Here is a 72,089-nt window from a genome sequence, read left to right on the forward strand (position 1 = left end):
AACTGAGTACGCTTTGATCGTTCCCTGGAAGACCAGTAGTAGTTTCAGATGCACATCTGGAGGCATTCTGTGATCTGTGGACTATCAGAGTGTTTATGCAACAAAGAAATTGCATCGGGATTGAATACAACAGTCACCATGCGCACATTCCTCCATGGGAGTAATGTCTCAAACGGTCTACGCTTTGATCGTTCCCTGGAAGACCAGTAGTAGTTTCCGATGCACATCTGGAGGCATTCTGTAATCTGTGGACTATCAGAGTGTTGTTGAAACACAGAAATTGCATCGTGATTGAATGCAACAGTCACCATCCGCACTTTCCTCCATGGGAGTAATGTCTCAAACGGTCTACGCTTTGATCGTTCCCTGGAAGACCAGTAGTAGTTTCCGATGCACATCTGGATGCATTCTGTAATCTGTGGACCTTCAAAGTGTTGATGAAACACAGAAATTGCATCGTTATTGAGTACAACAGTCACCATGCGCATTTTCCACCATGGGAGTAATGTCTCAAACAGTCTACGCTTTGATCGTTCCCTGGAAGACCAGTAGTAGTTTCGATTCACATATGGAGGCATTCTGTAATCTGTGGACCTTCAAAGTGTTGATGAAACACAGAAATTGCATCGGGATTGAATACAACAGTCACCATGCGCACTTTCCTCCGTGAAAGTAATGTCTCAACAGTCTACGCTTTGATCGTTACCTGGAAGACCAGTAGTAGCTTCCGATGCACATCTGGAGGTATTCTGTTATCTGTTTACTATCAGAGTGTTGTTGAAACACAGAAATTGCCTCGGGATTGAATACAACAGTCACTATGCGGACTGTCCTCCATGGGAGTAATGTCTCAAACAGTCTACGCTTTGATCGTTCCTGGAAGACCAGTAGTAGTTTCCGATGCACATCTGGAGGCAATCTGTAATCTGTGGACTATCAGAGTGTTGATGAAACACAGAAATTGCATCGGGATTGAATACAACAGTCACCATGCGCACTTTCCTACATAGGAGTGATGTCTCAAACAGTCTACGCTTTGTTCGTTCCCTGGAAGACCATTAGTAGCTTCCGATGCACATCTGGAAGCATACTGTAATCTGTGGACTATCAGAGTATTGATGAAACACCGAAATTGCATCGGAATTGAATTCAACAGTCAAAATGCGCACTTTCCTCCATGGGAGTAATGTCTGAAACAGTTTACGCTTTGATCTCTCCCTGGAAGACCAGTTGTAGAATCCGATGCACATCTGGTTGCATTCTGTAATCTGTGGACTATCAGAGTGTTGATGAACTCAGAAATTGCTCCGGGATTGAATACAACAGTCACCATGCGGACTTTCCTCCATGGGAGTAACGCCTCAAACTGTCTACGCTTTGATCGTTCCCTGTAAGACCAGTAGTAGTTTCCGATGCACATCTGGAGGCATTCTGTAATCAGTGGACTATCAGAGTGTTGTTGAAACACTTTATTTGCAACGGGATTGAATACAACAGTGACCATGCGCACTTTCCTCCATGGGAGTAATGTCTCAAACAGTCTACGCTTTGATCGTTCCCTGCAAGACCAGTAGAAGATTCCGATCCACATCTGGAGGCATTCTCTTATCTGTGGACCTTCAAAGTGTTGATGAAACACAGAAATTGCATCGGGATTTAATACGACAGTCACCATGCGCACTTTCCTCCATTGGTGTAATGTCTCAAACAGTCTATGCCTTGATCGTTCCCTGGAAGACCAGTAGTTGTTTCCAATGCACATCTGGTGGAATTCTGTAAGCTATGGACTATCAGAGTAGTGTTGAAACACAGAAATTGCTCGGGATTGAATACAACAGTAACCATGCGCACTTTCCTCCACGGGAGTAATATCTCAAACAGTCTACTCTTTGATCGTTAACTGGAAAACCAGTAGTAGTTTCCGATGCACATCTCGAGGCATTCTGTAATCGGTGGACCATCAAAGTGATGATGAAACACAGAAATTGCATCGGGATTGAATACAACAGTAACCATGCGCACTTTCCTCCATAAGAGTAACGTCTCAAACTGTCATCGATTTGATCGTTCCCTGAAGACCGGTAGTAGTTTCCAATGCACATCTGGAGGCATTCTGTAATTTGTGGTCTATCCGGGTGTTGATGAAGCACAGAAATTGCATCGGGATTGAATACAACAGTCACCATGCGCACTTTCCTTCACTGGAGTAATGTCTCAAACAGTCTACGCTTTGATCGTTCCCTGTAAGACCAGTAGTAGTTTCCGATGCACATCTGGTGGCATTCTGTAATTTGTGGACTATCAGAGTGTTGATGAAACACAGAAATTGCATCGGGATTGAATACAACAGTCACCATGCGCATTTTCCCCCACGGGAGTAATGTCTCAAACAGTCTATGCTTTGATCGTTTCCACGAAGACCCGTAGTAGTTTCCGATGCATATCGGGAGGCATTCTGTAATCTGTGGTCCTTCAAAGTGTTGATCAAACACAGAAATAGCATCGTGATTGAATACAACAGTCACCAAGCGCACTTTCCTCCATTGGAGTAATTTCTCAAACATTCCACGCTTCGATCGTTCCCTGTTAGACCAAAAGTAGTTAACGATGCACATCTGGAGGCATTCTGTAATCTGTGGACCATCAGAGTGTTGATGAAACACAGAAATTGCTTCGGGAGTGAATACAACAGTCACCAAGCGCACTTTCCTCCATTGGAGTAATGTCTCACACAGTCTACGCTTTGATCGTGCCCTGGAAGACCAGTAGTGGTTTCCGATGCACATCTGGAGGCATTCTGCAATCTGTGGACTATCAGAGTATTAATGAAACACAGAAATCCCATCGGGATTGATTACAACAGACACCATGCGCACTTTACTCCATGGGAGTAATGTCTCAAACTGAGTACGCTTTGATCGTTCCCTGGAAGACCAGTAGTAGTTTCAGATGCACATCTGGAGGCATTCTGTGATCTGTGGACTATCAGAGTGTTTATGCAACAAAGAAATTGCATCGGGATTGAATACAACAGTCACCATGCGCACATTCCTCCATGGGAGTAATGTCTCAAACGGTCTACGCTTTGATCGTTCCCTGGAAGACCAGTAGTAGTTTCCGATGCACATCTGGAGGCATTCTGTAATCTGTGGACTATCAGAGTGTTGTTGAAACACAGAAATTGCATCGTGATTGAATGCAACAGTCACCATCCGCACTTTCCTCCATGGGAGTAATGTCTCAAACGGTCTACGCTTTGATCGTTCCCTGGAAGACCAGTAGTAGTTTCCGATGCACATCTGGATGCATTCTGTAATCTGTGGACCTTCAAAGTGTTGATGACACACAGAAATTGCATCGTTATTGAATACAACAGTCACCATGCGCATTTTCCACCATGGGAGTAATGTCTCAAACAGTCTACGCTTTGATCGTTCCCTGGAAGACCAGTAGTAGTTTCGATTCACATATGGAGGCATTCTGTAATCTGTGGACCTTCAAAGTGTTGATGAAACACAGAAATTGCATCGGGATTGAATACAACAGTCACTATGCGGACTGTCCTCCATGGGAGTAATGTCTCAAACAGTCTACGCTTTGATCGTTCCTGGAAGACCAGTAGTAGTTTCCGATGCACATCTGGAGGCAATCTGTAATCTGTGGACTATCAGAGTGTTGATGAAACACAGAAATTGCATCGGGATTGAATACAACAGTCACCATGCGCACTTTCCTACATAGGAGTGATGTCTCAAACAGTCTACGCTTTGTTCGTTCCCTGGAAGACCATTAGTAGCTTCCGATGCACATCTGGAAGCATACTGTAATCTGTGGACTATCAGAGTATTGATGAAACACCGAAATTGCATCGGAATTGAATTCAACAGTCAAAATGCGCACTTTCCTCCATGGGAGTAATGTCTGAAACAGTTTACGCTTTGATCTCTCCCTGGAAGACCAGTTGTAGAATCCGATGCACATCTGGTTGCATTCTGTAATCTGTGGACTATCAGAGTGTTGATGAACTCAGAAATTGCTCCGGGATTGAATACAACAGTCACCATGCGGACTTTCCTCCATGGGAGTAACGCCTCAAACTGTCTACGCTTTGATCGTTCCCTGTAAGACCAGTAGTAGTTTCCGATGCACATCTGGAGGCATTCTGTAATCAGTGGACTATCAGAGTGTTGTTGAAACACTTTATTTGCAACGGGATTGAATACAACAGTCACCATGCGCACTTTCCTCCATGGGAGTAATGTCTCAAACAGTCTACGCTTTGATCTTTCCCTGCAAGACCAGTAGAAGATTCCGATCCACATCTGGAGGCATTCTCTAATCTGTGGACCTTCAAAGTGTTGATGAAACACAGAAATTGCATCGGGATTTAATACGACAGTCACCATGCGCACTTTCCTCCATTGGTGTAATGTCTCAAACAGTCTATGCCTTGATCGTCCCCTGGAAGACCAGTAGTTGTTTCCAATGCACATCTGGTGGAATTCTGTAAGCTATGGACTATCAGAGTAGTGTTGAAACACAGAAATTGCTCGGGATTGAATACAACAGTAACCATGCGCACATTCCTCCATGGGAGTAATATCTCAAACAGTCTACTCTTTGATCGTTAACTGGAAAACCAGTAGTAGTTTCCGATGCACATCTCGAGGCATTCTGTAATCGGTGGACCATCAAAGTGATGATGAAACACAGAAATTGCATCGGGATTGAATACAACAGTAACCATGCGCACTTTCCTACATAAGAGTAACGTCTCAAACTGTCATCGATTTGATCGTTCCCTGAAGACCGGTAGTAGTTTCCAATGCACATCTGGAGGCATTCTGTAATTTGTGGTCTATCCGGGTGTTGATGAAGCACAGAAATTGCATCGGGATTGAATACAACAGTCACCATGCGCACTTTCCTTCACTGGAGTAATGTCTCAAACAGTCTACGCTTTGATCGTTCCCTGTAAGACCAGTAGTAGTTTCCGATGCACATCTGGTGGCATTCTGTAATTTGTGGACTATCAGAGTGTTGATGAAACACAGAAATTGCATCGGGATTGAATACAACAGTCACCATTCGCATTTTCCTCCATGGGAGTAATGTCTCAAACAGTCTACGCTTTGATCGTTCCCTGGAAGACCAGTAGCAGTTTCCGATGCACATCTGGAGGCATTCTGTAATCTGTGGACTAACTGAGTGTTGATGAAACACAGATATTGCATCGGGATTGAATACAACAGTCACCATGCGCACTTTCCTCCACGGGAGTAATGTCTCAAACAGTCTGCGATTTGATCGTTCCCTGGAAGACCAGTAGTTATTTCCGATGCACATCTGGTATCATTCTGTTATCTGTGCACTATCAGAGTGTTGATGAAACACAGAAATTGCATCGGGATTGAATACAACAGCCACCATGCGCACTTTCTTCCACGGTAGTAATGTCTCAAACAGTCTGCGATTTGATCGTTCCCTGGAAGACCAGTAGTTATTTCCGATGCACATCTGGTATCATTCTGTTATCTGTGCACTATCAGAGTGTTGATGAAACACAGAAATTGCATCGGGATTGAATACAACAGTCACCATGCGCACTTTCTTCCACGGGAGTAATGTCTCAAACAGTCTATGATTTGATCGTTTCCTCGAAGACCAGTAGTAGTTTCCGAAGCACATCTGGAGGCATTCTGTAATCTGTGGACTAACTGAGTGTTGATGAAACACAGATATTGCATCGGGATTGAATACAACAGTCACCATGCGCACTTTCCTCCACGGGAGTAATGTCTCAAACAGTCTGCGATTTGATCGTTCCCTGGAAGACCAGTAGTTATTTCCGATGCACATCTGGTATCATTCTGTTATCTGTGCACTATCAGAGTGTTGATGAAACACAGAAATTGCATCGGGATTGAATACAACAGCCACCATGCGCACTTTCTTCCACGGTAGTAATGTCTCAAACAGTCTGCGATTTGATCGTTCCCTGGAAGACCAGTAGTAGTTTCCGATGCACATCTGGAGGCATTCTGTAATCAGTGGACTATCAGAGTGTTGTTGAAACACTTTATTTGCAACGGGATTGAATACAACAGTCACCATGCGCACTTTCCTCCATGGGAGTAATGTCTCAAACAGTCTACGCTTTGATCGTTCCCTGCAAGACCAGTAGAAGATTCCGATCCACATCTGGAGGCATTCTCTTATCTGTGGACCTTCAAAGTGTTGATGAAACACAGAAATTGCATCGGGATTTAATACGACAGTCACCATGCGCACTTTCCTCCATTGGTGTAATGTCTCAAACAGTCTATGCCTTGATCGTTCCCTGGAAGACCAGTAGTTGTTTCCAATGCACATCTGGTGGAATTCTGTAAGCTATGGACTATCAGAGTAGTGTTGAAACACAGAAATTGCTCGGGATTGAATACAACAGTAACCATGCGCACTTTCCTCCACGGGAGTAATATCTCAAACAGTCTACTCTTTGATCGTTAACTGGAAAACCAGTAGTAGTTTCCGATGCACATCTCGAGGCATTCTGTAATCGGTGGACCATCAAAGTGATGATGAAACACAGAAATTGCATCGGGATTGAATACAACAGTAACCATGCGCACTTTCCTCCATAAGAGTAACGTCTCAAACTGTCATCGATTTGATCGTTCCCTGAAGACCGGTAGTAGTTTCCAATGCACATCTGGAGGCATTCTGTAATTTGTGGTCTATCCGGGTGTTGATGAAGCACAGAAATTGCATCGGGATTGAATACAACAGTCACCATGCGCACTTTCCTTCACTGGAGTAATGTCTCAAACAGTCTACGCTTTGATCGTTCCCTGTAAGACCAGTAGTAGTTTCCGATGCACATCTGGTGGCATTCTGTAATTTGTGGACTATCAGAGTGTTGATGAAACACAGAAATTGCATCGGGATTGAATACAACAGTCACCATGCGCATTTTCCCCCACGGGAGTAATGTCTCAAACAGTCTATGCTTTGATCGTTTCCACGAAGACCCGTAGTAGTTTCCGATGCATATCGGGAGGCATTCTGTAATCTGTGGTCCTTCAAAGTGTTGATCAAACACAGAAATAGCATCGTGATTGAATACAACAGTCACCAAGCGCACTTTCCTCCATTGGAGTAATTTCTCAAACATTCCACGCTTCGATCGTTCCCTGTTAGACCAAAAGTAGTTAACGATGCACATCTGGAGGCATTCTGTAATCTGTGGACCATCAGAGTGTTGATGAAACACAGAAATTGCTTCGGGAGTGAATACAACAGTCACCAAGCGCACTTTCCTCCATTGGAGTAATGTCTCACACAGTCTACGCTTTGATCGTGCCCTGGAAGACCAGTAGTGGTTTCCGATGCACATCTGGAGGCATTCTGCAATCTGTGGACTATCAGAGTATTAATGAAACACAGAAATCCCATCGGGATTGATTACAACAGACACCATGCGCACTTTACTCCATGGGAGTAATGTCTCAAACTGAGTACGCTTTGATCGTTCCCTGGAAGACCAGTAGTAGTTTCAGATGCACATCTGGAGGCATTCTGTGATCTGTGGACTATCAGAGTGTTTATGCAACAAAGAAATTGCATCGGGATTGAATACAACAGTCACCATGCGCACATTCCTCCATGGGAGTAATGTCTCAAACGGTCTACGCTTTGATCGTTCCCTGGAAGACCAGTAGTAGTTTCCGATGCACATCTGGAGGCATTCTGTAATCTGTGGACTATCAGAGTGTTGTTGAAACACAGAAATTGCATCGTGATTGAATGCAACAGTCACCATCCGCACTTTCCTCCATGGGAGTAATGTCTCAAACGGTCTACGCTTTGATCGTTCCCTGGAAGACCAGTAGTAGTTTCCGATGCACATCTGGATGCATTCTGTAATCTGTGGACCTTCAAAGTGTTGATGACACACAGAAATTGCATCGTTATTGAATACAACAGTCACCATGCGCATTTTCCACCATGGGAGTAATGTCTCAAACAGTGTACGCTTTGATCGTTCCCTGGAAGACCAGTAGTAGTTTCGATTCACATATGGAGGCATTCTGTAATCTGTGGACCTTCAAAGTGTTGATGAAACACAGAAATTGCATCGGGATTGAATACAACAGTCACTATGCGGACTGTCCTCCATGGGAGTAATGTCTCAAACAGTCTACGCTTTGATCGTTCCTGGAAGACCAGTAGTAGTTTCCGATGCACATCTGGAGGCAATCTGTAATCTGTGGACTATCAGAGTGTTGATGAAACACAGAAATTGCATCGGGATTGAATACAACAGTCACCATGCGCACTTTCCTACATAGGAGTGATGTCTCAAACAGTCTACGCTTTGTTCGTTCCCTGGAAGACCATTAGTAGCTTCCGATGCACATCTGGAAGCATACTGTAATCTGTGGACTATCAGAGTATTGATGAAACACCGAAATTGCATCGGAATTGAATTCAACAGTCAAAATGCGCACTTTCCTCCATGGGAGTAATGTCTGAAACAGTTTACGCTTTGATCTCTCCCTGGAAGACCAGTTGTAGAATCCGATGCACATCTGGTTGCATTCTGTAATCTGTGGACTATCAGAGTGTTGATGAACTCAGAAATTGCTCCGGGATTGAATACAACAGTCACCATGCGGACTTTCCTCCATGGGAGTAACGCCTCAAACTGTCTACGCTTTGATCGTTCCCTGTAAGACCAGTAGTAGTTTCCGATGCACATCTGGAGGCATTCTGTAATCAGTGGACTATCAGAGTGTTGTTGAAACACTTTATTTGCAACGGGATTGAATACAACAGTCACCATGCGCACTTTCCTCCATGGGAGTAATGTCTCAAACAGTCTACGCTTTGATCTTTCCCTGCAAGACCAGTAGAAGATTCCGATCCACATCTGGAGGCATTCTCTAATCTGTGGACCTTCAAAGTGTTGATGAAACACAGAAATTGCATCGGGATTTAATACGACAGTCACCATGCGCACTTTCCTCCATTGGTGTAATGTCTCAAACAGTCTATGCCTTGATCGTTCCCTGGAAGACCAGTAGTTGTTTCCAATGCACATCTGGTGGAATTCTGTAAGCTATGGACTATCAGAGTAGTGTTGAAACACAGAAATTGCTCGGGATTGAATACAACAGTAACCATGCGCACTTTCCTCCATGGGAGTAATATCTCAAACAGTCTACTCTTTGATCGTTAACTGGAAAACCAGTAGTAGTTTCCGATGCACATCTCGAGGCATTCTGTAATCGGTGGACCATCAAAGTGATGATGAAACACAGAAATTGCATCGGGATTGAATACAACAGTAACCATGCGCACTTTCCTACATAAGAGTAACGTCTCAAACTGTCATCGATTTGATCGTTCCCTGAAGACCGGTAGTAGTTTCCAATGCACATCTGGAGGCATTCTGTAATTTGTGGTCTATCCGGGTGTTGATGAAGCACAGAAATTGCATCGGGATTGAATACAACAGTCACCATGCGCACTTTCCTTCACTGGAGTAATGTCTCAAACAGTCTACGCTTTGATCGTTCCCTGTAAGACCAGTAGTAGTTTCCGATGCACATCTGGTGGCATTCTGTAATTTGTGGACTATCAGAGTGTTGATGAAACACAGAAATTGCATCGGGATTGAATACAACAGTCACCATTCGCATTTTCCTCCATGGGAGTAATGTCTCAAACAGTCTACGCTTTGATCGTTCCCTGGAAGACCAGTAGCAGTTTCCGATGCACATCTGGAGGCATTCTGTAATCTGTGGACTAACTGAGTGTTGATGAAACACAGATATTGCATCGGGATTGAATACAACAGTCACCATGCGCACTTTCCTCCACGGGAGTAATGTCTCAAACAGTCTGCGATTTGATCGTTCCCTGGAAGACCAGTAGTTATTTCCGATGCACATCTGGTATCATTCTGTTATCTGTGCACTATCAGAGTGTTGATGAAACACAGAAATTGCATCGGGATTGAATACAACAGCCACCATGCGCACTTTCTTCCACGGTAGTAATGTCTCAAACAGTCTGCGATTTGATCGTTCCCTGGAAGACCAGTAGTTATTTCCGATGCACATCTGGTATCATTCTGTTATCTGTGCACTATCAGAGTGTTGATGAAACACAGAAATTGCATCGGGATTGAATACAACAGTCACCATGCGCACTTTCTTCCACGGGAGTAATGTCTCAAACAGTCTATGATTTGATCGTTTCCTCGAAGACCAGTAGTAGTTTCCGAAGCACATCTGGAGGCATTCTGTAATCTGTGGACCTTCAAAGAGTTGATGAAACACAGAAATTGCATCGGGATTTAATACGACAGTCACCATGCGCACTTTCCTCCATTGGAGTAATGTCTCAAACAGTCTATGCCTTGATCGTTCCCTGGAAGACCAGTAGTTGTTTCCGATGCACATCTGGTGGCATTCTGTAAGCTATGGACTATCAGAGTAGTGTTGAAACACAGAAATTGCATCGGGATTGAATACAACAGTAACCATGCGCACTTTCCTCCACGGGAGTTATATCTCAAACAGTCTATCCTTTGACGTTCCCTGGAAAACCAGTAGTAGTTTCCGATGCACATCTCGAGGCATTCTGTAATCTGTGGACCATCAAAGTGATGATGAAACACAGAAATTGCATCGGGATTGAATACAACAGTCACCATGCGCACTTTCCTCCACGGGAGTAATGTCTCAAACAGTCTGCGATTTGATCGTTCCCTGGAAGACCAGTAGTTATTTCCGATGCACATCTGGTATCATTCTGTTATCTGTGCACTATCAGAGTGTTGATGAAACACAGAAATTGCATCGTGATTGAATACAACAGTCACCATGCGCACTTTCCTCCATGGGAGTAATGTCTCAAACAGTCTACGATTTGATCGTTCCCTGGAAGACCAGTAGTAGTTTCCGATGCACATCTGGAGGCTTTCCGTCATCTGTGGACTATCAGAGTGTTGATGAAACACAGAAATTGCATCGGGATTGAAAACAACAGTAACCATGCGCACTTTCCTCCACGGGAGTAATGTCTCAAACAGTCTACGCTTTGATCGTTCCCTGGAAGACCAGTAGTTGTTTCCGATGCACATCTGGAGGCATTCTGTAATCTGTGGACTAACTGAGTGTTGATGAAACACAGAAATTGCATCGGGATTGAATACAACAGTCACCATGCGCACTTTCCTCCACGGGAGTAATGTCTCAAACAGTCTGCGATTTGATCGTTCCCTGGAAGACCAGTAGTTATTTCCGATGCACATCTGGTATCATTCTGTTATCTGTGCACTATCAGAGTGTTGATGAAACACAGAAATTGCATCGTGATTGAATACAACAGTCACCATGCGCACTTTCCTTCACTGGAGTAATGTCTCAAACACTCTACGCTTTGATCGTTCCCTGTAAGACCAATAGTAGTTTCCGATGCACATCTGGTGGCATTCTGTAATTTGTGGACTATCAGAGTGTTGATGAAGCACAGAAATTGCATCGGGATTGAATTTAACAGTCACCATTCGCATTTTCCTCCATGGGAGTAATGTCTCAAACAGTCTACGCTTTGATCGTTCCCTGGAAGACCAGTAGAAGTTTCCGATGCACATCTGGAGGCATTCTGTAATCTGTGGACAAACTGAGTGTTGATGAAACACAGAAATTGCATCGGGATTGAATACAACAGTCACCATGTGCACTTTCCTCCACGGGAGTAATGTCTCAAACAGTCTGCGATTTGATCGTTCCCTGGAAGACCAGTAGTTATTTCCGATGCACATCTGGTATCATTCTGTTATCTGTGCACTATCAGAGTGTTGATGAAACACAGAAATTGCATCGGGATTGAATACAACAGTCACCATGCGCACTTTCCTACATAGGAGTTATGTCTCAAACAGTCTACGCTTTGATCGTTCCCTGTAAGACCAATAGTAGTTTCCGATGCACATCTGGTGGCATTCTGTAATTTGTGGACTATCAGAGTGTTGATGAAGCACAGAAATTGCATCGGGATTGAATTTAACAGTCACCATTCGCATTTTCCTCCATGGGAGTAATGTCTCAAACAGTCTACGCTTTGATCGTTCCCTGGAAGACCAGTAGAAGTTTCCGATGCACATCTGGAGGCATTCTGTAATCTGTGGACAAACTGAGTGTTGATGAAACACAGAAATTGCATCGGGATTGAATACAACAGTCACCATGTGCACTTTCCTCCACGGGAGTAATGTCTCAAACAGTCTGCGATTTGATCGTTCCCTGGAAGACCAGTAGTTATTTCCGATGCACATCTGGTATCATTCTGTTATCTGTGCACTATCAAAGTGTTGATGAAACACAGAAATTGCATCGGGATTGAATACAACAGTCACCATGCGCACTTTCCTACATAGGAGTTATGTCTCAAACAGTCTACGCTTTGATCGTTCCCTGTAAGACCAGTAGTAGTTTCCGATGCACATCTGGTGGCATTCTGTAATTTGTGGACTATCAGAGTGTTGATGAAGCACAGAAATTGCATCGGGATTGAATTTAACAGTCACCATTCGCATTTTCCTCCATGGGAGTAATGCCTCAAACAGTCTATGCTTTGATCGTTTTCTGGAAGACCAGTAGTAGATTCCGATGCACATCTGGAGGCAAACTGTAATCTGTGGACTATCAGAGTGTTGATGAAACACAGAAATTGCATAGGGATTGAATACAACAGTCACCATGCGCATTTTCCCCCACGGGAGTAATGTCTCAAACAGTCTATGCTTTGATCGTTTCCACGAAGACCCGTAGTAGTTTCCGATGCATATCGGGAGGCATTCTGTAATCTGTGGACCATCAGAGTGTTGATGAAACACAGAAATTGCTTCGGGATTGAATACAACAGTCATCAAGCGCACTTTCCTCCATTGGAGTAATGTCTCACACAGTCTACGCTTTGATCGTGCCCTGGAAGACCAGTAGTGGTTTCCGATGCACATCTGGAGGCATTCTGCAATCTGTGGACTATCAGAGTATTAATGAAACACAGAAATCCCATCGGGATTGATTACAACAGTCACCATGCGCACTTTACTCCATGGGAGTAATGTCTCAAACAGAGTACGCTTTGATCGTTCCCTGGAAGACCAGTAGTAGTTTCAGATGCACATCTTGAGGCATTCTGTGAGCTGTGGACTATCAGAGTGTTTATGCAACAAAGAAATTGCATCGGGATTGAATACAACAGTCACCATGCGCACATTCCTCCATGGGAGTAATGTCTCAAACGGTCTACGCTTTGATCGTTCCCTGGAAGACCAGTAGTAGTTTCCGATGCACATCTGGAGGCATTCTGTAATCTGTGGACTACCAGAGTGTTGTTGAAACACAGAAATTGCATCGTGATTGAATACAACAGTCACCATCCGCACTTTCCTGCATGGGAGTAATGTCTCAAATAGTCTAAGTTTTGATCGTTCCCTGGAAGACCAGTAGTAGTTTCCGATGCACATCTGGATGCATTCTGTAATCTGTGGACCTTCAAAGTGTTGATGAAACACAGAAATTGCATCGTTATTGAATACAACAGTCACCATGCGCACTTTCCTCCATGGGAGTAATGTCTCAAACAGTCTATGCTTTGATGGTTCCCAGGACGACCAGTAATGGTTTCCGACGCACATCTGGAGGCATTCTGTAATCTGTGGACTTTCAGAGTGTTGATGAAACATAGAAATTGCATCGGGATTGAATATAACAGTCACCATGACCACTTTCCTCCATGGGAGTAATTCTCAAACAGTCTACGCCTTGATCGTTCCCTGGAAGACCAGTAGTGGTTTCCGATAAACATCTGGAGGCATTCTGTAATCTGTGGACTATCTGAGTGTTGACGAAACACTGAAATTCCTTCGGGATTGAATACAACAGTCACCATGCGCACTTTCCCCCATGGGAGTAATGCCTCAAACATTCCACGGTTTGATCGTTCCCTGTTAGACCAGTAGTAGTTTCCGATGCACATCTGGAGGCATTCTGTAATCTGTGAACTATCAGAGTGTTGATGAAACACAGATATTGCTTCGGGATTGAATACAACAGTCACCATGCGCACATTCCTCCATGGGAGTAATGTCTCAAACAGTCTACGCTTTGATCGGTCCCTGGAAGACCACTAGTGGTTTGCGATGCACATCTGGAGGCATTCTGTAATCTGTGGACTATCAGAGTATTAATGAAACACAGAAATTGCATCGGGATTGAATACAACAGTCACCATGCGCACTTTCCTCCATGGGAGTAATGTCTCAAACTGGTTACGCTTTGATCGTTCCCTGGAAGTCCAGTAGTAGTTTCCGATGCACATCTGGAGGCATTCTGTAATCTGTGGACTATCAGAATGTTGTTGAAACACAGATATTGCATCGGGATGTAATACAACAGTCACCATCCACACTTTCCTGCATGAGAGTAATGTCTCAAACAGTCTAAGCTTTGATCGTTCCCTGGAAGACCAGTAGTAGTTTCGATTCACATATGGAGGCATTCTGTAATCTGTGGACTTTCACAGTGTTGATGAAAAACAGAAATTGCATCGGGATTGAATACAACTGTCACCATGCGCACTTTCCTCCGTGGAAGTAATGTCTCAACAGTCCACGCTTTGATCGTTCCCATGAAGACCAGTAGTAGTTTCCGATGCACATCTGGAGGCATTCTGTTATCTGTTTACTATCAGAGTGTGGTTGAAACACAGAAATTGCCTCGGGATTGAATACAACAGTCACTATGCGGACTTTCCTCAATGGGAGTAATGTCTCAAACAGTCTACGCTTTGATCGTTCCAGGAAGAACAGTAGTAGTTTCCGATGCACATCTGGAGGCATTCTGTAATCTTTGGACTATCAGAGTGTTGATGAAACAGAGAAATTCCATCGGGATTGAATACAACAGTCACCATGCGCACTTTCCTACATAGGAGTAATGTCTCAAACAGTCTACGCTTTGTTCGTTCCCTGGAAGACCATTAGTAGCTTCCGATGCACATCTGGAAGCATACTGTAATCTGTGGACTATCAGAGTATTGATGAAACACCGAAATTGCATCGGAATTGAATTCAACAGTCATAATGCGCACTTTCCTCCATGGGAGTAATGTCTGAAACAGTTTACGCTTTGATCTCTCCCTGGAAGACCAGTTGTAGAATCCGATGCACACCTGGTTGCATTCTGTAATCTGTGGACTATCAGAGTGTTGATGAACTCAGAAATTGCTCCGGGATTGAATACAACAGTCACCATGCGGACTTTCCTCCATGGGAGTAATGTCTCAAAGAGTCTACGCTTTGATCGTTCCCTGGAAGACCAGTAGTAGATTCCGATGCACATCTGGAGGCATTCTGTAATCTGTGGACTTTCAGAGTGTTGTTGAAACACAGAAATTGCATCGGGATTGAATACAACAGTCACCATGCGCACTTTTCTGAATGGGAGTAATGTCTCAAACAGTCTACGCTTTGATGTTTCTCTGGAAGACCAGTAGAAGATTCCGATCCACATCTGGAGGCATTCTCTAATCTGTGGACCTTCAAAGTGTTGATGAAACACATAAATTGCATCGGGATTTAATACGACAGTCACCATGCGCACATTCCTCCTTGGGAGTAATGTCTCAAAGAGTCTACGCTTTGATCGTTCCCTGGAAGACCAGTAGTAGATTCCGATGCACATCTCGAGGCATTCTCTAATCTGTGGACCATCAAAGTGATGATGAAACACAGAAATTGCATCGGGATTGAATACAACAGTAACCATGCGCACTTTCCTCCATAAGAGTAACGTCTCAAACTGTCATCCATTTGATCGTTCCCTGAAGACCAGTAGTAGATTCAAATGCACATCTGGAGGCATTCTGTAATTTGTGGTCTATCCGGGTGTTGATGAAGCACAGAAATTGCATCGGGATTGAATACAACAGTCACCATGCGCACTTTCCTCCACGGGAGTAATGTCTCAAACAGTCTGCGATTTGATCGTTCCCTGGAAGACCAGTAGTTATTTCCGATGCACATCTGGTATTATTCTGTTATCTGTGCACTATCAGAGTGTTGATGAAACACAGAAATTGCATCGGGATTGAATACAACAGTCACCATGCGCACTTTCCTTCACTGGAGTAATGTCTCAAACAGTCTACGCTTTGATCGTTCCCTGTAAGACCAGTAGTAGTTTCCGATGCACATCTGGGGCATTCTGTAATCTGTGGACTATCAGAGTGTTGATGAAACACAGAGATTGCATCGGGATTGAATACAACAGTCACCATGCGCACTTTCTTCCACGGGAGTAATGTCTCAAACAGTCTATGCTTTGATCGTTTCCTCGAAGACCAGTAGTAGTTTCCGAAGCACATCTTGAGGCATTCTGTAATCTGTGGACCTTCAAAGTGTTGATGAAACACAGAAATTGCATCGTGATTGAATACAACAGTAACCATGCGCATTTTCCTCCATGGTAGTAATGCCTCAATCAGTCTATGCTTTGATCGTTCCCTGGAAGACCAGTAGTAGTTTCCGATGCACATCTGGAGGCAATCTGTAATCTGTGGACTATCAGTGTGTTGATGAAACACAGAAATTGCATCGGGATTGAATACAACAGTCAGCATGCGCATTTTCCCCCACGGGAGTAATGTCTCAAACAGTCTATGCTTTGATCGTTTCCACGAAGAGTAGTAGTAGTTTCCGATGCACATCTGGAGGCATTCTGTAATCTGTTTACCATCAAAGTGTTGATCAAACACAGAAATTGCATCGCGATTGAATACAACAGTCACCAAGCGCACTTTCCTCCATTGGAGTAATGTCTCAAACAGTCTACGCTTTGATCGTTCCCTGGAAGACCACTAGTGGTTTCCGGATCACATCTGGAGGCATTCTGCAATCTGTGGACTATCAGAGTATTAATGAAACACAGAAATTGCATCGGGACTGAATACAACAGTCACCATGCGCACTTTACTCCATGGGAGTAATGTCTCAAACAGTTTACGCTTTGATCGTTCCCTGGAAGACCAGTAGTAGTTTCAGATGCACATCTGGGGGCATTCTGTGATCTGTGGACTATCAGAGTGTTGATGCAAAAAAGAAATTGCATCGGGATTGAATACAACAGTCACCATGCGCACATTCCTCCATGGGAGTAATGTCTCAAACGGTCTACGCTTTGATCGTTCCCTGAAAGACCAGTAGTTGTTTCCGATGCACATCTGGTGGCATTCTGTAAGCTGTGGACTATCAGAGTAATGTTGAAACAAAGAAATTGCATCGGGATTGAATACAACAGTAACCATGCGCACTTTCCTCCATGGGAGTAATATCTCAAACAGTCTACTCTTTGATCGTTCCCTGGAATACCAGTAGTAGTTTCCGATACACATCTCGAGGCATTCTGTAATCTGTGGACCTTCAAAGTGTTGATGAAACACTGAAATTGCATCGGGATTGAATACAACAGTATCCATGCGCACTTTCCTCCATAAGAGTAACGTCTCAAACTGTCATCGAGTTGATCGTTCCCTGAAGACCAGTAGTAGTTTCCGATGCACATCTGGAGGCATTCTGTAATTTGTGTTCTATCCGGGTGTTGATGAAACACAGAAATTGCATCGGGGTTGAATACAACAGTCACCATTCGCATTTTCCTCCATGGGAGTAATGTCTCAAACAGTCTACGCTTTGATCGTTCACTGGAAGACCAGTAGTAGTTTCCGTTGCTCATCTGGAGGCATTCTGTAATCTGTGGACTAACTGAGTGTTGATGAAACGCAGAATTTGCATCGGGATTAAATACAACAGTCACCATCCGCACTTTCCTCCATGGGAGAAATGTCTGAAACAGTCTACGCTTTGATCGTTCCCTGGAAGACCAGTAGTAGTTTCCGATGCACATCTGGAGGCATTCTGTAATCTGTGGACAATCAGAGTGTTGATGAAACACAGAAATTGCATCGGGATTGAATACAACAGTCACCATGCGCACTTTCCTATACGGGAGTAATGCCTCAAACAGTCTGTGCTTTGATCGTTCCCTGGAAGTCCAGTAGTTATTTCGATGCACATCTGTTATCATTCTGTAATCTGTGCACTATCAGAGTGTTGATGACACACAGAAATTGCATCGGGATTGAATACAACAGTCACCATGCGCACTTTCCTCCATGGGAGTAATGTCTCAAACTGTTTACGCTTTGATCGTTCCCTGGAAGACCAGTAGCAGCTTCCGATGCACATCTGGAGGCATTCTGTGATCTGTGGACTATCAGAGTGTTGATGAAACAAAGAAATTGCATCGGTATTGAATACAAGAGTCACAATGCGCACTTTCCTCCATGGGAGTAATGTTTCAAACAGTCTACGCTTTGATCGTTCCCTGGAAGACCAGTAGTAGTTTCCGATGCACATCTGGAGGCATTATGTAATCTGTGGACTATCATAGTGTTGATGAAACACATAAATTGCATCGGGATTGAATACAACAGTCACCATGCGCACTTTCTTCCACGGGAGTAATGTCTCAAACAGTCAATGCTTTGATCGTTTCCTCGAAGACCAGTAGTAGTTTCCGATGCACATCTGGAGGCATTCTGTAATCTGTGGACCTTCAAAGTGTTGATGAAACACAGAAATTGCATCGTGATTGAATACAACAGTAACCATGCGCATTTTCCTCCATGGGAGTAATGCCTCAAACAGTCTATGCTTTGATCGTTCCCTGGAAGACCAGTAGTAGTTTCCGATGCACATCTGGAGGCAATCTGTAATCTGTGGACTATCAGAGTGTAGATGAAACACAGAAATTGCATCGGGATTTAATACAACAGTCACCATGCGCATTTTCCCCCACGGGAGTAATGTCTCAAACAGTCTATGATTTGATCGTTTCCTCGAAGACCGGTAGTAGTTTCCGATGCACATCTGGAGGCATTCTGTAATCTGTGGACCTTCAAAGTGTTGATCAAACACAGAAATCGCATCGTTATTGAATTCAACAGTCACCATGCGCATTTTCCTCCATGGGAGTAATGCCTCAAACAGTCTATGCTTAGATCGGTTCCAGGAAGACCAGTAGTAGTTTCCGATGCACATCTGCAGGCAATCTGTAATCTGTGGACTATCGGAGTGTTGATGAAACACAGAAATTTCATCGGGATTGAATACAACGGTCACCATGCGCACTTTCCCCCATGGGAGTAATGTCTCAAACAGTCTACGCTTTGATCGTTCCCTGGAAGGCCAGTAGTAATTTCCGATGCACATCTGGAGGCATTCTGTAGTCTGTGGACTATCAGAGTGTTGATGAAATACAAATATTACATCGGGATTGAATACAACAATCGCTATGCGCACTTTCCTACTTAGGAGTAATGTCTCAAACAGTCTACGCTTTGATCTGTCCCTGGAAGACCAGTAGTAGTTTCCGATGCACATCTGGGGCATTCTGTAATCTGTGGACTATCAGAGTGTTGTTGAAACACAGAAATTGCATCGGGATTGAATACAACAGTCACCATGCGCACTTTCCTGAATGGGAGTAATGTCTCAAACAGTCTACGCTTTCATCTTTCCCTGGAAGACCAGTAGAAGATTCCGATGCACATCTGGAGGCATTCTCTAATCTGTGGACCTTCAAAGTGTTGATGAAACACAGAAATTGCATCGGGATTTAATACGACAGTCACCATGTGCACTTTCCTCCATTGGAGTAATGTCTCAAACAGTGTACGTCTTGATCGTTCCCTGGATGACCAGTAGTTGTTTCCGATGCACATCTGGTGGCATTCTGTAAGCTGTGGACTTTCAGAGTAGTGTTGAAACAAAGGAATTGCATCGGGATTGAATACAACAGTCACCATCCGCACTTTCCTTCATGGGAGTAATGTCTGAAACATTCCACGCTTTGATCGTTCCCTGGAAGACCAGTAGTAGTTTCCGATGCACATCTGGAGGCATTCTGTAATCTGTGGACTATCAGAGTGTTGATGAACACAGAAATTGTATCGATATTGAATACAAAAGTCACCATGCGGACTTTCCTCCACGGGAGTAATGTCTCAAACAGTCTGTGTTTGATCGTTCCCTGGAAGACCAGTAGTTATTTCCGATGCACATCTGGTATCATTCTGTTATCTGTGCACTATCAGAGTGTTGATGAAACACAGAAATTGCATCGGGATTGAATACAACAGTCACCATGCGCACTTTCCTCCACTGGAGTAATGTCTCAAACACTCTACGCTTTGATCGTTTCCTGTAAGACCAGTAGTAGTTTCCGATGCACATCTGGTGGCATTCTGCAATTTGTGGACTATCAGAGTGTTGATGAAACACAGAAATTGCATCGGGATTGAATACAACAGTCATCATTCGCATTTTCCTCCATGGGAGTAATGTCTCAAACAGTCTACGCTTTGATCGTTCCCTGGAAGACCAGTAATAGTTTCCGATGCACATCTGGAGGCATTCTGTAATCTGTGGACTAGCTGAGTGTTGATGAAACACAGAAATTGCATCGGGATTGAATACAACAGTCACCATGCGCACTTTATCCACGGGAGTAATGTCTCAAACAGTCTATGCTTTGATCGTTTCCTCGAAGACCAGTAGTAGTTTCCGATGCACATCTGGAGGCATTCTGTAATCTGTGGACCTTCAAAGTGTTGATGAAACACAGCAATTGCATCGGGATTGAATACAACAGTCACCATGCGCATTTTCCTCCATTGGAGTAATGCCTCAAACAGTCTATGCTTTGATCGTTCCCAGGAAGACCAGTATTAGTTTCCGATGCACATCTGGAGGCAATCTGTAATCTGTGGACTATCAGAGTGTTGATGAAACACAGCAATTGCATCGGGATTGAATACAACAGTCACCATGCGCATTTTCCCCCACGGGAGTAATGTCTCAAACAGTCTATGTTTTGATCGTTTCCTCGAAGACCAGTAGTAGTTCGCGATGCACATCTGGAGGAATTCTGTAATCTGTGGACCTTCAAAGTGTTGATGAAACACAGATATTGCAACGTGATTTAATACAACAGTAACCATGCGCGTTTTCCACCATGGGAGTATTGCCTCAAACAGTCTATGCTTTGATCATTCCCAGGAAGACCAGTAGTAGCTTCCGATGCACATCTGGAGGCAATCTGTAATCTGTGGACTATCGGAGTGTTGATGAAACACAGAAATTGCATCGGGATTGAATACAACAGTCACCATGCGCACTTTCCCCCATGGGAGTAATGTCTCAAACATTCCACGCTTCGATCATTCCCTGTTAGACCAGTAGTAGTTCCGATGCACATCTGGAGGCATTCTGTAATCTGTGGACTATCAGAATGTTGATGAAACACAGAAATTGCTTCGGGATTGAATACAACGGTCACCTTGCGCACTTTCCTCCATTGGAGTAATGTCTTAAACAGTCTACCCTTTGATCGTTCCCTGGAAGACCGCTAGTGGTTTCCGATGCACATCTGGAGGCATTCTGTAATCTGTGGACTATCAGAGTATTAATGAAACACAGAAATCTCATCGGGATTGAATACAACAGTCACCATGCGCACTTTCCTCCATGGGAGTAATGTCTCAAACAGTTTACGCTTTGATCGATCCCTGGAAGACCAGTAGTAGTTTACGATGCACATCTGGAGGCATTCGGTGATCTGTGGACTATCAGAGTGTTGATGAAACAAAGAAATTGCATCGGTATTGAATACAACAGTCACAATGCGCACTTTCGTCCATGGGAGTAATGTCTCAAACAGTCTATACGCTTTGATCGTTCCCTGGAAGACCAGTAGTAGTTTCCGATGCACATCTGGAGGCATTCTGTAATATGTGGACTATCAGTGTGTTGATGAAACACAGAAATTACATCGGGATTAAATACAACAATCACCATGCGCACTTTCCTTCACTGGAGTAATGTCTCAAACAGTCTACGCTTTGATCGTTCCCTGGAAGACCTGTAGTAGTTTCCGATGAACATCTGGTAAGCATTCTGTAATCTGTGGACTATCAGAGTGTTGATGAAACACAGAAATTGCATCGTGATTGAATACAACAGTCACCATGCGCACTTTCCTCCATGGGAGTAATATCTCAAACAGTTTACGCTTTGATCGTTCCCTGGAATACCAGTAGTAGTTTCCGATGCACATCTGGAGGCATTCTGTAATCTGTGGACTATGAGAGTGTTGATGAACACAGAAATTGCATCGGGATTGAATACAACAGTTACCATGCGCACTTTCCCCAATGGGAGTAATGCCTCAAACAGTCTACGCTTGATCATTCCCTGGAGGACCAGTAGTAGTTTCCGATGCACATCTGGAGGCATTCTGTAATCTGTGCACTATCAGAGTGTTGTTGAAACACTGAAATTGTTTCGGGATTGAATACAACAGTCACCATGCGCACTTTCATCCATGGGAGTAATGTCTCAAAAAGTCTACGCTTTGATCGTTCCCTGGAGACCAGTAGTAGTTTCCAATGCACATCTGGAGGCATTCTATAATCTGTGGACTATCAGAGTATTGATGAAACACTGAAATTGCATCGGGATTGAATTCAACAGCCACCATGCGCACCTTCCTGAATGGGAGTAATGTCTCAAACAGTCTACGCTTTGATCGCTCCCTGGAAGACCTTTAGTAGTTTCCGATGCACATCTGGAGGCATTCTGTAATCTGTGGACTATCAGAGTGTTGTTGAAACACTTTAATTGCATCGGGATTGAATACAACAGTCACCATGCGCACTTTCCTCCATGCTAGTAATGTCTCAAAGAATCTACGCTTTGATCGTTCCCTGGAAGACCAGTAGTAGATTCCGATGCACATCTGGAGGCACTCTGTAGTCAGTGGACCTTCAAAGTGTTGATGAAACGCAGAAATTGCATAGGGATTGAATACAACAGTCACCATGCGGACTTTCCTCCATGGGGGTAATGTCTCAAACTGTCATCGCTTTGATCGTTCCCTCAAGACCAGTAGTAGTTTCCGAAGCACATCTGGAGGCATTCATTAATCTGTGGACTATCCGAGTCCTAATGAAACACAGAAATCGCAGCGGGATTGAATACAACAGTCACCATGACCACTTTCCCCCATGGGAGTAATGTCTCAAACAGTCTACGCTTTGATCGTTTCCTGGACTGCCAATAGTAGTTTCCGATGGACATCTGGAGGCATTCTGTAATCTGTTTACTATCAGAGTGTTGTTGAAACACAGAAATTGCATCGGGATTGAATACAAGAGTCACCATGCGCACTTTCCTCCATGGGAGTAATTTCTCAAACAGTCTACGCTTTGATCGTTCCCTGGAAGACCAGTAGTAGTTTCCGATGCACATCTGGAGGCATTCTGTAATCTGTGGACTATCAGAGTGTTTTTGAAACACTGAAATTGCATCGGGATTGAATACAACAGTCACCATGCGCACTTTCCTCAATGGGCGTAATGTCTCTAACAGTTCACGCTTTGATCGTTCCCTGGAAGACCAGTAGTAGTTTCCGATGCACATCTGGAAGCATTCTGTAATGTGTGGACTATGAGAGTGTTGATGAAACACAAAAATTGAATCGTGATTGAATACAACAGTCACCATGCGCACATTTCCTACATGGGAGTAATGTCTCAAACAGTTTACGCTTTGATCGTTCACTGGAAGACCAGTAGTAGTTTCCGATGTACATCTTGAGGCATTCTGTAATCTGTATACTATGAGAGTGTTGATGAACACAGAAGTTGCATCGGGATTGAATACGACAGTTACCATGCGCACTTTCCCCAATGGGAGTAATGCCTTAAACAGTCTACGCTTTGATCGCTCCCTGGAAGACCAGTAGTAGTTTCCGATGCACATCTGGAGGCATTCTGTAATCTGTGGACTATCAGAGTGTTGATGAAACACAGAAATTGCATCGGGATTGAATACAACAGTCTTCATGCGCACATTCCCCCATGGGAGTAATGTCTCAACAATCTACGCTTTGATCGTTCCCTGGAAGACCAGTAGTAGTTTCCAATGCGACATGTGGAGGAATTCTGTAAACTGTGGACTATCAGAGTGTTGATGAAACACAGAAATTGCATCGGGATTGAATACAACAGTCACCATCCGCACTTTTCGCCATGGGAGTAATGTCTCAAACAGTCTACGCTTTGATCGTTCCCTGGAAGACCAGTAGTAGTTTTCGATGCACATCTGGAGGTATACTGTAACCTGTGGTCTATCCGGTTGTTGATAAAAGACAGAAATTGCATCGGGATTGAATACAACAGTCACCATGCGCACTTTCCTCCATGGGAGTAATGTCTCAAACAGTCTACGCTTTGATCGTTCCCTGGAAGACCAGTAGTAGATTCCGATGCACATCAGGAGGCATTCTGTGATCTGTGGACCTTCAAAGTATTGATGAAACGCAGAAATTGCATCGGGATTCAATACAACAGGCACCATTCGTACATTTCTTCATTGGAGTAATGTCTCAAACTGTCATCGCATTGATCGCTCCCTCAAGACCTGTAGTGGTTTCCGATGCACATCTGGAGGCATTCTGTAATCTGTGGACTATCCGAGTGCTAATGAAACACAGAAATTGCATCGGGATTGAATACAACATCACCATGACCACTTTCCTAAATGGGAGTAATGTCTCAAACAGTCTAAGCTTTGATCGTTCCTTGGAAGACCAGTAGTAGTTTCCGATGCACATCTGGAGGCATTCTGTAATCTGTTCACTATCAGAGTGTTGTTGAAACACAGAAATTGCATCGGGATTGAATACAACAGATATCATGCGGACATTCCTCCATGGGAGTAATGTCTCAAACAGTTTACGCTTTGATCGTTCCCTGGAATACCAGTAGTAGTTTCCGATGCACATCAGGAGGCATTCTGTAAACTGTGGGCTATGAGAGTGTTGATGAACACAGAAGTTGCATTGGGATTGAATACAACAGTTACCATGCGCTCTTTCCCCAACGGGAGTAATGCCTCAAACAGTCTACGCTTTGAGCGCTCCCTGGAAGACCAGTAGTAGTTTCCGATGCACATCTGGAGGCATTCTGTAATCTGAGGACTATCAGAGTGTTGATGAAACACAGAAATTGCATCGGGATTGAATACAACAGTCACCATGCGCACTTTCCTCTGTGGGAGTAATGTCTCAACAGTCTACGCTTTGATCGTTCCCTGGAAGTCCAGTAGTACTTTCCGATGCACATCTGGAGGCATTCTGTTATCTGTTTACTATCAGAGTGTTTTTGAATCACAGAAATTGCCTCGGGATTGAATACAACACTCACCATTCGGACTTTTCTCCATGGGAGTAAAGTTTCAAACAGTCTACGCTTTCATCGTTCCCTGGAAGACCAGTAGTAGTCTCCGATGCACATCTGGAGCCATTCTGCATTCTGTAATCTGTGGACTATCAGAGTGTCGTTGAAACACTTTAATTGCATCGGGATTGAATACAACAGACACCATGCGCACTTTCCTCAATGGGAGTAATGTCTCAAACAGTCTACGCTTTGATCGTTCCCTGGAAGACCAGTTGTAGATTCCGATGCACATCTGGAGGCCTTCTGTAATCTGTGGACCTTCAAAGTATTGATGAAAAGCAGAAATTGCATCGGCATTGAATACAACATCACCATGACCACTTTCCTCCATGGGAGTAATGTCTCAAACAGTCTAAGCTTTGATCGTCCCTTGGAAGACCAGTAGTAGTTTCCGATGCACATCTGGAGGCATTCTGTAATCTGTTCACTATCAGAGTATTGTTGAAACACAGAAATTGCATCGGGATTGAATACAACAGTCATCATGCGGAATTTCCTCCATGGGAGTAACGTCTCAAACAGTCTACACTTTGATCGTTCGCTGGAAGGCCAGTAGTAGATTTCGATGCACATCTGGAGGCATTCTGTAATCTGTGGACTATCAGAGTGTTGTTGAAACACAGAAATTGCATCGGGATTGAATACAACAGTCACCATCCGCACTTTACTCCATGGGAGTAATGTCTTAAACAGTCTACGCTTTGATCGTTCCCTGGAAGACCAGTAGTACTTTCGATTCACATATGGAGGCATTCTGTAATCTGTGGACCTTCAAAGTGTTGATGAAACACAGAAATTGCATCGGGATTGAATACAACAGTTACAATGCGCACTTTACTCCATGGGAGTAATGTCTGAAACAGTTTACGCTTTGATCTCTCCCTGGAAGACCAGTAGTAGAATCCGATGCACATCTGGTTGCATTCTGTAATCTGTGGACTATCAGAGTGTTGATGAACTCAGAAATTGCTCCGGGGCTGAATACAACAGTCACCATGAGCACTTTCCTCCATGGGAGTAACGTCTCAAACAGTCTACACTTTGATCGTTCGCTGGAAGGCCAGTAGTAGATTCCGATGCACATCTGGAGGCATTCTGTAATCTGTGGACTATCAGAGTGTTGTTGAAACACAGAAATTGCATCGGGATTGAATACAACAGTCACCATCCGCACTTTACTCCATGGGAGTAATGTCTTAAACAGTCTACGCTTTGATCGTTCCCTGGAAGACCAGTAGTACTTTCGATCACATATGGAGGCATTCTGTAATCTGTGGACCTTCAAAGTGTTGATGAAACACAGAAATTGCATCGGGATTGAATACAACAGTTACAATGCGCACTTTACTCCATGGGAGTAATGTCTGAAACAGTTTACGCTTTGATCTCTCCCTGGAAGACCAGTAGTAGAATCCGATGCACATCTGGTTGCATTCTGTAATCTGTGGACTATCAGAGTGTTGATGAACTCAGAAATTGCTCCGGGGCTGAATACAACAGTCACCATGCGCACTTTCTTCCACGGGAATAATGTCTCAAACAGTCTATGCTTTGATCGTTTCCTCGAAGACCAGTAGTAGTTTCCGATGCACATCTGGAAGCATTCTGTAATCTGTGGACTATCAGAGTGTTTTTGAAACACTGAAATTTCATTTGGATTGAATACAACACGCACCATGCGTACATTTCTGCTTTGGATTAATGTCTCAAACTGTCATCGCTTTGATCGTTCCCTCAAGACCAGTAGTAGTTTCCGATGCACATCTGGAGGCATCCTTTAATCTGTGGACTATCAGAGTGCTAGAGAAACACAGAAATTGCAGCGGGATTGAATACAACAGTCACCATGACCACTTTCAACCATGGGAGTAATGTCTCAAACAGTCTACGCTTTGATCGTTCCTTGGATGACCAGTGGTAGTTTCGATTCACATCCGGAGGCATTCTGTAAGCTGTGGACTATCAGAGTAGTGTTGAAACACAGAAATTGCATCGGGATTGGATACAACAGTTACCATGCGCACTTTCCTACATGGGAGTAATATCTCAAACAGTCTACGCTTTTATCGTTCCCTGGAAAACCAGTAGTAGTTTCCGATGCACATCGCGAGACATTCTGTAATCTGTGGACCTTCAAAGTGTTGATGAAACACAGAAATTGCATCGGGATTGAATACAACAGTCACCATGCGGACTTTCCTCCATGGGAGTAATGTCTCAAAGAGTCTACGCTTTGATTGTTCCCCGGAAGACCAGTAGTAGTTTCCGATGCACATCTGGAGGAATTCTGTAATCTGTGGACTATCAGAGTGTTGATGAAACACAGAAATTGCATCGGGTTTGAATACAACAGTCACCATGCGCACATTCCGCCATTGGAGTAATGTCTCAAACAGTCTACGCTTTGATCGTTCCCTGGAAGACCAGAAGTAGTTTCCGATGCACATCTTGAGGTATACTGTAATCTGTGGTCTATCCGGGTGTTGATAAAAGATAGAAATTGCATCGGGATTGAATGCAACAGTCACCATGCGCACTTTCCGCCATGCGAGAAATCTCTCAAACAGTCTACGCTTTGATCGTTCCCAGGAAGACCAGTAGTAGTTTCGATTCACATCTGGAGGCATTCGGTAAACTGTGATTCTTCAAAGTGTTGATGACACACAGAAATTACGTCGTAATTGAATACAACAGTCACCATGGGCACTTTCCTCCATGGGAGTAATGTCTCAAACAGTCTACTCCTTTATCGTTCCCTGGAAGGCAAGTAGTAGTTTCCGATGCACATCTGGAGGCATTCTGTAATATGTGGACTATCTGAGTGTAGGTGAAACGCAGAAATTGCATCGGGATTGAATACAACAGTCACCATGCGCACTTTCTTCCATGCGAGTAATGTCTCAAACAGTCTATACTTTGATCGTTTCCTCGAAGACCAGTAGTAGTTTCCGATACACATCTGGTGGCATTCTGTAATCTGTGGACTATCAGAGTGTTGTTGAAACACAGACATTGCATCGGGATTGAATATAACAGTCACCATCCGCACTTTACTCCATGGGAGTAATGTCTCAAACCGTCTACGCTTTGATCGTTCGCTGGAAGACCTGTAGTAGTTTCGATTCACATATGGAGGCATTCTGTAATCTGTGGACATTCAAAGTGTTGATGAAACACAGAAATTGCATCGGGATTGAATACAACAGTCACCATGCGCACTTTCCTCCTTGGGAGTAATGTCTCGAAGAGTCTACGCTTTGATCGTTCCTTGGAAGGCCAGTAGTAGATTCCGATGCACATCTGGAGGCATTCTGTAATCTGTGGACTATCAGAGTGTTGTTGAAACACTTTAATTGCATCGGGATTGAATACAACAGTCACCATGTGCACTTTCTTCCATGGGAGTAATGTCTCAAACAGTTTACGCTTTGATCGTTCCCTGGAAGACCAGTAGTAGGTTCCGATGCACATCAGGAGGCATTCTGTAATCTGTGGACCTTCAAAGTATTGATGAAACGCAGAAATTGCATCGGGATTGAATACAACAGGCACCATGCGTACATTTCTATATTGGAGTAATGTCTCAAACTGTCATCGCCTTGATCGCTCCCTCAAGACCAGTAGTGGTTTCCGATGCACATCTGGAGGCATTCTGTAATCTGTGGACTATCCGAGTGCTAATGAAACACAGAAATTGCATCGGGATTGAATACAACATCACCATGACCACTTTCCTCCATGGGAGTAATGTCTCAAACAGTCTAAGCTTTGATCGTTCCTTGGAAGACCAGTAGCAGTTTCCGATGCACATCTGGAGGCATTCTGTAATCTGTTCACTATCAGAGGGTTGTTGAAACACTGAAATTGCATCGGGATTGAATACAAGAGTCATCATGCGGACTTTCCTTCATGGGAGTAACGTCTCAAACAGTCTACGCTTTGATCGTTCCGTGGGAGACCAGTAGTAGTTTCCGATGCACATCTTGAGGCATTCTGTAACCAGTGGACTATCAGAGTGTTGATGAAACACAGATATTGCATCGGGATTGAATACAACAGTCACCATGCGCACTTTCCTCCTTGGGAGTAATGTCTCAAAGAGTCTACGCTTTGATCGTTCGCTGGAAGGCCAGTAGTGGATTCCGATGCACATCTGGAGGCATTCTGTAATCTGTGGACTATCAGAGTGTTGTTGAAACACAGAAATTGCATCGGGATTGAATACAACAGTCACCATCCGCACTTTACTCCATGGGAGTAATGTCTTAAACAGTCTACTCTTTTATCGTTCCCTGGAAGACCAGTAGTAGTTTCGATTCACATATGGAGGCATTCTGTAATCTGTGGACCTTCAAAGTGTTGATGAAACACAGAAATTGCATCGGGATTGAATACAACAGTCACCATGCGCACTTTCCTCCCTGGGAGTAATGTCTCAAAGAGTCTACGCTTTGATCGTTCGCTGGAAGGCAAGTAGTAGATTCCGATGCACATCTGGAGGCATTCTGTAATCTGTTCACTATCAGAGTGTTGTTGAAACACAGAAATTGCAACGGGATTGAATACAACAGTCACCATGCGCACTTTCCTCCATTGGAGTAATGTCTCAAAGAGTCTACGCTTTGATCCTTCCCTGGAAGACCAGTAGATGATTCCGATACACATCTGGAGGCAGACTGTAATCTGTGGACCTTCAGAGTGTTCATGAAACACAGAAATTGCATCGGGATTAAATACAACAGTCACCATGCGCACTTTCCTCCGTGGGAGTAATGTCTCAAAAGTCTACGCTTTGATCGTTCCCTGGAAGACCAGTAGTAGTTTCCGATGCACATCTGGAGGCATTCTGTTATCTGTTTACTATCAGAGTGTTGTTGAAACACAGAAATTGCATCGGGATTGAATACATCAGTCACCATGCTCACTTTCATCCATGGGAGTAATGTCTCAAAAAGTCTACGCTTTAATCGTTCCCTGGAAGACCAGTAATAGTTTCCGAAGCACGTCTGGAGGCATTCTGTAATTTGTGGACAATCAGAGTGTTGATGAAACACAGAAATTGCATCGGGATTGAATACAACAGTCACCACCGCACTTTCCTACGTAGGAGTAATGTCTCAAACAGTCTACGCTTTGATCGCTCCCTGGAAGACCAGTAGCAGTTTCATATGCACAACTGGAAGCATTCTGTAATATGTGGACTATCAGAGTATTGATGAAACACCGAAATTGCATCGGAATTGAATTCAACAGTCATAATGCGCACTTTCCTCCATGGGAGTAATGTCTTAAACAGTCTACGATTTGATCGTTCCCTGGAAGACCATTAGTAGTTTCGATTCACATATGGAGGCATTCTGTAATCTGTGGACCTTCAAAGTGTTGATGAAACACAGAAATTGCATCGGGATTGAATACAACAGTCACCATGCGCACTTTCCTCCTTGGGAGTAATGTCTCAAAGAGTCTACGCTTTGATCGTTCGCTGGAAGGCCAGTAGTAGATTCCGATGCACATCTGGAGGCATTCTGTAATCTGTGGACTAACTGAGTGTTAAAGGAACACAGCAATTGCATCGGGATTGAATACAAAAATCACCATGCGCACTTTCTTCCACGGGAGTAATGTCTCAAACAGTCTATGCTTTGATCGTTTCCTCGAAGACCAGTAGTAGTTTCCGATGCACATCTGGAAGCATTCTGTAATCTGTGGACTATCAGAGTGATTTTGAGACACTGAAATTTCATCGGGATCGAAAACAACAGGCACCATGCGTACATTTCTGGATTTGATTAATGTCTCAAACTGTCATCGCTTTGATCGTTCCCTCAAGACCAGTAGTAGTTTCCGATGCACATCTGGAGGCATTCTTTAATCTGTTGACTATCCGAGTGCTAATGAAACACAGAAATTGCAGCGGGATTGAATACAACAGTCACCATGACCACTTTCCGCCATGGGAGTAATGTCTCAAACAGTCTACGGTTTGATCGTTCCCTGGAATACCAGTAGTAGTTTCCGATGCACATCTGGAGGCATTCTGTAATGTGTTTACTATCAGAGTGTTGTTGAAACACAAAAATTGCATCGGGATTGAATACAAAAGTCACCATGCGGACTTTCCTCCATGGGAGTAATGTCTCAAAGTGTCATGGCTTTGATCGTGCCCTCAAGACCAGTAGTAGTTTCCGATGCACATCTGGAGGCATTCTTTAATCTGTGGACTATCCGAGTGCTAATGAAACACAGAAATTGCAGCGGGATTGAATACAACAGTAACCATGACCACTTACAGCCATGGGAGCAATGTCTCAAACTGTCTACGCTTTGACCGTTCCTTGGAAGACCAGTAGTAGTTTCGATTCACATCCGGAGGCATTCTGTAAGCTGTGGACTATCAGACTAGTGTTGAAACACAGAAATTGCATCGGGATTGAATACAACAGTTACCATGCGCACTTTCCTACATGGGAGTAATATCTCACACAGTCTACGCTTTTATCGTTCCCTGGAAAACCAGTAGTAGCTTCCGATGCACATCGCGAGACATTCTGTAATCTGTGGACCTTCAAAGTGTTGATGAAACACAGAAATTGCATCGGGATTGAATACAACAGTGACCATGCGCACTTTCCTCCATGGGAGTTACGTCTCAAACTGTCATCGATTTGATCGTTCCCTGAAGACCAATAGTAGTTTCCAGTGCACATCTGGCGGCATTCTGTAATTTCTGGTCCATCCGGGTGTTGATGAAACACATAAATTGCATCGGGTTTGAATACAACAGTCACCATGCGCACATTCCGCCATTGGAGTAATGTCTCAAACAGTCTACTCCTTTATCGTTCCCTGGAAGGCAAGTAGTAGTTTCCGATGCACATCTGGAGGCATTCTGTAATCTGTGGACCTTCAAAGGGTTGATGAAAAACAGAAATTACATCGTGATTGAATACAACAGTCACCATGCGCATTTTCCTCCATGGGAGTAATGCCTCAAACAGTCTACGCTTGGTCGTTCCCAGGAAGACCAGTAGTAGTTTCCGATGCACATCTGGATTCAATCTGTAATCTGTGGACTATCAGAGTGTTGATGAAACACAGAAATTGCATCGTGACTGAATACAACAGTCACCATGGCACTTTCCTCCATGAGAGTAATGTCTCAAACAGTCTACGCCTTTATCGTTTCCTGGAAGACCAGTAGTAGTTTCCGATGCACGTCTGGAGGCATTCTGTAATCTGTGGACTATCAGAGTGTTGATGAAACACAGAAATTGCATCGGGATTGAATACAACAGTCATCATGCGGACTTTCCTCCATGGGAGTAACGTCTCAAACAGTCTACGCTTTGATCGTTGCCTGGAAGACCAGTAGTAGTTTCCGATGCACATCTGGTGGCATTCTGTAATCTGTGGACTATCAGAGTGTTGTTGAAACACAGAAATTGCATCGGGATTGAATATATCAGTCACCATATACACTTTACTCCATGGGAGTAATGTCTCAAACCGTCTACGCTTTGATCGTTCGCTGGAAGACCTGTAGTAGTTTCGATTCACATATGGAGGCATTCTGTAATCTGTGGACATTCAAAGTGTTGATGAAACACAGAAATTGCATCCGGATTGAATACAACAGTCACCATGCGCACTTTCCTCCTTGGGAGTAATGTCTCGAAGAGTCTACGCTTTGATCGTTCGCTGGAAGGCCAGTAGTAGATTCCGATGCACATCTGGAGGCATTCTGTAATCTGTGGACTATCAGAGTGTTGTTGAAACACTTTAATTGCATCGGGATTGAATAAATCAGTCACCATGTGCACTTTCTTCCATGGGAGTAATGTCTCAAACAGTTTACGCTTTGATCGTTCTCTGGAAGACCAGTAGTAGTTTCCGATACACATCAGGAGGCATTCTGTAATCTGTGGACCTTCAAAGTATTGATGAAACGCAGAAATTACATCGGGATTGAATACAACAGGCACCATGCGTACATTTCTAAATTGGAGTAATGTCTCAAACTGTCATCGCATTGATCGCTCCCTCAAGACCAGTAGTGGTTTCCGATGCACATCTGGAGGCATTCTGTAATCTGTGGACTATCCGAGTGCTAATGAAACACAGAAATTGCATCGGGATTGAATACAACATCACCATGACCACTTTCCTACATGGGAGTAATGTCTCAAACAGTCTAAGCTTTGATCGTTCCCTGGAAGACCAGTAGTTGTTCCGATTCACATATGGAGGCATTCTGTAATCTGTGGACCTTCAAAGTGTTGATGAAACACAGATATTGCATCGGGATTGAATACAACAGTCACCATGCGCACTTTCCTCCTTGGGAGTAATGTCTCAAAGAGTTTACGCTTTGATCGTTCGCTGGAAGGCCAGTAGTAGATTCCGATGCACATCTGGAGGCATTCTGTAATCTGTGGACTATCAGAGTGTTGTTGAAACACAGAAATTGCATCGGGATTGAATACAACAGTCACCATGCGCACTTTCCTCCATGGGAGTAATGTCTCAAAGAGTCTACGCTTTGATCTTTCCCTGGAAGCCTAGTAGATGATTCCGATGCACATCTGGAGGCAGACTGCAATCTGTGGACCTTCAGAGTGTTCATGAAACACAGAAATTGCATCGGGATTAAATACAACAGTCACCATGCGCACTTTCCTCCGTGGGAGTTATGTCTCAAAAGTCTACGCTTTGATCGTTCCCTGGAAGACCAGTAGTAGTTTCCGATGCACATCTGGAGGCATTCTGTTATCTGCTTACTATCAGAGTGTTGTTGAAACACAGAAATTGCCTCGGGATTGAATACAACAGTCACCATTCGTACTTTTCTCCATGGGAGTAAAGTTTCAAACAGTCTACGCTTTGATCGTTCCCTGGAAGACCAGTAGTAGTTTCCGATCCATATCTGGAGGCATTATGTAATCTGTAGACTATCAGAGTGTTGTTGAAACACCGAAATTGCATCGGGATTGAATACAACAGTCACCATGCTCACTTTCATCCATGGGAGTAATGTCTCAAAAAGTCTACGCTTTGATCGTTCCCTGGAAGACCAGTAGTAGTTTCCGATGCACGTCTGGAGGCATTCTGTAATTTGTGGACTATCAGAGTGTTGATGAAACACAGAAATTGCATCGGGATTGAATACAACAGTCACCACTGCACTTTCCTACGTAGGAGTAATGTCTCAAACAGTCTACGCTTTGATCGCTCCCTGGAAGACCAGTAGCAGTTTCATATGCACAACTGGAAGCATTCTGTAATATGTGGACTATCAGAGTATTGATGAAACACCGAAATTGCATCGGAATTGAATTCAACAGTCATAATGCGCACTTTCCTCCATGGGAGTAATGTCTGAAACAGTTTACGCTTTGATCTCTCCCTGGAAGACCAGTAGTAGTTTCCGATGCACATCTGGAGACATTCTGTAATCTGTGGACTATCAGAGTGTCGTTGAAACACTTTAATTGCATCGGGATGGAATACAACAGACACCATGATCACTTTCCTCGATGGGAGCAATGTCTCAAACAGTCTACGCTTTGATCGTTCCCTGGAAGACCAGTTGTAGATTCCGATGCACATCTGGAGGCATTCCGTAATCTGTGGATCTTCAAAGTATTGATGAAACGCAGAAATTGCATCTGGATTGAATACAACAGGCACCATGCGTACATTTCTACATTGGAGTAATGTCTCAAACTGTCATCGCATTGATCGCTCCCTCAAGACCAGTAGTGGTTTCCGATGCACATCTGGAGGCATTCTGTAATTTGTGGACTATCCAAATGCTAATGAAACACAGAAATTGCATCGGGATTGAATACAACATCACCATGACCACTTTCCTCCATGGGAGTAATGTCTCAAATGGTCTAAGCTTTGATCGTTCCTTGGAAGACCAGTAGTAGTTTCCGATGCACATCTGGAGGCATTCTGTAATCTGTTCACTATCAGAGTGTTGTTGAAACACAGAAATTGCATCGGGATTGAATACAACAGTCATCATGCGGACTTTCCTCCATGGGAGTAACGTCTCAAACAGTCTACGCTTTGATCGTTCCCTGGAAGACCAGTAGTAGTTTCCGATGCACATCTGGTGGCATTCTGTAATCTGTGGACTATCAGAGTGTTGTTGAAACACAGAAATTGCATTGGGATTGAATAAAACAGTCACTATCCGCACTTTACTCCATGGGAGTAATGTCTTAAACAGTCTACGCTTTGATCGTTCCCTGGAAGACCATTAGTAGTTTCGATTCACATATGGAGGCATTCTGTAATCTGTTAACCTTCAAAGTGTTGATGAAACACAGAAATTGCATCGGGATCGAATACAACAGTCACCATGCGCACTTTCCTCCTTGGGAGTAATGTCTCAAAGAGTCTACGCTTTGATCGTTCACTGGAAGGCCAGTAGTAGATTCCGATGCACATCTGGAGGCATTCTGTAATCTGTGGACTAACTGAGTGTTAAAGGAACACAGCAATTGCATCGGGATTGAATACAACAGTCACCATGCGCACTTTCTTCCACGGGAGTAATGTCTCAAACAGTCTATGCTTTGGTCGTTTCCTCGAAGACCAGTAGTAGTTTCCGATGCACATCTGGAAGCATTCTGTAATCTGTGGACTATCAGAGTGTTTTTGAGACACTGAAATTTCATCGGGATTGAATACAACAGGCACCATGCGTACATTTCTGCATTGGATTAATGTCTCAAACTGTCATCGCTTTGATCGTTCCCTCAAGACCAGTAGTAGTTTCCGATGCACATCTGGAGGCATTCTTTAATCTGTGGACTATCCGAGTGCTAATGAAACACAGAAATTGCAGCGGGATTGAATACAACAGTCACCATGACCACTTTCCGCCATGGGAGTAATGTCTCAAACAGTCTACGGTTTGATCGTTCCCTGGAATACCAGTAGTAGTTTCCGATGCACATCTGGAGGCATTCTGTAATGTGTTTACTATCAGAGTGTTGTTGAAACACAAAAATTGCATCGGGATTGAATACAAAAGTCACCATGCGGACTTTCCTCCATGGGAGTAATGTCTCAAACTGTCATTGCTTTGATCGTGCCCTCAAGACCAGTAGTAGTTTCCGATGCACATCTGGAGGCATTCTTTAATCTGTGGACTATCCGAGTGCTAATGAAACACAGAAATTGCAGCGGGATTGAATACAACAGTAACCATGACCACTTTCAGCCATGGGAGTAATGTCTCAAACAGTCTACGCTTTGATCGTTCCTTGGAAGACCAGTTGTAGTTTCGATTCACATCCGGAAGCATTCTGTAAGCTGTGGACTATCAGAGTAGTGTTGAAACACAGAAATTGCATCGGGATTGAATACAACAGTTACCATGCGCACTTTCCTACATGGGAGTAATATCTCAAACAGTCTACGCTTTTATCGGTCCCTGGAAAACCAGTAGTAGTTTCCGATGCACATCGCGAGACATTCTGTAATCTGTGGACCTTCTAAGTGTTGATGAAACCCAGAAATTGCATCGGGATTGAATACAACAGTGACCATGCGCACTTTCCTCCATGCGAGTTACGTCTCAAACTGTCATCGATTTGATCGTTCCCTGAAGACCAATAGTAGTTTCCAATGCACATCTGGAGGCATTCTGTAATTTCTGGTCCATCCGGGTGTTGATGAAACACAGAAATTGCATCGGCATTGAATACAACAGTCACCATGCGAACTTTCCTCCATGGGAGTAATGTCTCAAACAGTCTACGCCTTGATCGTTCCCTGGAAGAAAAGTAGTAGTTTCCGATGCACATCTGGTGGCATTCTGTAATCTGTGGACTATCAGAGTGTTGATGAAACACAGAAGTAGCATCGGGATTGAATACAACAGTCAACATGAGCACTTTCCTCCTTAGGAGTAATGTCTCAAACAGACTACGCTTTGATCGTTCTCTGGAAGACCAGTAGTAGTTTTGGATGCACATCTGGTGGCATTCTGTAATCTGTGGACTATCAGAGTGTTGATGAAACACAGAAATAGCATCGCGATTTAATACAACAGTCACCAAGCATACTTTCCTCCATGGGAGTAATGACTCAAACAGTCTACGCTTTGATCGTTCCCAGGAAGACCAGTAGTAGTTTCCGATGCACATCTGGAGGCATTCTGTAATCTGTGGACTATCCGAGTGGTAATGAAACACAGAAATTGCATCGGGATTGAATACAACATCACCATGACCACTTTCCTCCATGGGAGTAATGTCTCAAACAGTCTAAGCTTTGATCGTTCCTTGGAAGACCAGTAGTAGTTTCCGATGCACATCTGGAGGCATTCTGTAATCTGTTCACTATCAGAGGGTTGTTGAAACACAGAAATTGCATCGGGATTGAATACAACAGTCATCATGCGGACTTTCCTGCATGGGAGTAACGTCTCAAACAGTCTACGCTTTGATCGTTCCGTGGGAGACCAGTAGTAGTTTCCGATGCACATCTGGAGGCATTCTGTAATCTGTGGACTATCAGAGTGTTGATGAAACACAGATATTGCATCGGGATTGAATACAACAGTCACCATGCGCACTTTCCTCCTTGGGAGTAATGTCTCAAAGAGTCTACGCTTTGATCATTCGCTGGTAGGCCAGTAGTAGATTCTGATGCACATCTGGAGGCATTCTGTAATCTGTGGACTATCAGAGTGTTGTTGAAACACAGAAATTGCATCGGGATTGAATACAATAGTCACCATCCGCACTTTACTCCATGGGAGTAATGTCTTAAACAGTCTACGCTTTGATCGTTCCCTGGAAGACCAGTAGTAGTTTCGATTCACATATGGAGGCATTCTGTAATCTGTGGACCTTCAAAGTGTTGATGAAACACAGAAATTGCATCGGGATTGAATACAACAGTCACCATGCGCACTTTCCTCCTTTTGAGTAATGTCTCAAAGTGTCTACGCTTTGATCGTTCGCTGGAAGGCCAGTAGTAGATTCCGATGCACATCTGGAGGCATTCTGTAATCTGTTCACTATCAGAGTGTTGTTGAAACACAGAAATTGCATCGGGATTGAATACAACAGTCACCATGCGCACTTTCCTCCATGGGAGTAATGTCTCAAAGAGTCTACGCTTTGATCTTTCCCTGGAAGACCAGTAGATGATTCCGATGCACATCTGGAGGCAGACTGTAATCTGTGGACCTTCAGAGTGTTCATGAAACACAGAAATTGCATCGGGATTAAATACAACAGTCACCATGCGCACTTTCCTCCGTGGGAGTAATGTCTCAAAAGTCTACGCTTTGATCGTTCCCTGGAAGACCAGTAGTAGTTTCCGATGCACGTCTGGAGGCATTCTGTAATTTGTGGACTATCAGAGTGTTGATGAAACACAGAAATTGCATCGGGATTGAATACAACAGTCACCATCGCACTTTCCTACGTAGGAGTAATGTCTCAAACAGTCTACGCTTTGATCGCTCCCTGGAAGACCAGTAGCAGTTTCATATGCACAACTGGAAGCATTCTGTAATATGTGGACTATCAGAGTATTGATGAAACACCGAAATTGCATCGGAATTGAATTCAACAGTCATAATGCGCACTTTCCTCCATGGGAGTAATGTCTGAAACAGTTTACGCCTTGATCTCTCCCTGGAAGACCAGTAGTACAATCCGATGCACATCTGGTTGCATTCTGTAATCTGTGGACTATCAGAGTGTTGATGAACTCAGAAATTGCTCCGGGATTGAATACAACAGTCACCATGAGCACTTTCCTCCATGGGAGTAATGTCTCAAACAGTCTACGCTTTGGTCGTTCCCTGGAAGACCAGTAGTAGTTTCCGATCCATATCTGGAGGCATTATGTAATCTGTGGACTATCAGAGTGTCGTTGAAACACTTTAATTGCATCGGGATTGAATACAACAAACACCATGCGTACATTTCTACATTGGAGTAATGTCTCAAACTGTCATCGCATTGATCACTCCCTCAAGACCAGTAGTGGTTTCCGATGCACATTTGGAGGCATTCTGTAATCTGTGGACTATCCGAGTGCTAATGAAACACAGAAATTGCATCGGGATTGAATACAACATCACCATGACCACTTTCCTCCATGGGAGTAATGTCTCAAACGGTCTAAGCTTTGATCGTTCCTTGGAAGACCAGTAGTAGTTTCCGATGCACATCTTTAGGCATTCTGTAATCTGTTCACTATCAGAGTGTTGTTGAAACACAGAAATTGCATCGGGATTGAATACAACAGTCATCATGCGGACTTTCCTCCATGGGAGTAACGTTTCAAACAGTCTACGCTTTGATCGTTCCCTGGAAGACCAGTAGTAGTTTCCGATGCACATCTGGTGGCATTCTGTAATCTGTGGACTATCAGAGTGTTGTTGAAACACAGAAATTGCATTGGGATTGAATATAACAGTCACCATCCGCACTTTACTCCATGGGAGTAATGTCTTAAACAGTCTACGCTTTGATCGTTCCCTGGAAGACCATTACTAGTTTCGATTCACATATGGAGGCATTCTGTAATCTGTGGACCTTCAAAGTGTTGATGAAACACAGAAATTGCATCGGGATTGAATACAACAGTCACCATGCGCAATTTCCTCCTTGGGAGTAATGTCTCAAAGAGTCTACGCTTCGATCGTTCGCTGGAAGGCCAGTAGTAGATTCCGATGCACATCTGGAGGCATTCTGTAATCTGTGGACTAACTGAGTGTTAAAGGAACACAGCAATTGCATCGGGATTGAATACAACAGTCACCATGCGCACTTTCTTCCACGGGAGTAATGTCTCAAACAGTCTATGCTTTGATCGTTCCCTCGAAGACCAGTAGTAGTTTCCGATGCACATCTGGAAGCATTCTGTAATCTGTGGACTATCAGAGTGTTTTTGAAACACTGAAATTTCATCGGGATTGAATACAACAGGCACCATGCGTACATTTCTGCATTGGATTAATCTCTCAAACTGTCATCGCTTTGATCGTTCCCTCAAGACCAGTAGTAGTTTCCGATGCACATCTGGAGGCATTCTTTAATCTGTGGACTATCCGAGTGCTAATGAAACACAGAAATTGCAGCGGGATTGAATACAACAGTCACCATGACCACTTTCCGCCATGGGAGTAATGTCTCAAACAGTCTACGGTTTGATCGTTCCCTGGAATACCAGTAGTAGTTTCCGATGCACATCTGGAGGCATTCTGTAATGTGTTTACTATCAGAGTGTTGTTGAAACACAAAAATTGCATCGGGATTGAATACAAAAGTCACCATGCGGACTTTCCTCCATGGGAGTAATGTCTCAAACTGTCATCGCTTTGATCGTGCCCTCAAGACCAGTAGTAGTTTCCGATGCACATCTGGAGGCATTCTTTAATCTGTGGACTATCCGAGTTCTAATGAAACACAGAAATTGCAGCGGGATTGAATACAACAGTCACCAAGACCACTTTCAGCCACGGGAGTAATGTCTCAAACAGTCTACGCTTTGATCGTTCCTTGGAAGACCAGTAGTAGTTTCGATTCACATCCGGAGGCATTCTGTAAGCTGTGGACTATCAGAGTAGTGTTGAAACACAGAAATTGCATCGGGATTGAATACAACAGTTACCATGCGCACTTTCCTACATGGGAGTAATATCTCAAACAGTCTACGCTTTTATCGTTCCCTGGAAAACCAGTAGTAGTTTCCGATGCACATCGCGAGACATTCTGTAATCTGTGGACCTTCAAAGTGTTGATGATACACAGAAATTGCATCGGGATTGAATACAACAGTGACCATGCGCACTTTCCTCCATGGGAGTTACGTCTCAAACTGTCATCGATTTGATCGTTCCCTGAAGACCAATAGTAGTTTCCAATGCACATCTGGAGGCATTCTGTAATTTCTGGTCCATCCGGGTGTTGATGAAACACAGAAATTGCATCGGCATTGAATACAACAGTCACCATGCGAACTTTCCTCCATGGGAGTAATGTCTCAAACAGTCTACGCCTTGATCGTTCCCTGGAAGAAAAGTAGTAGTTTCCGATGCACATCTGGTGGCATTCTGTAATCTGTGGACTATCAGAGTGTTGATGAAACACAGAAGTAGCATCGGGACTGAATACAACAGTCAACATGAGCACTTTCCTCCTTGGGAGTAATGTCTCAAACAGACTACGCTTTGATCGTTCTCTGGTAGACCAGTAGTAGTTTTGGATGCACATCTGGTGGCATTCTGTAATCTGTGGACTATCAGAGTGTTGATGAAACACAGAAATAGCATCGCGATTTAATACAACAGTCACCAAGCGCACTTTCCTCCATGGGAGTAATGACTCAAACAGTCTACGCTTTGATCGTTCCCAGGAAGACCAGTAGTTGTTTCCGATGCACATCTGGTAGCATTCTGTAAGCTGTGGACTTTCAGAGTAGTGTTGAAACAAAGGAATTGCATCGGGATTGAATACAACAGTCACCATCCGCACTTTCCTCCATGGGAGTAATGTCTGAAACGTTCCACGCTTTGATCGTTCCCTGGAAGACCTGTAGTAGTTTCCGATGCACATCAGGAGGCATTCTGTAATCTGTGGACCTTCAAAGTATTGATGAAACGCAGAAATTGCATCGGGATTGAATACAACAGGCACCATGCGTACATTTCTAAATTGGAGTAATGTCTCAAACTGTCATCGCATTGATCGCTCCCTCAAGACCAGTAGTGGTTTCCGATGCACATCTGGAGGCATTCTGTAATCTGTGGACTATCCGAGTGGTAATGAAACACAGAAATTGCATCGGGATTGAATACAACATCACCATGACCACTTTCCTCCATGGGAGTAATGTCTCAAACAGTCTAAGCTTTGATCGTTCCTTGGAAGACCAGTAGTAGTTTCCGATGCACATCTGGAGGCATTCTGTAATCTGTTCACTATCAGAGGGTTGTTGAAACACAGAAATTGCATCGGGATTGAATACAACAGTCATCATGCGGACTTTCCTCCTTGGGAGTAATGTCTCAAAGTGTCTACGTTTTGATCGTTCGCTGGAAGGCCAGTAGTAGATTCCGATGCACATCTGGAGGCATTCTGTAATCTGTTCACTATCAGAGTGTTGTTGAAACACAGAAATTGCATCGGGATTGAATACAACAGTCACCATGCGCACTTTCCTCCATGGGAGTAATGTCTCAAAGAGTCTACGCTTTGATCTTTCCCTGGAAGACCAGTAGATGATTCCGATGCACATCTGGAGGCAGACTGTAATCTGTGGACCTTCAGAGTGTTCATGAAACACAGAAATTGCATCGGGATTAAATACAACAGTCACCATGCGCACTTTCCTCCGTGGGAGTAATGTCTCAAAAGTCTACGCTTTGATCGTTCCCTGGAAGACCAGTAGTAGTTTCCGATGCAAATCTGGAGGCATTCTGTTATCTGTTTACTATCAGAGTGTTGTTGAAACACAGAAATTGCCTCGGGATTGAATACAACAGTCACCATTCGTACTTTTCTCCATAGGAGTAAAGTTTCAAACAGTCTACGCTTTGATCGTTCCCTGCAAGACCAGTAGTAGTTTCCGATTAATATCTGGAGGCATTATGTAATCTGTAGACTATCAGAGTGTTGTTGAAACACTGAAATTGCATCGGGATTGAATACAACAGTCACCATGCTCACTTTCATCCATGGGAGTAATGTCTCAAAAAGTCTACGCTTTGATCGTTCCCTGGAAGACCAGTAGTAGTTTCCGATGCACGTCTGGAGGCATTCTGTAATTTGTTGACTATCAGAGTGTTGATGAAACACAGAAATTGCATCGGGATTGAATACAACAGTCACCATCGCACTTTCCTACGTAGGAGTAATGTCTCAAACAGTCTACGCTTTGATCGCTCCCTGGAAGACCAGTAGCAGTTTCATATGCACAACTGGAAGCATTCTGTAATATGTGGACTATCAGAGTATTGATGAAACACCGAAATTGCATCGGAATTGAATTCAACAGTCATAATGCGCACTTTCCTCCATGGGAGTAATGTCTGAAACAGTTTACGCTTTGATCTCTCCCTGGAAGACCAGTAGTAGAATCCGATGCACATCTGGTTGCATTCTGTAATCTGTGGACTATCAGAGTGTTGATGAACTCAGAAATTGCTCCGGGATTGAATACAACAGTCACCATGAGCACTTTCCTCCATGGGAGTAATGTCTCAAACAGTCTACGCTTTGATCGTTCCCTGGAAGACCAGTAGTAGTTTCCGATCCATATCTGGAGGCATTATGTAATCTGTGGACTATCAGAGTGTCGTTGAAACACTTTAATTGCATCGGGATTGAATACAACAGACACCATGAGCACTTTCCTCGATGGGAGTAATGTCTCAAACAGTCTACGCTTTGATCGTTCCCTGGAAGACCAGTTGTAGATTCCGATGCACATCTGGAGGCATTCTGTAATCTGTGGATCTTCAAAGTATTGATGAAACGCAGAAATTGCATCTGGATTGAATACAACAGGCACCATGCGTACATTTCTACATTGGAGTAATGTCTCAAACTGTCATCGCATTGATCACTCCCTCAAGACCAGTAGTGGTTTCCGATGCAAATTTGGAGGCATTCTGTAATCTGTGGACTATCCGAGTGCTAATGAAACACAGAAATTGCATCGGGATTGAATACAACATCACCATGACCACATTCCTCCATGGGAGTAATGTCTCAAACGGTCTAAGCTTTTATCGTTCCTTGGAAGACCAGTAGTAGTTTCCGATGCACATCTGGAGGCATTCTGTAATCTGTTCACTATCAGAGTGTTGTTGAAACACAGAAATTGCATCGGGATTGAATACAACAGTCATCATGCGGACTTTCCTCCATGGGAGTAACGTCTCAAACAGTCTACGCTTTGATCGTTCCCTGGAAGACCAGTAGTAGTTTCCGATGCACATCTGGTGGCATTCTGTAATCTGTGGACTATCAGAGTGTTGTTGAAACACAGAAATTGCATTGGGATTGAATATAACAGTCACCATCCGCACTTTACTCCATGGGAGTAATGTCTTAAACAGTCTACGCTTTGATCGTTCCCTGGAAGACCATTAGTAGTTTCGATTCACATATGGAGGCATTCTGTAATCTGTGGACCTTCAAAGTGTTGATGAAACACAGAAATTGCATCGGGATTGAATACAACATTCACCATGCGCAATTTCCTCCTTGGAAGTAATGTCTCAAAGAGTCTACGCTTTGATCGTTCGCTGGAAGGCCAGTAGTAGATTCCGATGCACATCTGGAGGCATTCTGTAATCTGTGGACTAACTGAGTGTTAAAGGAAGACAGCAATTGCATCGGGATTGAATACAACAGTCACCATGCGCACTTTCTTCCACGGGAGTAATGTCTCAAACAGTCTATTTTTTGATCGTTCCCTCGAAGACCAGTAGTAGTTTCCGATGCACATCTGGAAGCATTCTGTAATCTGTGGACTATCAGAGTGTTTTTGAAACACTGAAATTTCATCGGGATTGAATACAACAGGCACCATGCGTACATTTCGGCATTGGATTAATCTCTCAATCTGTCATCGCTTTGATCGTTCCCTCACGACCAGTAGTAGTTTCCGATGCACATCTGGAGGCATTCTTTAATCTGTGGACTATCCGAGTGCTAATGAAACACAGAAATTGCAGCGGGATTGAATACAACAGTCACCATGACCACTTTCCGCCATGGGAGTAATGTCTCAAACAGTCTACGGTTTGATCGTTCCCTGGAATACCAGTAGTAGTTTCCAATGCACATCTGGAGGCATTCTGTAATGTGTTTACTATCAGAGTGTTGTTGAAACACAAAAATTGCATCGGGATTGAATACAAAAGTCACCATGCGGACTTTCCTCCATGGGAGTAATGTCTCAAACTGTCATCGCTTTGATCGTGCCCTCAAGACCAGTAGTAGTTTCCGATGCACATCTGGAGGCATTCTTTAATCTGTGGACTATCCGAGTTCTAATGAAACACAGAAATTGCAGCGGGATTGAATACAACAGTCACCAAGACCACTTTCAGCCACGGGAGTAATGTCTCAAACAGTCTACGCTTTGATCGTTCCTTGGAAGACCAGTAGTAGTTTCGATTCACATCCGGAGGCATTCTGTAAGCTGTGGACTATCAGAGTAGTGTTGAAACACAGAAATTGCATTGGGATTGAATATAACAGTCACCATCCGCACTTTACTCCATGGGAGTAATGTCTTAAACAGTCTACGCTTTGATCGTTCCCTGGAAGACCATTAGTAGTTTCGATTCACATATGGAGGCATTCTGTAATCTGTGGACCTTCAAAGTGTTGATGAAACACAGAAATTGCATCGGGATTGAATACAACAGTCAACATGCGCAATTTCCTCCTTGGGTGTAATGTCTCAAAGAGTCTACGCTTTGATCGTTCGCTGGAAGGCCAGTAGTAGATTCCGATGCACATCTGGAGGCATTCTGTAATCTGTGGACTAACTGAGTGTTAAAGGAACACAGCAATTGCATCGGGATTGAATACAACAGTCACCATGCGCACTTTCTTCCACGGGAGTAATGTCTCAAACAGTCTATGCTTTGATCGTTCCCTCGAAGACCAGTAGTAGTTTCCGATGCACATCTGGAAGCATTCTGTAATCTGTGGACTATCAGAGTGTTTTTGAAACACTGAAATTTCATCGGGATTGAATACAACATGCACCATGCGTACATTTCTGCATTGGATTAATCTCTCAAACTGTCATCGCTTTGATCGTTCCCTCAAGACCAGTAGTAGTTTCCGATGCACATCTGGAGGCATTCTTTAATCTGTGGACTATCCGAGTGCTAATGAAACACAGAAATTGCAGCGGGATTGAATACAACAGTCACCATGACCACTTTCCGCCATGGGAGTAATGTCTGAAACAGTCTACGGTTTGATCGTTCCCTGGAATACCAGTAGTAGTTTCCAATGCACATCTGGAGGCATTCTGTAATGTGTTTACTATCAGAGTGTTGTTGAAACACAAAAATTGCATCGGGATTGAATACAAAAGTCACCATGCGGACTTTCCTAAATGGGAGTAATGTCTCAAACTGTCATCGCTTTGATCGTGCCCTCAAGACCAGTAGTAGTTTCCGACGCACATCTGGAGGCATTCTTTAATCTGTGGACTATCCGAGTTCTAATGAAACACAGAAATTGCAGCGGGATTGAATACAACAGTCACCAAGACCACTTTCAGCCACGGGAGTAATGTCTCAAACAGTCTACGCTTTGATCGTTCCTTGGAAGACCAGTAGTAGTTTCGATTCACATCCGGAGGCATTCTGTAAGCTGTGGACTATCAGAGTAGTGTTGAAACACAGAAATTGCATCGGGATTGAATACAACAGTTACCATGCGCACTTTCCTACATGGGAGTAATATCTCAAACAGTCTACGCTTTTATCGTTCCCTGGAAAACCAGTAGTAGTTTCCGATGCACATCGCGAGACATTCTGTAATCTGTGGAGCTTCAAAGTGTTGATGAAACACAGGAATTGCATCGGGATTGAATACAACAGTCACCATGCGCACTTTCCTCCATGGGAGTTACGTCTCAAACTGTCATCGATTTGATCGTTCCCTGAAGACCAATAGTAGTTTCCAATGCACATCTGGAGGCATTCTGTAATTTCTGGTCCATCCGGGTGTTGATGAAACACAGAAATTGCATCGGCATTGAATACAACAGTCACCATGCGAACTTTCCTCCATGGGAGTAATGTCTCAAACAGTCTACGCCTTGATCGTTCCCTGGAAGAAAAGTAGTAGTTTCCGATGCACATCTGGTGGCATTCTGTAATCTGTGGACTATCAGAGTGTTGATGAAACACAGAAGTAGCATCGGGATTGAATACAACAGTCAACATGAGCACTTTCGTCCTTGGGAGTAATGTCTCAAACAGACTACGCTTTGATCGTTCTCTGGAAGACCAGTAGTAGTTTTGGATGCACATCTTGTGGCATTCTGTAATCTGTGGTCTATCAGAGTGTTGATGAAACACAGAAATTGCATCGTGATTGAATACAACAGTCACCATCCGCACTTTCCTCCATGGGAGTAATGTCTGAAACAGCCCACGCTTTGATCGTTCCCTGGAAGACCAGTAGTAGTTCCGATGCACATCTGGAGGCATTCTGTAATCTGTGGACTATCAGAGTGATGATGAAACACAGAAATTGCATCGGGATTGAATACAACAGGCACCATGCGTACATTTCTCCATTGGAGTAATGTCTCAAACTGTCATCGCTTTGATCGTTCCCTTTAAGACCAGTAGTAGATTCCGATGCACATCTGGAGGCATTCTTTAATCTGTGGACTATCCGAGTGCTAATGAAACACAGAAATTGCAGCAGGATTGAATACAACAGTCACCAAGACCACTTTCAGCCACGGGAGTAATGTCTCAAACAGTCTACGCTTTGATCGTTCCTTGGAAGACCAGTAGTAGTTTCGATTCACATCCGGAGGCATTCTGTAAGCTGTGGACTATCAGAGTAGTGTTGAAACACAGAAATTGCATTGGGATTGAATATAACAGTCACCATCCGCACTTTACTCCATGGGAGTAATGTCTTAAACAGTCTACGCTTTAATCGTTCCCTGGAAGACCATTAGTAGTTTGGATTCACATATGGAGGCATTCTGTAATCTATGGACCTTCAAAGTGTTGATGAAACACAGAAATTGCATCGGGATTGAATACAACAGTCAACATGCGCAATTTCCTCCTTGGGTGTAATGTCTCAAAGAGTCTACGCTTTGATCGTTCGCTGGAAGGCCAGTAGAAGATTCCGATGCACATCTGGAGGCATTCTGTAATCTGTGGACTAACTGAGTGTTAAAGGAACACAGCAATTGCATCGGGATTGAATACAACAGTCACCATGCGCACTTTCTTCCACGGGAGTAATGTCTCAAACAGTCTATGCTTTGATCGTTCCCTCGAAGACCAGTAGTAGTTTCCGATGCACATCTGGAAGCATTCTGTAATCTGTGGACTATCAGAGTGTTTTTGAAACACTGAAATTTCATCGGGATTGAATACAACATGCACCATGCGTACATTTCTGCATTGGATTAATCTCTCAAACTGTCAGCGCTTTGATCGTTCCCTCAAGACCAGTAGTAGTTTCCGATGCACATCTGGAGGCATTCTTTAATCTGTGGACTATCCGAGTGCTAATGAAACACAGAAATTGCAGCGGGATTGAATACAACAGTCACCATGACCACTTTCCGCCATGGGAGTAATGTCTCAAACAGTCTACGGTTTGATCGTTCCCTGGAATACCAGTAGTAGTTTCCAATGCACATCTGGAGGCATTCTGTAATGTGTTTACTATCAGAGTGTTGTTGAAACACAAAAATTGCATCGGGATTGAATACAAAAGTCACCATGCGGACTTTCCTCCATGGGAGTAATGTCTCAAACTGTCATCGCTTTGATCGTGCCCTCAAGACCAGTAGTAGTTTCCGACGCACATCTGGAGGCATTCTTTAATCTGTGGACTATCCGAGTTCTAATGAAACACAGAAATTGCAGCGGGATTGAATACAACAGTCACCAAGACCACTTTCAGCCACGGGAGTAATGTCTCAAACAGTCTACGCTTTGATCGTTCCTTGGAAGACCAGTAGTAGTTTCGATTCACATCCGGAGGCATTCTGTAAGCTGTGGACTATCAGAGTAGTGTTGAAACACAGAAATTGCATCGGGATTGAATACAACAGTTACCATGCGCACTTCCCTACATGGGAGTAATATCTCAAACAGTCTACGCTTTTATCGTTCCCTGGAAAACCAGTAGTAGTTTCCGATGCACATCGCGAGACATTCTGTAATCTGTGGAGCTTCAAAGTGTTGATGAAACACAGGAATTGCATCGGGATTGAATACAACAGTCACCATGCGCACTTTCCTCCATGGGAGTTACGTCTCAAAGTGTCATCGATTTGATCGTTCCCTGAAGACCAATAGTAGTTTCCAATGCACATCTGGAGGCATTCTGTAATTTCTGGTCCATCCGGGTGTTGATGAAACACAGAAATTGCATTGGCATTGAATACAACAGTCACCATGCGAACTTTCCTCCATGGGAGTAATGTCTCAAACAGTCTACGCCTTGATCGTTCCCTGGAAGAAAAGTAGTAGTTTCCGATGCACATCTGGTGGCATTCTGTAATCTGTGGACTATCAGAGTGTTGATGAAACACAGTTGTAGCATCGGGATTGAATACAACAGTCAACATGAGCACTTTCGTCCTTGGGAGTAATGTCTCAAACAGACTACGCTTTGATCGTTCTCTGGAAGACCAGTAGTAGTTTTGGATGCACATCTGGTGGCATTCTGTAATCTGTGGTCTATCAGAGTGTTGATGAAACACAGAAATTGCATCGTGATTGAATACAACAGTCACCATCCGCACTTTCCTCCATGGGAGTAATGTCTGAAACAGCCCACGCTTTGATCGTTCCCTGGAAGACCAGTAGTAGTTTCCGATGCACATCTGGAGGCATTCTGTAATCTGTGGACTATCAGAGTGTTGATGAAACACAGAAATTGCATCGGGATTGAATACAACAGGCACCATGCGTACATTTCTCCATTGGAGTAATGTCTCAAACTGTCATCGCTTTGATCGTTCCCTTTAAGACCAGTAGTAGATTCCGATGCACATCTGGAGGCATTCTTTAATCTGTGGACTATCCGAGTGCTAATGAAACAAAGAAATTGCAGCGAAATTGAATACAACAGTCACCATGACCACTTTGCGCCATGGGAGTAATGTCTCAAACAGTCGACGCTTTGATCGTTCCCTGGAATACCAGCAGTAGTTTCCAATGCACATCTGGAGGCATTCTGTAATCTGTTTACTATCAGAGTGTTGATGACACAGAAATTTCATCGGGATTGAATACAACAGTCACCATGCGGACTTTCCTCCATGGGAGTAATGTCTCAAACAGTCTACGCTTTGATTGTTCCCTGGAAGACCAGTAGTAGTTTCCGATGCACATCTGGAGGAATTCTGTAATCTGTGGACTATCAGAGTGTTGATGAAACACAGAAATTGCATGCGGATTGAATACAACAGTCACCATGCGCACATTCCGCCGTTGGAGTAATGTCTCAAACAGTCTACGCTTTGATCGTTCCCTGGAACACCAGTAGTAGTTTCCGATGCACATCTTGAGGTATACTGTAATCTGTGGTCTATCCGGGTGTTGATAAAAGATAGAAATTGCATCGGGATTGAATACAACAGTCACCATGCCCACTTTCCTCTATGCGAGAAATGTCTCAAACAGTCTACGCTTTGATCGTTAGTAGGAAAACCAGTAGTAGTTTCGATTCACATCTGGAGGCATTCGGTACACTATGGTTCTTCAAAGTGATGATGACACACAGAAATTGCGTCGTAATTGAATACAACAGTCACCATGGGCACTTTCCTCCATGGGAGTAATGTCTCAAACAGTCTACTCCTTTATCGTTCCCTGGAAGACAAGTAGTAGTTTCCGATGCACATCTGGAGGCATTCTGGAATCTGTGGACTATCAGGGTGTTGATGAAACACAGAAATTGCATCGGGATTGTTACAACAGTCACCATGCGCACTTTCCTCCACGGGAGTAATGTCTCAAACAGTCTACGCTTTGATCGTTCCCTGGAAGACCAGTAGTTCTTTCCGATGCACATCTGGTATTATTCTGTAATCTGTGCACTATTAGAGTGTTGATGAAACACAGAAATTGCATCGGAATTGAATACAACAGTCACCATGCGCACTTTTTTCCATGCGAGTAATGTCTCAAACAGTCTATCCTTTGATCGTTTCCTCGAAGACCAGTAGTAGTTTCCGATGCACATCTGGAGGCATTCTGTAATCTGTGGACCTTCAAATGGTTGATGAAAAACAGAAATTGCATCGTGATTGAATACAACAGTCACCATGCGCATTTTCCTCCATGGGAGTAATTCCTCAAACAGTCTACACTTTTATCGTTCCCAGGAAGACCAGTAGTAGTTTCCGATGCACATCTGGATTCAATCTGTAATCTGTGGACTATCAGAGTGTTGACGAAACACAGAAATTGCATCGTGATTGAATACAACAGCCACCATGGCACTTTCCTCCATGAGAGTAATATCTCAACAGTCTACGCTTTGATCGTTCCCTGTAAGACCAGTAGTAGTTTCCGATGCACATCTGGTGGCATTCTGTAAGCTGTGGACTATTAGAGTGTTGATGAAACACAGAAATTGCATCGGGATTGAATACAACAGTCACCATTCGCATTTTCCTAAATGGGAGTAATGTCTCAAAAAGTCTACGCTTTGATCGTTCCCTGGAAGACCAGTGGTAGTTTCCGATGCACATCTGGAGGCATTCTGTAATCTGTGGACCTTCAAAGTGTTGATGAAACACAGAAATTGCATCGGGATTGAATACAACAGGCACCATGCGTACATTTCTCCATTGGAGTAATGTCTCAAACTGTCATCGCTTTGATCGTTCCCTTTAAGACCAGTAGAAGTTTCCGATGCACATCTGGAGGCATTCTTTAATCTGTGGACTATCCGAGTGCTAATGAAACAAAGAAATTGCAGCGTAATTGAATGCAACAGTCACCATGACCACTTTCCGCCATTTGAGTAATGTCTCAAACAGTCTACGCTTTGATCGTTCCCTGGAATACCAGCAGTAGTTTCCGATGCACATCTGGAGGCATTCTGTAATCTGTTTACTATCAGAGTGTTGATGACACAGAAATAGCATCGGGATTGAACACAACAGTCACCATGCGGACTTTCCTCCATGAGAGTAATGTCTCAAACAGTCTACGCTTTGATTGTTCCCTGGAAGACCAGTAGTAGTTTCCGATGCACATCTGGAGGTATACTGTAATCCGTGGTCTATCCGGGTGTTGATAAAAGATAGAAATTGCATCGGGATTGAATACAACAGTCACCATGCGCACTTCCCTCCATGCGAGAAATGTCTCAAACAGTCTACGCTTTGATCGTTCCCAGGAAGACCAGTAGTAGTTTCGATTCACATCTGGAGGCATTCGGTAAACTGTGGTTCTTCAAAGTGTTGATGACACACAGAAATTGCGTCGTAATTGAATACAAGTCACCATGGGCACTTTCCTCCATGGGAGTAATGTCTCAAACAGTCTACTCCTTTATCGTTCCCTGGAAGACAAGTAGTAGTTTCCGATGCACATCTGGAGGCATTCTGTATTATGTGGACTATCTGAGTGTTGATGAAACGCAGAAATTGCATCGGGATTGAATACAACAGTCACCATGCGCACTTTCTTCCATGCGAGTAATGTCTCAAACAGTCTATCCTTTGATCGTTTCCTCGAAGACCAGTAGTAGTTTCCGATGCACATCTGGAGGCATTCTGTAATCTGTGGACCTTCAAAGGGTTGATGAAAAACAGAAATTGCATCGTGATTGAATACAACAGTCACCATGCGCATTTTCCTCCATGGGAGTAATGCCTCAAACAGTCTACGATTTGTTCGTTCCCAGGAAGACCAGTAGTAGTTTCCGATGCACATCTGGATTCAATCTGTAATCTGTGGACTATCAGAGTGTTGATGAAACACAGAATATGCATCGTGATTGAATACAACAGTCACCATAGCACTTTCCTCCATGAGAGTAATGTCTCAAACAGTTTACGCCTTTATCGTTCCCTGGAAGACCAGTAGTAGTTTCCGATGCACATCTGGAGGCATTCTGTAATCTGTGGACTATCAGGGTGTTGATGAAACACAGAAATTGCATCGGGAATGAATACAACAGTCACCATGCGCACTTTCCTCCACGGGAGTAATGTCTCAAACAGTCTACGCTTTGATCGTTCCCTGGAAGACCAGTAGTTCTTTCCGATGCCCATCAGGTATCATTCTGTAATCTGTGCACTATTAGAGTGTTGATGAAACACAGAAATTGCATCGGGATTGAATACAACAGTCACCATGCGCACTTTCCTCCACTGGAGTAATGTCTCAACAGTCTACGCTTTTATCGTTCCCTGTAAGACCAGTAGTAGTTTCCGATGCACATCTGGTGGCATTCTGTAAGCTGTGGACTATCAGAGTGTTGATGAAACACAGAAATTGCATCGCGATTGAATACAACAGTCACCATTCGCATTTTCCTCCATGGGAGTAATGTCTCAAAAAGTCTACGCTTTGATCGTTTCCTGGAAGACCAGTGGTAGTTTCCGATGCACATCTGGAGGCATTCTGTAATCTGTGGACTATCAGAGTGTTGTTGAAACACAGAAATTGCATCGGGATTGCATATAACAGTCACCATCCGCACTTTACTCCATGGGAGTAATGTCTTAAACAGTCTACGCTTTGATCGTTCCCTGGAAGACCAGTAGTAGTTTCGATTCACATATGGAGGCATTCTGTAATCTGTGGACCTTCAAAGTGTTGATGAAACACAGAAATTGCATCGGGATTGAATACAACAGTCACCATGCGCACTTTCCTCTTTGGGAGTAATGTCTCAAAGAGTCTACGATTTTATCGTTCCCTGGAAGACCAGTAGATGATTCCGATGCACATCTGGAGGCATACTGTAATCTGTGGACCTTTAAAGTGTTGATGAAACACAGAAATTGCATCGGGATTGAATACAACAGTCACCATGCGCACTTTATTCCTTGGGAGTAATGTCTCGAAGAGTCTACGCTTTGATCGTTCGCTGGAAGGCCAGTAGTAGATTCCGATGCACATCTGGAGGCATTCTGTAAACTGTGGACTATCAGAGTGTTGTTGAAACACAGAAATTGCATCGGGATTGAATACAACAGTCACCATGTGCACTTTCTTCCATGGGAGTAATGTCTCAAACAGTTTACGCTTTGATCGTTCCCTGGAATACCAGTAGTAGTTTCCGATGCACATCAGGAGGCATTCTGTAATCTGTGGACTATCAGAGTGTTGATGAACACAGAAGTTGCATCGGGATTGAATACAACAGTTACCATGTGCACTTTCCCCAATGGGAGTAATGTCTCAAAGAGTCTACGCTTTTATCGTTCCCTGGAAGACCAGTAGATGATTCCGATGCACATCTGGAGGCATACTGTAATCTGGGGACCTTTAAAGTGTCGATGAAACACAGAAATTGCATCGGGATTGAATACAACAGTCACCATGCGCACTTTCATCCATGGGAGTAATGTCTCAAAAAGTCTACGCTTTGATCGTTCCCTGGAAGACCAGTAGTAGTTTCCGATGAACGTCAGGATTCATTCTGTAATTTGTGGACTATCAGAGTGTTGATGAAACACAGAAATTGCATCGGGATTGAATACAACAGTCACCACCGCACTTTCCTACGTAGGAGTAATGTCTCAAACAGTCTACGCTTTGATCGCTCCCTGGAAGACCAGTAGCAGTTTCATATGCACAACTGGAAGCATTCTGTAATCTGTGGACTATCAGATTATTGATGAAACACCGAAAGTGCATCGTAATTGAATTCAACAGTCATAATGCGCACTTTCCTCCATGGGAGTAATGTCTGAAACAGTTTACGCTTTGATCTCTCCCTGGAAGACCAGTAGTAGAATCCGATGCACATCTGGTTGCATTCTGTAATCTGTGGACTATCAGAGTGTTGTTGATCTCAGAAATTGCTCCGGGATTTAATACAACAGTCACCATGCGGACTTTCCTCCATGGGAGTAATGTCTCAAACAGTCTACGCTTTGATCGTTCCCTGGAAGACCAGTAGTAGTTTCCGATGCACATCTGGAGGCATTCTGTAATCTGTGGACTATCAGAGTGTCGTTGAAACACTTTAATTGCATCGGGATTGAGTACAACAGACACCATGCGCACTTTCCTCCATGGGAGTAACGTCTCAAACAGTCTACGCTTGATCGTTCCCTGGAGGACCAGTTGTAGATTCCGATGCACATCTGGAGGCATTCTGTAATCTGTGGACCTTCAAAGTATTGATGAAACGCAGAAATTGCATCGGGATTGAATACAACAGGCACCATGCGTACATTTCTACATTGGAGTAATGTCTCAAACTGTCATCGCATTGATCGCTAACTCAACACCAGTAGTGGCTTCCGATGCACATCTGGAGGCATTCTGTAATCTGTGGACTATCCGAGTGCCAATGAAACACAGAAATTGCATCGGGATTGAATACAACATCACCATGACTACTTTTCTCCATGGGAGTAAAGTCTCAAACGGTCTAAGCTTTGATCGTTCCTTGGAAGACCAGTAGTAGTTTCCGATGCACATCTGGAGGTATACTGTAATCTGTGGTCTATCCGGGTGTTGATAAAGGACAGAAATTGCATCGGGATTGAATACAAGTCACCATGCGCACTTTCCTCCATGCGAGAAATGTCTCAAACAGTCTACGCTTTGATCGTTCCCTGGAAGACCAGTAGTAGTTTCGGATGCACATCTGGAGGCATTCTGTAATCTGTGGACTAACTGAGTGTTGATGAAACACAGAAATTGCATCGGGATTGAATACAACAGTCACCATGCGCTCTTTCTTCCATGCGAGTAATGTCTCAAACAGTCTATGCTTTGATCGTTTCCTCGAAGACCAGTAGTAGTTTCCTATACACATCTGGAGGCATTCTGTAATCAGTGGACCTTCAAAGGGTTAATGAAACACAGAAATTGCATCGTGATTGAATACAACAGTCACCATGGCACTTTCCTCCATGAGTGTAATGTCTCAAACAGTCTACGCCTTTATCGTTCCCTGGAAGACCAGTAGTAGTTTCCGATGCACATCTGGAGGCATCTGTAATCTGTGGACTATCAGAGTGTTGATGAAACACAGAAATTGCATCGGGATTGAATACAACAGTCACCATGCGCACTTTCCTCCACTGGAGTAATGTCTCAACAGTCTACGCTTTGATCGGTCCCTGTAAGACCAGTAGTAGTTTCCGATGCACATCTGGTGGCATTCTGTAAGCTGTGGACTATCAGAGTGTTGCTGAAACACAGAAATTGCATCGGGATTGAGTACAACAGTCACCATTCGCACTTTCCTCAATGGGAGTAATGTCTCAAACAGTCTACGATTTGATCGTCCCCTGGAAGACCAGTTGCAGATTCCGATGCACATCTGGAGGCATTCTGTAATCTGCGGACTATCCGAGTGCTAATGAAACACAGAAATTGCAGCGTAATTGAATGCAACAGTCACCATGACCACTTTCCGCCATTTGAGTAATGTCTCAAACAGTCTACGCTTTGATCGTTCCCTGGAATACCAGCAGTAGTTTCCGATGCACATCTGGAGGCATTCTGTAATCTGTTTACTATCAGAGTGTTGATGACACAGGAATAGCATCGGGATTGAATACAACAGTCACCATGCGGACTTTCCTCCATGGGAGTAATGTCTCAAAGAGTCTACGCTTTGATTGTTCCCTGGAAGACCAGTAGTAGTTTCCGATGCACATCTGGAGGAATTCTGTAATCTGTGGACTATCAGAGTGTTGATGAAACACAGAAATTGCATCGGGATTGAATACAACAGTCACCATGCGCACATTCCGCTATTGGAGTAATGTCTCAAACAGTCTACGCTTTGATCGTTCCCTGGAACACCAGTAGTAGTTTCCGATGCACATCTGGAGGTATACTGTAATCTGTGGTCTATCCGGGTGTTGATAAAAGATAGAAATTGCATCGGGATTGAATACAACAGTCACCATGCGCACTTCCCTCCATGCGAGAAATGTCTCAAACAGTCTACGCTTTGATCGTTCCCAGGAAGACCAGTAGTAGTTTCGATTCACATCTGGAGGCATTCGGTAAACTGTGGTTCTTCAAAGTGTTGATGACACACAGAAATTGCGTCGTAATTGAATACAAGTCACCATGGGCACTTTCCTCCATGGGAGTAATGTCTCAAACAGTCTACTCCTTTATCGTTCCCTGGAAGACAAGTAGTAGTTTCCGATGCACATCTGGAGGCATTCTGTATTATGTGGACTATCTGAGTGTTGATGAAACGCAGAAATTGCATCGGGATTGAATACAACAGTCACCATGCGCACTTTCTTCCATGCGAGTAATGTCTCAAACAGTCTATCCTTTGATCGTTTCCTCGAAGACCAGTAGTAGTTTCCGATGCACATCTGGAGATATTCTGTAATCTGTGGACCTTCAAAGGGTTGATGAAAAACAGAAATTGCATCGTGATTGAATACAACAGTCACCATGCGCATTTTCCTCCATGGGAGTAATGCCTCAAACAGTCTACGCTTTGTTCGTTCCCAGGAAGACCAGTAGTAGTTTCCGATGCACATCTGGATTCAATCTGTAATCTGTGGACTATCAGAGTGTTGATGAAACACAGAATATGCATCGTGATTGAATACAACAGTCACCATAGCACTTTCCTCCATGAGAGTAATGTCTCAAACAGTTTACGCCTTTATCGTTCCCTGGAAGACCAGTAGTAGTTTCCGATGCACATCTGGAGGCATTCTGTAATCTGTGGACTATCAGGGTGTTGATGAAACACAGAAATTGCATCGGGAATGAATACAACAGTCACCATGCGCACTTTCCTCCACGGGAGTAATGTCTCAAACAGTCTACGCTTTGATCGTTCCCTGGAAGACCAGTAGTTCTTTCCGATGCACATCAGGTATCATTCTGTAATCTGTGCACTATTAGAGTGTTGATGAAACACAGAAATTGCATCGGGATTGAATACAACAGTCACCATGCGCACTTTCCTCCACTGGAGTAATGTCTCAACAGTCTACGCTTTTATCGTTCCCTGTAAGACCAGTAGTAGTTTCCGATGCACATCTGGTGGCATTCTGTAAGCTGTGGACTATCAGAGTGTTGATGAAACACAGAAATTGCATCGCGATTGAATACAACAGTCACCATTCGCATTTTCCTCCATGGGAGTAATGTCTCAAAAAGTCTACGCTTTGATCGTTTCCTGGAAGACCAGTGGTAGTTTCCGATGCACATCTGGATGCATTCTGTAATCTGTGGACTATCAGAGTGTTGTTGAAACACAGAAATTGCATCGGGATTGCATATAACAGTCACCATCCGCACTTTACTCCATGGGAGTAATGTCTTAAACAGTCTACGCTTTGATCGTTCCCTGGAAGACCAGTAGTAGTTTCGATTCACATATGGAGGCATTCTGTAATCTGTGGACCTTCAAAGTGTTGATGAAACACAGAAATTGCATCGGGATTGAATACAACAGTCACCATGCGCACTTTATTCCTTGGGAGTAATGTCTCGAAGAGTCTACCCTTTGATCGTTCGCTGGAAGGCCAGTAGTAGATTCCGATGCACATCTGGAGGCATTCTGTAAACTGTGGACTATCAGAGTGTTGTTGAAACACAGAAATTGCATCGGGATTGAATACAACAGTCACCATGTGCACTTTCTTCCATGGGAGTAATGTCTCAAACAGTTTACGCTTTGATCGTTCCCTGGAATACCAGTAGTAGTTTCCGATGCACATCAGGAGGCATTCTGTAATCTGTGGACTATCAGAGTGTTGATGAACACAGAAGTTACATCGGGATTGAATACAACAGTTACCATGTGCACTTTCCCCAATGGGAGTAATGTCTCAAAGAGTCTACGCTTTTATCGTTCCCTGGAAGACCAGTAGATGATTCCGATGCACATCTGGAGGCATACTGTAATCTGTGGACCTTTAAAGTGTCGATGAAACACAGAAATTGCATCGGGATTGAATACAACAGTCACCATGCGCACTTTCATCCATGGGAGTAATGTCTCAAAAAGTCTACGCTTTGATCGTTCCCTGGAAGACCAGTAGTAGTTTCCGATGAACGTCAGGATTCATTCTGTAATTTGTGGACTATCAGAGTGTTGATGAAACACAGAAATTGCATCGGGATTGAATACAACAGTCACCACCGCACTTTCCTACGTAGGTGTAATGTCTCAAACAGTCTACGCTTTGATCGCTCCCTGGAAGACCAGTAGCAGTTTCATATGCACAACTGGAAGCATTCTGTAATCTGTGGACTATCAGAGTATTGATGAAACACCGAAAGTGCATCGTAATTGAATTCAACAGTCATAATGCGCTCTTTCCTCCATGGGAGTAATGTCTGAAACAGTTTACGCTTTGATCTCTCCCTGGAAGACCAGTAGTAGAATCCGATGCACATCTGGTTGCATTCTGTAATCTGTGGACTATCAGAGTGTTGATGATCTCAGAAATTGCTCCGGGATTTAATACAACAGTCACCATGCGGACTTTCCTCCATGGGAGTAATGTCTCAAACAGTCTACGCTTGATCGTTCCCTGGAGGACCAGTTGTAGATTCCGATGCACATCTGGAGGCATTCTGTAATCTGTGGACCTTCAAAGTATTGATGAAACGCAGAAATTGCATCGGGATTGAATACAACAGGCACCATGCGTACATTTCTACATTGGAGTAATGTCTCAAACTGTCATCGCATTGATCGCTCCCTCAACACCAGTAGTGGTTTCCGATGCACATCTGGAGGCATTCTGTAATCTGTGGACTATCCGAGTGCTAATGAAACACAGAAATTGCATCGGGATTGAATACAACATCACCATGACCACTTTTCTCCATGGGAGTAAAGTCTCAAACGGTCTAAGCTTTGATCGTTCCTTGGAAGACCAGTAGTAGTTTCCGATGCACATCTGGAGGTATACTGTAATCTGTGGTCTATCCGGGTGTTGATAAAGGACAGAAATTGCATCGGGATTGAATACAACAGTCACCATGCGCACTTTCCTCCATGCGAGAAATGTCTCAAACAGTCTACGCTTTGATCGTTCCCTGGAAGACCAGTAGTAGTTTTGGATGCACATCTGGAGGCATTCTGTAATCTGTGGACTAACTGAGTGTTGATGAAACACAGAAATTGCATCGGGATTGAATACAACAGTCACCATGCGCACTTTCTTCCATGCGAGTAATGTCTCAAACAGTCTATGCTTTGATCGTTTCCTCGAAGACCAGTAGTAGTTTCCGATACACATCTGGAGGCATTCTGTAATCAGTGGACCTTCAAAGGGTTAATGAAACACAGAAATTGCATCGTGATTGAATACAACAGTCACCATGGCACTTTCCTCCATGAGTGTAATGTCTCAAACAGTCTACGCCTTTATCGTTCCCTGGAAGACCAGTAGTAGTTTCCGATGCACATCTGGAGGCATTCTGTAATCTGTGGACTATCAGAGTGTTGATGAAACACAGAAATTGCATCGGGATTGAATACAACAGTCACCATGCGCACTTTCCTCCACGGGAGTAATGTCTGAAACAGTCTACGCTTTGATCGTTCCCTGGAAGACCAGTAGTTCTTTCCGATGCACATCTGGTATCATTCTGTAATCTGTGCACTATCAGAGTGTTGATGAAACACAGAAATTGCATCGGGATTGAATACAACAGTCACCATGCGCACTTTCCTCCACTGGAGTAATATCTCAACAGTCTACGCTTTGATCGGTGCCTGTAAGACCAGTAGTAGTTTCCGATGCACATCTGGTGGCATTCTGTAAGCTGTGGACTATCAGAGTGTTGCTGAAACACAGAAATTGCATCGGGATTGAATACAACAGTCACCATTCGCACTTTCCTCAATGGGAGTAATGTCTCAAACAGTCTACGATTTGATCGTCCCCTGGAAGACCAGTTGCAGATTCCGATGCACATCTGGAGGCATTCTGTAATCTGCGGACTATCCGAGTGCTAATGAAACACAGAAATTACATCGGGATTGAATACAAAAGGCACCATGCGTACATTTCTACATTGGAGTAATGTCTCAAACTGTCATCGCATTGATCGCTCCCTCAAGACCAGTAGTGGTTTCCGATGCACATCTGGAGGCATTCTGTAATCTGTGGACTATCCGAGTGCTAATGAAACACAGAAATTGCTTCGGGATTGAATACAACATCACCATGACCACTTTCCTCCATGGGAGTAATGTCTCAAACAGTCTAAGCTTTGATCGTTCCTTCTATCAGAGTGTTGTTGAAACACACAAATTGCATCGGGAATGAATACAACAGTCATCATGAGGACTTTCCTCCATGGAAGTAACGTCTCAAACAGTCTACGCTTTGATCGTTCCCTGGAAGACCAGTAGTAGTTTCCGATGCACATCTGGTGGCATTCTGTAATCTGTGGACTATCAGAGTGTTGTTGAAACACAGAAATTGCATCGGGATTGAATACAACAGTCACCATGCGCACTTTCCTCCTTGGGAGTAATGTCTCGTAGAGTCTACGCTTTGATCGTTCGCTGGAAGTCCAGTAGTAGATTCCGATGCACGTCTGGGGGCATTCTGTAATCTGTGGATTATCAGAGTGTGGTTGAAACACAGAAATTGCATCGGGATTGAATACAACAGTCACCATGTGCACTTTCTTCCATGGGAGTAATGTCTCAAACAGTTTACGATTTGATCGTTCCCTGGAAGACCAGTAGTAGTTTCCGATGCACATCTGGAGGCAATCTGTAACCTGTGGACTATCAGAGTGTTGATGAAACCCATATATTGCATCGGGATTGAATACAACATTCTCCATGCGCACTTTCCTACATAGAAGTAATGTCTCAAACAGTCTACGCTTTGATCGTTCCCTGGAAGACCAGTTGTAGTTTCCGGTGCACATCTGGAGGCATTCTGTAGTCTGTTGACTATCAGAGTGTTGTTGAAACACAGAAATTGCCTCGGGATTGAATAAAACAGTCACCATGCTCGCTTTCATCCATAGGAGTAATGTCTCAAAAAGTCAACGAATTGATCGTTCCCTGGAAGACCAGTAGTAGTTTCCGATGCACATCTGGAGGCATTCTGTAATCTGTGGACTATCAGAGTGTCGTTGAAACACTTTAATTGCATCGGGATTGAACACAAGAGACACCATGCGCACTTTCCTCAATGGGAGTAATGTCTCAAACAGTCTACGATTTTATCGTTCCCTGGAAGACCAGTTGCAGATTCCGATGCACATCTGGAGGCATTCTGTAATCTGCGGACTATCCGAGTGCTAATGAAACACAGAAATTGCATCGGGATTGAATACAACAGTCACCATGCGCACTTTCCTCCATGGGAGTAATGTCTCAAACAGTCTACGCTTTGATCGTTCCCTGGAAGAGCAGTAGTTCTTTCCGATGCACATCTGGTATCATTCTGTAATCTGTGCACTACTAGAGTGTTGATGAAACACAGAAATTGCATCGGGATTGAATACAACAGTCACCATGCGCACTTTCCTCCACTGGAGTAATATCTCAACAGTCTACGCTTTGATCGTTCCCTGTAAGACCAGTAGTAGTTTCCGATCCACATCTGGTGGCATTCTGTAAGCTGTGGAGTATTAGAGTGTTGATGAAACACAGAAATTGCATCGGGATTGAATACAACAGTCACCATTCGCATTTTCCTAAATGGGAGTAATGTCTCAAAAAGTCTACGCTTTGATCGTTCCCTGGAAGACCAGTGGTAGTTTCCGATGCACATCTGGAGGCATTCTGTAATCTGTGGACCTTCAAAGTGTTGATGAAACACAGAAATTGCATCGGGATTGAATACAACAGGCACCATGCGTACATTTCTCCATTGGAGTAATGTCTCAAACTGTCATCGCTTTGATCGTTCCCTTTAAGACCAGTGATAGTTTCCGATGCACATCTGGAGGCATTCTTTAATCTGTGGACTATCCGATTGCTAATGAAACAAAGAAATTGCAGCGTAATTGAATACAACAGTCACCATGACCACTTTCCGCCATGGGAGTAATGTCTCAAACAGTCTACGCTTTGATCGTTCCCTGGAATACCAGCAGTAGTTTCCGATGCACATCTGGAGGCATTCTGTAATCTGTTTACTATCAGAGTGTTGATGACACAGAAATTGCATCGGGATTGAATACAACAGTCACCATGCGGACTTTCCTCCATGGGAGTAATGTCTCAAACAGTCTACGCTTTGATTGTTCCCTGGAAGACCAGTAGTAGTTTCCGATGCACATCTGGAGGAATTCTGTAATCTGTGGACTATCAGAGTGTAGATGAAACTCAGAAATTGCATCGGGATTGAATACAACAGTCACCATGCACACTTTCCCCCATGGGAGTAATGTCTCAAACAATCTACGCTTTGATCGTTAACTGTTAGAACAGTAATGGTTTCCGATGCACATCTGGAGGCATTCTGTAATCTGTGGACTATCAGAGTGTCGATGAAACACAGAAATTGCTTCGGGATTGAATACATCAGTCACCATGCGGACATTCCTCTATGTGAGTAATGTCTCAAACAGTCTACCATTTGATCGTTCCCTGTTAGACCAGTAGTAGTTTCCGATGCACATCTGGAGGCATTGTGTAATCTGTGGACTATCAGAGTGTTGATGAAACACAGAAATTGCATCGGGATTGAATACAACAGTCACCATGCGCACATTCCGCCATTGGAGTAATGTCTCAAACAGTCTACGCTTTGATCGTTCCCTGGAACACCAGTAGTAGTTTCCGATGCACATCTGGAGGTATACTGTAATCTTTGGTCTATCCGGGTGTTGATAAAAGATAGAAATTGCATCGGGATTGAATACAACAGTCACCATGCGCACTTCCCTCCATGCGAGAAATGTCTCAAACAGTCTACGCTTTGATCGTTCCCAGGAAGACCAGTAGTAGTTTCGATTCACATCTGGAGGCATTCGATAAACTGTGGTTCTTCAAAGTGTTGATGACACACAGAAATTGCGTCGTAATTGAATACAAGTCACCATGGGCACTTTCCTCCATGGGAGTAATGTCTCAAACAGTCTACTCCTTTATCGTTCCCTGGAAGACAAGTAGTAGTTTCCGATGCACATCTGGAGGCATTCTGTAATATGTGGACTATCTGAGTGTTGATGGAACGCAGAAATTGCATCGGGATTGAATACAACAGTCACCATGCGCACTTTCTTCCATGCGAGTAATGTCTCAAACAGTCTATCGTTTGATCGTTTCCTCGAAGACCAGTAGTAGTTTCCGATGCACATCTGGAGGCATTCTGTAATCTGTGGACCTTCAAAGGGTTGATGAAAAACAGAAATTGCATCGTGATTGAATACAACAGTCACCATGCGCATTTTCCTCCATGGGAGTAATGCCTCAAGCAGTCTACGCTTTGTTCGTTCCCAGGAAGACCAGTAGTAGTTTCCGATGCACATCTGGATTCAATCTGTAATCTGTGGACTATCAGAGTGTTGATGAAACACAGAATATGCATCGTGATTGAATACAACAGTCACGATAGCACTTTCCTCCATGAGAGTAATGTCTCAAACAGTTTACGCCTTTATCGTTCCCTGGAAGACCAGTAGTAGTTTCCGATGCACATCTGGAGGCATTCTGTAATCTGTGGACTATCAGGGTGTTGATGAAACACAGAAATTGCATCGGGATTGAATACAACAGTCACCATGCGCACTTTCCTCCACGGGAGTAATGTCTCAAACAGTCTACGCTTTGATTGTTCCCTGGAAGACCAGTAGTTCTTTCCGATGCACATCAGGTATCATCTGTAATCTGTGCACTATTAGAGTGTTGATGAAACACAGAAATTGCATCGGGATTGAATACAACAGTCACCATGCGCACTTTCCTCCACTGGAGTAATGTCTCAACAGTCTACGCTTTTATCGTTCCCTGTAAGACCAGTAGTAGTTTCCGATGCACATCTGGTGGCATTCTGTAAGCTGTGGACTATCAGAGTGTTGATGTAACACAGAAATTGCATCGGGATTGAATACAACAGTCACCATTCGCATTTTCCTCCATGGGAGTAATGTCTCAAAAAGTCTACGCTTTGATCGTTTCCTGGAAGACCAGTGGTAGTTTCCGATGCACATCTGGAGGCATTCTGTAATCTGTGGACTATCAGAGTGTTGTTGAAACACAGAAATTGCATCGGGATTGCATATAACAGTCACCATCCGCACTTTACTCCATGGGAGTAATGTCTTAAACAGTCTACGCTTTGATCGTTCCCTGGAAGACCAGTAGTAGTTTCGATTCACATATGGAGGCATTCTGTAATCTGTGGACCTTCAAAGTGTTGATGAAACACAGAAATTGCATCGGGATTGAATACAACAGTCACCATGCGCACTTTCCTCCTTGGGAGTAATGTCTCAAAGAGTCTACGCTTTTATCGTTCCCTGGAAGACCAGTAGATGATTCCGATGCACATCTGGAGGCATACTGTAATCTGTGGACCTTTAAAGTGTTGATGAAACACAGAAATTGCATCGGGATTGAATACAACAGTCACCATGCGCACTTTATTCCTTGGGAGTAATGTCTCGAAGAGTCTACGATTTGATCGTTCGCTGGAAGGCCAGTAGTAGATTCCGATGCACATCTGGAGGCATTCTGTAAACTGTGGACTATCAGAGTGTTGTTGAAACACAGAAATTGCATCGGGATTGAATACAACAGTCACCATGTGCACTTTCTTCCATGGGAGTAATGTCTCAAACAGTTTACGCTTTGATCGTTCCCTGGAATACCAGTAGTAGTTTCCGATGCACATCAGGAGGCATTCTGTAATCTGTGGACTATCAGAGTGTTGATGAACATAGAAGTTGCATCGGGATTGAATACAACAGTTACCATGCGCACTTTCCCCAATGGGAGTAATGCCTCAAACAGTCTACGCTTTGATCGCTCCCTGGAAGACCAGTAGTAGTTTCCGATGCACATCTGGAGGCATTCTGTAACCTGTGGACTATCAGAGTGTTGATGAAACACATATATTGCATCGGGATTGAATACAACAGTCACCATGCGCACTTTCCTACATAGGAGTAATGTCTCAAACAGTCTACGCTTTGATCGTTCCCTGGAAGACCAGTTGTAGTTTATGATGCACATCTGGAGGCATTCTGTAGTCTGTTGACTATCAGAGTGTTGTTGAAACACAGAAATTGCATCGGGATTGAATATAACAGTCACCATCCGCACTTTACTCCATGGGAGTAATGTCTTAAACAGTCTACGCTTTGATCGTTCCCTGGAAGACCAGTAGTAGTTTCGATTCACATATGGAGGCATTCTGTAATCTGTGGACCTTCAAAGTGTTGATGAAACACAGAAATTGCATCGGGATTGAATACAACAGTCACCATGTGCACTTTCTTCCATGGGAGTAATGTCTCAAACAGTTTACGCTTTGATCGTTCCCTGGAATACCAGTAGTAGTTTCCGATGCACATCTGGAGGCATTCTGTAATCTGTGGACTATCAGAGTGTTGATGAAACACAGAAATTGCATCGGGATTGAATACAACAGTCACCATGCGCACATTCCGCCATTGGAGTAATGTCTCAAACAGTCTACGCTTTGATCGTTCCCTGGAACACCAGTAGTAGTTTCCGATGCACATCTGGGGGTATACTGTAATCTTTGGTCTATCCGGGTGTTGATAAAAGATAGAAATTGCATCGGGATTGAATACAACAGTCACTATGCGCACTTCCCTCCATGCGAGAAATGTCTCAAACAGTCTACGCTTTGATCGTTCCCAGGAAGACCAGTAGTAGTTTCGATTCACATCTGGAGGCATTCGATAAACTGTGGTTCTTCAAAGTGTTGATGACACACAGAAATTGCGTCGTAATTGAATACAAGTCACCATGGGCACTTTCCTCCATGGGAGTAATGTCTCAAACAGTCTACTCCTTTATCGTTCCCTGGAAGACAAGTAGTAGTTTCCGATGCACATATGGAGGCATTCTGTAATATGTGGACTATCTGAGTGTTGATGAAACGCAGAAATTGCATCGGGATTGAATACAACAGTCACCATGCGCACTTTCTTCCATGCGAGTAATGTCTCAAACAGTCTATCCTTTGATCGTTTCCTCGAAGACCAGTAGTAGTTTCCGATGCACATCTGGAGGCATTCTGTAATCTGTGGACCTTCAAAGGGTTGATGAAAAACAGAAATTGCATCGTGATTGAATACAACAGTCACCATGCGCATTTTCCTCCATGGGAGTAATGCCTCAAACAGTCTACGCTTTGTTCGTTCCCAGGAAGACCAGTAGTAGTTTCCGATGCACATCTGGATTCAATCTGTAATCTGTGGACTATCAGAGTGTTGATGAAACACAGAATATGCATCGTGATTGAATACAACAGTCACCATAGCACTTTCCTCCATGAGAGTAATGTCTCAAACAGTTTACGACTTTATCGTTCCCTGGAAGACCAGTAGTAGTTTCCGATGCACATCTGGAGGCATTCTGTAATCTGTGGACTTTCAGGGTGTTGATGAAACACAGAAATTGCATCGGGATTGAATACAACAGTAACCATGCGCACTTTCCACCACGGGAGTAATGTCTCAAACAGTCTACGCTTTGATTGTTCCCTGGAAGACCAGTAGTTCTTTCCGATGCACATCAGGTATCATCTGTAATCTGTGCACTATTAGAGTGTTGATGAAACACAGAAATTGCATCGGGATTGAATACAACAGTCACCATGCGCAATTTCCTCCACTGGAGTAATGTCTCAACAGTCTACGCTTTTATCGTTCCCTGTAAGACCAGTAGTAGTTTCCGATGCACATCTGGTGGCATTCTGTAAGCTGTGGACTATCAGAGTGTTGATGTAACACAGAAATTGCATCGGGATTGAATACAACAGTCACCATTCGCATTTTCCTCCATGGGAGTAATGTCTCAAACAGTCTACGCTTTGATCGTTTCCTGGAAGATCAGTGGTAGTTTCCGATGCACATCTGGAGGCATTCTGTAATCTGTGGACTATCAGAGTGTTGTTGAAACACAGAAATTGCATCGGGATTGCATATAACAGTCACCATCTGCACTTTACTCCATGGGAGTAATGTCTTAAACAGTCTACGCTTTGATCGTTCCCTGGAAGACCAGTAGTAGTTTCGATTCACATATGGAGGCATTCTGTAATCTGTGGACCTTCAAAGTGTTGATGAAACACAGAAATTGCATCGGGATTGAATACAACAGTCACCATGCGCACTTTCCTCCTTGGGAGTAATGTCTCAAAGAGTCTACGTTTTATCGTTCCCTGGAAGACCAGTAGATGATTCCGATGCACATCTGGAGGCATACTGTAATCTGTGGACCTTTAAAGTGTTGATGAAACACAGAAATTGCATCGGGATTGAATACAACAGTCACCGTGCGCACTTTATTCCTTGGGAGTAATGTCTCGAAGAGTCTACGCTTTGATCGTTCGCTGGAAGGCCAGTAGTAGATTCCGATGCACATCTGGAGGCATTCTGTAAACTGTGGACTATCAGAGTGTTGTTGAAACGCAGAAATTGCATCGGGATTGAATACAACAGTCACCATGTGCACTTTCTTCCATGGGAGTAATGTCTCAAACAGTTTACGCTTTGATCGTTCCCTGGAATACCAGTAGTAGTTTCCGATGCACATCTGGAGGCATTCTGTAATCTGTGGACTATCAGAGTGTTGATGAACACAGAAGTTGCATCGGGATTGAATACAACAGTTACCATGCGCACTTTCCCCAATGGGAGTAATGCCTCAAACAGTCTACGCTTTGATCGCTCCCTGGAAGACCAGTAGTAGTTTCCGATGCACATCTGGAGGCATTCTGTAATCTGTGGACTATCAGAGTGTTGGTGAAACACAGAAATTGCATCGGGATTGAATACAACAGTCACCATGCGCATTTTCCTCCGTGGGAGTAATGTCTCAACAGTCTACGCTTTGATCGTTCCCTGGAAGACCAGTAGTAGTTTCCGATGCACATCTGGAGGCATTCTGTTATCTGTTTACTATCAGAGTGTTGTTGAAACACAGAAATAGCCTCGGGATTGAATACAACAGTCACCATTCGGACTTTTCTCCATGGGAGCAAAGTTTCAAACAGTCTACGCTTTGATCGTTCCCTGGAAGACCAGTAGTAGTTTCCGATGCACATCTGGAGGCATTCTGTAATCTGTGGACTATCAGAGTGTTGTTGAAACACTGAAATTGCATCGGGATTGAATACAACAGTCACCATGCGCACTTTCATCCACGGGAGTAATGTCTCAAAAAGTCTACGCTTTGATCGTTCCCTGGAAGACCAGTAGTAGTTTCCGATGAACGTCAGGATTCATTCTGTAATTTGTGGACTATCAGAGTGTTGATGAAACACAGAAATTGCATCGGGATTGAATACAACAGTCTCCACCACACTTTCCTACGTAGGAGTAATGTCTCAAACAGTCTACGCTTTGATCGCTCCCTGGAAGACCAGTAGCAGTTTCATATGCACAACAGGAAGCATTCTGTAATCTGTGGACTATCAGAGTATTGATGAAACACCGAAATTGCATCGTAATTGAATTCAACAGTCATAATGCGCACTTTCCTCCATGGGAGTAATGTCTGAAACAGTTTACGCTTTGATCTCTCCCTGGAAGACCAGTAGTAGAATCCGATGCACATCTGGTTGCATTCTGTAATCTGTGGACTATCAGAGTGTTGATGATCTCAGAAATTGCTCCGGGATTTAATACAACAGTCACCATGCGGACTTTCCTCCATGGGAGTAATGTCTCAAACAGTCTACGCTTTGATCCTTCCCTGGAAGACCAGTAGTAGTTTCCGATGCACATATGGAGGCATTCTGTAATCTGTGGACAATCAGAGTGTCGTTGAAACACTTTAATTGCATCGGGATTGAATACAACAGACACCATGCGCACTTTCCTCCATGGGAGTAACGTCTCAAACAGTCTACGCTTGATCGTTCCCTGGAGGACCAGTTGTAGATTCCGATGCACATCTGGAGGCATTCTGTAATCTGTGGACCTTCAAAGTATTGATGAAACGCAGAAATTGCATCGGGATTGAATACAACAGGCACCATGCGTAAATTTCTACATTGGAGTAATGTCTCAAACTGTCATCGCATTGATCGCTCCCTCAACACCAGTAGTGGTTTCCGATGCACATCTGGAGGCATTCTGTAATCTGTGGACTATCCGAGTGCTAATGAAACACAGAAATTGCATCGGGATTGAATACAACATCACCATGACCACTTTTCTCCAAGGGAGTAAAGTCTCAAACGGTCTAAGCTTTGATCGTTCCTTGGAAGACCAGTAGTAGTTTCCGATGCACATCTGGTGGTATACTGTAATCTGTGGTCTATCCGGGTGTTGATAAAAGTCAGAAATTGCATCGGGATTGAATACAACAGTCACCATGCGCACTTTCCTTCATGCGAGAAATGTCTCAAACAGTCTACGCTTTGATCGTTCCCTGGAAGACCAGTAGTAGTTTCGGATGCACATCTGGAGGCATTCTGTAATCTGTGGACTAACTGAGTGTTGATGAAACACAGAAATTGCATCGGGATTGAATACAACAGTCACCATGCGCACTTTCTTCCATGCGAGTAATGTCTCAAACAGTCTATGCTTTGATCGTTTCCTCGAAGACCAGTAGTAGTTTCCGATGCACATCTGGAGGCATTCTGTAATCAGTGGACCTTCAAAGGGTTAATGAAACACAGAAATTGCATCGTGATTGAATACAACAGTCACCATGGCACTTTCCTCCATGAGTGTAATGTCTCAAACAGTCTACGCCTTTATCGTTCCCTGGAAGACCAGTAGTAGTTTCCGATGCACATCTGGAGGCATTCTGTAATCTGTGGACTATCAGAGTGTTGATGAAACACAGAAATTGCATCGGGATTGAATACAACAGTCACCATGCGCACTTTCCTCCACCGGAGTAATGTCTCAAACAGTCTACGCTTTGATCGTTCCCTGGAAGACCAGTAGTTCTTTCCGATGCACATCTGGTATCATTCTGTAATCTGTGCACTATCAGAGTGTTGATGAAACACAGAAATTGCATCGGGATTGAATACAACAGTCACCATGCGCACTTTCCTCCACTGGAGTAATGTCTCAACAGTCTACGCTTTGATCGGTCCCTGTAAGACCAGTAGTAGTTTCCGATGCACATCTGGAGGCATTCTGTAAGCTGTGGACAATCAGAGTGTTGCTGAAACACAGAAATTGCATCGGGATTGAATACAACAGTCACCATTCGCATTTTCCTCCATGGGAGTAATGTCTCAAACAGTCTAGTCTTTGATCGTTCGCTGGAAGGCCAGTAGTAGATTCCGATGCACATCTGGAGGCATTCTGTAATCTGTGGACTATGAGACTGTTGATGAACACAGAAGTTGCATCGTGATTGAATACAACAATTACCATGCGCACTTTCCCCAATGGGAGTAATGCCTCATACAGTCTACGCTTTGATCACTCCCTGGAAGACCAGTAGTAGTTTCCAATGCACATCTGGAGGCATTCTGTAATCTGTGGACTATCAGAGTGTCGTTGAAACACTTTAATTGCATCGGGATTGAATACAACAGTCACCATGCGAACTTTCCTCCAT

The sequence above is a fragment of the Schistocerca gregaria genome, unplaced genomic scaffold (assembly GCF_023897955.1).
Source record: "Schistocerca gregaria isolate iqSchGreg1 unplaced genomic scaffold, iqSchGreg1.2 ptg000169l, whole genome shotgun sequence".
Taxonomy (NCBI): Eukaryota; Metazoa; Arthropoda; class Insecta; order Orthoptera; family Acrididae; genus Schistocerca; species Schistocerca gregaria.